The sequence below is a fragment of the Lepisma saccharinum genome, chromosome 11 (assembly GCF_977018435.1).
Source record: "Lepisma saccharinum chromosome 11, izLepSacc3.1, whole genome shotgun sequence".
Taxonomy (NCBI): domain Eukaryota; kingdom Metazoa; phylum Arthropoda; class Insecta; order Zygentoma; family Lepismatidae; genus Lepisma; species Lepisma saccharinum.
In genome coordinates, this window is record NC_139239.1 from 69,406,211 (window position 1) to 69,478,299 (window position 72,089).

General features: G+C 38.0%; 1 protein-coding gene across 1 annotated transcript; it reads right to left on the reverse strand.

Annotated features, from left to right (window-relative positions):
- Positions 1-3,538: 3,538 nt before the first annotated feature.
- Fdh (alcohol dehydrogenase class-3 Fdh) lies at positions 3,539-56,597 on the reverse strand. The gene is made up of 9 exons (XM_083131902.1): positions 56,441-56,597; positions 48,615-48,858; positions 47,103-47,200; positions 46,190-46,312; positions 41,017-41,233; positions 31,000-31,130; positions 18,296-18,431; positions 9,555-9,693; positions 3,539-3,747 (listed from the first exon to the last, which is right to left on the reverse strand). Exons 1-9 carry the CDS (start codon positions 56,459-56,461, stop codon positions 3,723-3,725), a joined length of 1,134 nt encoding a protein of 377 aa, XP_082988028.1. The 5' UTR covers positions 56,462-56,597; the 3' UTR covers positions 3,539-3,722.
- Positions 56,598-72,089: the final 15,492 nt, after the last annotated feature.

Genomic DNA, 72,089 nt, shown 5'->3' on the forward strand with positions numbered 1-72,089 from the left:
TTTCCTCCTTCCCCTAAAGCCAACTTCTTGACCTGAAGAAGAAGGCAGTTGTCACCGAAACATTATCTTTGACAAGTATATACCCACTGTACGTAAGTAAATAACAAATTTTGATTTTATGCTTACAAATGATAGTAAGTCGCACGCATCCAAAATATGGAGGATTAGGTCGGCCATCCCAATGAGATGCATTAAGAAGTTCCACACATAGTGTTTTCCTTGCCATAACAAAACACACATGAATCAAACAAAAATAACTGGCCTCATAAACTTAGTGAAATAAGTTGTTTTGCTGAATTTTGGAACACATTAGGTGGTAGAAAACTCTATTGCTCATTTTGGATACGTTGCAAGAGCAGTTAAGGACACAATGAGCATCATGTTTTGTACTGCTGCCTGTTCAAATTATATTGAATCTTCACACACAGCCAAATGGTTATCGCCTTTCTCTTTGGTTATTAACAGTTGGTTTTGACTCATGGAGGAAGCCCCAAAGTTTCAGTCTCTACCCAGCATCCTGAGGACCACTGAGGGAGATAAAGAAGCCCAGAATGCCACAAGGGAACTTGATGCACTAACTACACGTCATCCATGAAAATCTGCTCGACAAGTCTTGGAACTCGAAAGGCTGTAGCACCATAAAGTTTACAGCAATTTCTAGCAAGCAGATATGATGGATTTTCTTCTTGTGATACTTTTTTGTTATTAATGTACTGAATTACAGTACGGACGCGATAAGAAGCGGCGTGCAATCAGAATGCAGAACGGCAGAACGTGACCAAATTCTGTCTCCTCGTTGGCTGCCATGTGGTTGGGGGATTTCTACGTTGCCACGTTCGCACAAACACACGGACAGGCTAGTCAGCTGTTGGCAAGCTCGGGTAAAAAGCGTCATGCGAAATTAAGCACGTACGTATCAGTATGCTCATGTATGTTATTTCCATTGTAAAGTGATAAATTAACGAATCTGAAGTTTCTTGTAGGTTGACGTTAACTTCCAGTGTGAATTTTACATTCTGGCAAGCATGAAACATTTTATCTTCCTGCTCTACACAGCAACCGAAAACCTTCACTGAAAGAACCTTTGTTGTGTTTTTATTATGGTACATTGCAAGCATCAGCTACTGGCATATTTTTACTTATGTTGGATCGTATCACAATTACCAACAAAAGAAAATGCCTCTTGTGTTATGAACAACACTGTGGCAAATCGTTCTCCTTTGATTTCATGCCGCCTCTCTTTGCCTTCTTTGTCACGCCGCGATTGTTGAAGCTTCAGAACTTACAAATGAAATGTATTTCTTGAAAATTAGGGCAAATTACGTATAAACAAATTACGTACAACTTAGTTTCATTAACACGTTTTTAAATTATATTGTGAGGAACCTACAAAAATTCACCTCTAAAACAGAATTTTACAGAACTGAATTACTGTGAAAAACTAAATATGCTGACCAAGGCAGTAATTTATTTTATTAAAAACATAAACTAAACGTAACGTTTCAACCTTCTAGCAAGGTCTTCTGCCTTTGTCAGCATATTATTTTTTCATAATCATGGAAACAAGGCTTAATGGTGTTATAATTTGAATTACTGTATTACGGAGAAGAATTTATCAAGAACAAATCAATTGTGTGTGAATTGATTGATTGAGTTGGTGTTTTAAAGTCCACTTTATTCACAGTACGGCTAATCTGGAATGGACCTACAGTTGGAAGTGGGATCCGAACCACTATGTGCCTCGACAGGGTTATCAAACCCAGGACTACTTGATTACAAGGCGACAACACTTACCCTACCACTGTGCTATCGGGGAGGCACATGTTGGTGTGTGAAGTGAGATAATTTGGGAACTATATGAGAATACAGGCTCTGGCAATACGGAGTTCAATAAATTACAACGAAACGCTTGGCAATTGCTCGATTTCCTTAACATTAATGATACATTTGGTACATGAGTAATTAATGCTTCGAGCTACCTGTATGTAAAAACATAAAAAATGAATGAAAGAACAGAAGTAGTAGTTAAAGAATCAGTTGTTTTTGCTTACCGGCTACCATTGCAGTGGCGCTATCCGAAGACCATCTTCATTGTTGGTTGGTAAAGGAACATCTTCATCTGAGCTACTACTGTCACTGTTGTCTTCCCGCCCAAGTGAAATTACAAAATCCTCCATGTTTTGCTCTTCAACTCCCTCCTTTTCCCATGCTTCGGAAATAATCTTCCTTGCGTGTTCTATAGCCGAACGCCACCTATCTGCTGTCACATCCCCGATAGCCTGTTCCGTCAATTGCAAAATTTTAGACGGTGTGAAAGGTGGCAAAGTGTTCCTCTGTGCTACCAGCCCTTTGACCTGTGCCCAAATAAGTTCGATTGCATTGTACATACAACGATAAGGCAGGAGACGGACCACCGTATGTCCCGCTTCTTCTGCAAGCTTCTCTCTTCGATATATGGGGAACTGGGGTTTGTGTAACATAAGGAGCTGCAGTAGTTCAGCCTTCCTCATGTTTCTGTGGGCTCCTGAAGTAGGTCAATCCGACAACAGCACGTCACTACCAGAGTGGGTGGTTCCAGGCCGCTTGCTAGCGCGTCCCGACTGTAAGTACTTTGTGAAACTTATCACTGGTTACATTAATTTCACTGACCACTGCCACCATCCACTTAGAAACACGTGTCGTCTAGAAATGCAAGGTTTGCTACATGCTGGGTATGCTGTAGTTGCCTGTTCATTTGTGGTGTCTGCTACTTTTTGGCACAAGCTGTTGGAGCAGAGGGATCCAGATATGGTGTGCCTGTCTGCTGTCTATGTTTAATTCACGTAGGACGTGCAGACTCATCCACAAACGAGGAAATTCAGCAGCACCTCACAGATTCTAAGCAAGCCCATCCTCACCACTGAATTTCCTAAACACATTAAATAAAACAGATTGTACTATCTGAAATGTAGGGATGGAGCGATAAGAAATTTGGCCGATTCCGATAGAGTACTGATTAATCTGTCCCATCCCTACCGAAAAGTAAAAAGAAGCATGCAGCTCACACTGATTGACACAAAAATTGAAGAAAAGCATGTCATTATGCACTTCCCACATGAACTAAACAAACAGCAGACAGGCTTACCATATGGGGATCCCTGAACTCCAAGAAATAGTACCCAGCAGTAGAAAATGGCGTAAAAATTTAACAGGCAACATTGAAAGCCTACCATGCAAACAAACACAGTATGTTCCCGAGTGGATTACGCCAGTGTCCACTGAAATGAATAGAACCATCAATAGTTTTGCAGATAAAGTGCGTATGTACTCTATTCCTGTGCATTAATTTGCTAACAATGCTTTTTCCATGGTTGTATTTTGAATTCAACGTATGTAAAAGCCTCCTTCAATATCATATATAGAGACTGCACTTGAAATATTGAGATATTGACTTGAATATTCAGCAATATTTACACTATCCTTTACCTTGATATCCCTTATACACTATACACCAAAAAATATACATAGTGAGCATCATAGTACAAAATGCTTTGAAAATATATATATATATCTTTATTGTATAAATGACATCAGTTGTTCATAAGTGATTGTATCAAAAGGCACATACACTGAGCATAATAGCTGCGAATAAAAATACAGCATATTCCCTTACAATTTACATGATTCTTATAAACTTCAACCTCTTCGTGTCCTTGCATACATCAAACCTTGTGTAACCAAAATTAGAAGTTCACCACAGTGCGAATGCTGAGGAAAAGAAAAAAAATTATTGTAAATTTTGTATTTTTGATACACTGATAAAGTGCAATAAAATTAAATATCTGCAAAACAATCAATGACTACTCCTAAAGTGAACTCATTTGATGTGAAAAATTTATTACCCCTCCCTGCACTAGTCTACATCATTAACATACATTGAATACATGCAGGGAACGATCTACACTAATTACTTTGATCATGATTAAATAACACCTTTCCTGGTAATATACAGGTGCCCCTAATAAAATGTATCCACACTTGTACAGCCCATAACTCACTAAATTATCATTCTTTTGATGTATAATGGCTGAAATGACTGTAAATCTTGAGGAAAGGAAATTTGTCTTGTGTGATACTGAAAGTGTGAGAATGTAAGTAAAGTGCAAATGTAGTTTAGAGGGAACCTTATGGGACTGTTGGAGATGTCAAGATACAGCATTCCGCAAGAAAGGCAACATCCACGATCTCAACAAGAAAAAAGAAAGATACCGGAAGCAGCTCATGAGTGCGTTCATTGAATTTTGAATCAATCACACTATGCATTTGAGAGAACTTTTATTTCCAGCAAGATGGAGCAGTTCCTCATGATAACAAATCTGCTGATCACATGCATTAAGTGAAGTGGTAGCACTTGATACATTCAGAGTTCACCAGATCAAACATCACTTAACCCTTTTTCCCCTGGTGACACATCCAACATGGTGTTTATGACAAAAGCAGCAAATATTACTACTGAACCGAAAACAGACACCAAAAGAGATGTACCCAAATCATAAATTTAATCATTTGTGATGTTTGTAATTTCACTGGTCCTATTGCATGGACAAGAATGGCCACCAATTCGGAGATAACTTAACAAATTCTGCATTTGTCTTCTTCACTTCAAATAAATTAACTTAGATGTATATTAGAGCCGAGCTGATACCACCATTTGCTGATACCCATACCCACCGATACTTGTATAATTCCAGTATAAAATAAAAAGGCTAATTACCAAGTCATACTAACTCATCACATCATTAGGCTTGTATTTAGAAATATATAATTTCGGGAGCCGGTCCGAGCCAAGTGTCTCAAGCATATAATAAAAAAAGTGTTTCCATTTAATACGTTAATGTAATTATTGGTCAATTCATAATAATATGTAAATTAATTAATTAGTACTTAATTTCTCCCATGCATATGGAGTATTGTTGTATGTAACCACAGACTAAGAAACGGAGGAAAGACAATGTTAATACCTATTTTGTTCTTTATATCTTGACTAAAAGATATTGTTATTACATATATAGTAAAAAGATGCTATAAAATCAGAGATAAAACCGCAAATATTCATCATCTAGCTTACGTGTAGTTAAGACCTCTAAAATTTGTGTAAAAACAACTGTCCTGGCAAGGAAATTAATGTCAAAGAAATAAAAAAATTGAATATTTATTGAACAAAAGGAATGATGGTATGTCCATTAGATGAAAAGTAAAGTTCCTGATAAATAGTTTATGTACATTATTCTAAATACATAAATCTTTAGAGGGGCCTCCCTGATGGTTTAGTGGTACTGCCGTCGCCTTGTAATCAATAGACCCCAGGTTCAATTCTCAGTGGAGGCACATAGTGATTCGGGTCTCATTTATTATGTAGCTCCAGTCCAAATTAGCTCATTTTCCTACATTTTCATTCAACTGCTATTCAAAGCCGTTATGTTCCCAATCTAATCTTGGCGGAAATAATTGATTGATTTGCTTTATTTTACTTCACTTTTGTGCCACTTTTGGCTAAATTGCAAAGATGGGGATGAGTGATGAAATTGATGAATGGACACTCACAAACATCCATTCTCAGGCCAGCATTCGAACCTGGAACCCCTGGCATCGTAGCACGATGTGCTAACCACTCTGCCACGGGTGCAGACTTTCAGCGGAAATAAATAACCCTCATTGGCCGATACCGGCAGTCACACGAAAGACAGAAGTGAAGAGGATATGTATAAATTGCTGATTCCCCTTCCTGCTTGAACATAGATAAAACAAAACTAATTTCACAGTGACCTTCATCACTCTTTTCCAAGAACTCTGCAACTACCTGACCCAGCATTACTGCAGCGGGGGGGTTAAAACATCCACCTATCTTATGATCACAATCTTCAAGCAAGAATTGGCAATGAATGGTCTATTTCACACAACGTTAACTAATCAGTTACATGTCTTCATGGTCACGTTTGGGTTCAGCTTTCACTTGCTCATGCCTTTGACCTTGCCATCTGCTTCCCAGGAGGGTGGGGGTTTATGATCCAGTATTTCTAGGAAAATCTATGGAACATCCTGTGCTGGTCTCCCAATCTGTCACAAGGAAGGGTGAACGAACTTTTAAAAAGGACAAATGTTGAGACGAGCTGTTGCCTTTGCCCACTTTTCTAGCCACTGAAAATCTTTGGTATTAGATGGTATCAGTAAAAGAAAATCAACCGATACTCACCGATGCCGATACATCAGTATCAGTATCGGCTCAGCCCTAATCTTTATATTAATTAATTGATTGATTTGGTGTTTTAAGTCCACTTTATGCACAGTAAGGCTAATTGGGACTGGACCTACAGTTTAAAGTGGGACCAGAACCACTATGTGTCTCCACTGGGTATCGAACTCGGGACCCCTTGATTATCTTTATAATTATTCACTGTATGTATACATTTTATTGGGGCACCTTGTACCTTGGGACCGTAGGCAGACAGATGTTGGGAGGTATCCCATATCTTTAGTGAAATGATGATGGCTTCTCATTGAACAATTTGAACTCTGCAGCATTAAGTACGGGATCTTTATCCTTTTAGAGCTATGTTTAAGGGTCCAAACAAACAGAAGTCCGATGTTGACTAATTGGGGATGTATGCTAACCCAGAACCTCTCACTTCAGCTACCAATGCATGAAAATTTGTCCTCTTCATGCTCTGATAATCTAATCAGGTCTGGATCAATGGTTTAAAGTGTGATGTGCAATGTGCCAAATATATAGTCATACAAATTGCATGCAACAGAATGAAGAAACAATGCATATAGTCTTACGTTCAAAACAAGCTAGTTAAAATGGAAAACTAGTTGCTGGCTTCATCCAGTTAGTTTCATCAGCGTAACTTATTTAAAAATTCCATGGTTAAACTTTTGTGCTCAAGCCCTAAACCTACTAATTACTTTCTTGAAGTTCGTTGATTTTGTTTAAATTATTGATATATACGTAATATTGGTTACAGTTATAGGTTAAAGAGAACTAAAATTATAAAAAAATAGTATCTTTTAAAAAGCTTACACTAAAACCATGTGTGTATATATATTTATATACTCTGAAATGCTTTTACTAGGGCTGAGCCGATATTGATGTATCAGTATCGGCATTGGTAAGTATCGGTTTAATTTTTTCTACCATACCATCGGACACCACATATTTTCAGTGGCTAGAAGAGTAGGCAAAAGCAACAGCTTGTCTCAACATTTGTTCTTTTAAAAGTTCGTTCACGCTTCCTTGTGATAGATTGGGAGACCACAAGAAGTTCCATAGATTTTCCTGGAAACACTGGATCATAAACCCAAACATGACCATGAAGGCATGGAACTGTTTAGGTAACGCTATGGAAATAAAATCAACCATCCATAGCCAATTCTTGCTTGAAAGCTCATGGATGTAAGATAAGTAGATATTGTTAGTAAACCACATACCGTGCTAATGCCGGGTCAGGTAGTTGCGGAGTTCTTGCTAAAGAGAGATGAAGGTCACTGTGAAATTCGCTTTGTTTTATCTGCGTTCAAGCGGGAAGTGGATTTAGCAATTTCTTCTTATCGTCTTCCCTTCTATGCCAGTCTTTTGTGTGACTGTTGGTATCTCCAATGAGTGTTATTTATTTCCGCCGAGACTAGATTCAGACCATATGGCTAAAGAAGACCGAGTTTGAGTATGAGTTTTTGTTTTGTTTTGTTTTGTTTCAAGTCCACTTTATGCACTGATAGGCTAATCGGGATCCGAACCACTATGTGCCTCCACAGAGTTTCAAACCTGGGATCTATTGGTTACAAGGTGACGATGATTCCACTACGCCATCAGGGAAGCCCTTCTAAAGATTTATGTAAAAACTACTTATAATAAAAATTATTAATCAAGAACTTTACTTTTCGTCAACTGGACGTAACATCATTTTCTTTTGTTATTATTAAATATCCACTTTTTAAACTTTTTTCACATTAATTTCCTTGCCAGGACAGTTGTTTTTACACAAATGTTAGAGGTCTTAACTACATGTAAGCTAGATAATGAATATGTGCTATAATATCTCTATTCTTAAGCATTTTTTTACCTATTCATGTACATAATAATGTTAGTTAGAACAAAATAGGTATTAACGTTGTCTTTCCTCAGTTTCTTAGTCATAACACACAAACAACATTACTCCCTACCCATCGCAGTAACTAAGTACGAATGAATTAATTTACAAATTATTACAATTAGACCTATGTATTATATTAACGTATTAAATAGAAACACTTATTATTATATTTCTATTTCTGAGACACTTGGCTCAGACTGACTCTCCAAATTATATTTCAAGATATGTGCTTGGTGATGTGACGAGTTAGTATGACTCAGTAACTAGCCTTTGTAATTTTAAACTGGAATTTACAAGTATCGGTATCGGCAAATAGTGGTATCGGCTCAGCCCTAGTTTTTACCAATGAATATTTATGATCATTTTTCATGAGAAATCTTGTCACTCTCCTAGAGAATTAAAATGGAAAACAACACACTTTCTGTCGTAACGAGATATACCTCTGGCAGCAGAAGTAACACCAGAAAACCATTCATGTTCAATCGCTTTGTTTTCTGCAATGCAATGAAATAAGTGAAAGAATGAACAAAGCAAAAGATAAAAATTTGTTACATGAAGAAGTACTGTAGCCTCTCTCCTTGCTGTAGCATAACTGTTGGCTGGTACCCACAGTGCCAGATGACATGCAACTTGCATACTCTCCTGCGACACGTAGAATTTTCAGCGATGTGTGTCCCTAATTTAATGAATTAATATCTCCCGTGACTATATATGGAAACTATACTGATCACATTTCCAGCTGGCAACATGTGTATCCCAACTCATTTGTTTCATCCTGCTAACAGTGTTCCGTGCCTTGTGATACTAAAATGCCTGATGCCAGTCAAAGAAAAATCAACTGACTGCTGATTCACTGTTCTCAGCCATCAGCTGGAAATGTGACCAGTATAACTACATGAAACAAATTCATTTACAAAATATTTTTAGGATGCTTGAAATTTTTTTGTCATAATTAACCCCTTTTTCTTAATTGCCTCTCCCACACAAGACATCTCATCTCGGGTTCATAACGAGTTAAAAATGATTGCAAGTTATTTTACTGCTTGTCAAAAATGAAATCGGTGGCACCATAAATGATTAGTTGCTCCCTCATTTATTCTGTGCAATAGAAAAGTCCTATTTCATTTACCTAATAGGGAGCCCATATTTCAGAGATGCATTCACAACAACAAACAAGATATGAAGTCATGAAAAACAAGTTCAATATACAATATTGGTAGTTTTGGTTTTCATAATGCACCAGGAGCAAGAATCCATTGAAACAAACGATCATAATCATCCAATGTACAATTCTCTAAATTTTGAGGACACATAACCAGGTTTGATTAGTCATCCTGTTTAAAAAAAATAGTGAAAAGAAAGAAACAAAATCTGTAAATCAGGCCAACAAAAGAAGTGCCAAAGATAAGTGAATGACTGAATTACCTTTTGCCAGAATGCATCAGGTCAAAAGCCTCATTGATCTGCTTCAGTGACAGAGAGTGACTCACAAACTCATCCACCATTATCTTCTTGCTGAGGTAATCTTCAACCAACTTCGGAACACTATCACGGCTCTTCCAACCTAATAATAACAAAGCATGGGATTACTTTATGCAAGTACTGTAGACACTTGCTAATCTGGTCATTCCTTGCATAGACCTGCCATATTAGCAAGTACTGGTAGCTCAAAAGGCATAAGAGACACACTGGCTTAATTCTTTATTAAATTTAACGTTACAAGTTTACTGAAGGATATTTTGAAAAATAGAACACAAAGATATGGTAATGGAAAAGCAAGATGATGAGTACATATATACTACATACCAGTGGTTCTCAACCTTCGTGAGCCTGCAACCTGGTAAATTATTTATTTTTTAATAATCGATGCACCAATCGCAACAATTTTACTTGTAAATAGATTTTCAATTTTTTAAACTTTAGATATATGTTAATTAATATGTGCCCTTTTCAATTTAACATTAGTAAATAAATTATGGGTGCTCCTCCATGGCCGGTGCTGTGCTTTGGACTCTGACTGCGGGAGGGCATGGGTTCGAGTCCACCTGGGTTCTCAGCCTGTGTATAGGACCGGTGGCAACGCACCATCGCGAGGAAATTGGGGAGCTAAGAGTGAGTAGCATAATCAATCTCAGAAATATACTATAACGGCTGGGGGTTCAACGTGCTGACCCCACGTCACCACATTACGTGTTGAAGATCTCCACACATCTAGCGAGGATTGTGGGAGACTGGCAGTCAGGAAATAGGTGAAAGCCCTTCGAGGGCTGTCGAGCCATAGGTTAAATAAATTATGGAATAACCATAGAGAGTATTAGTTCAATTATATCTAGGCTTGCTGACAAATATAAAATTTGTTTAAATTAGTTGACAATGACTGGATCTAAAGGAATCTTTTAGTTTTTTCTGGCCAATATAATTTCATTAAGTTCTGATTTTCATTGATATGTTATATTTCGGAAACCAATTAATGAGAATATTTCCTCTTCAATACATATGTTAATGAAAATTGACCATGGTGTTCATCTGTTAACCTCCAAATTTGGAGGCAGGAAGCAACACACCCGCCAGACAAATTGTTTGATTGTTCACCACCACTGTCACAAAAGCATTTTCTACGGTGGAAACTCCAACGAAGGCCATCTTTCTGGGTGGTGGCCAGCTCGGACTGCAAGTCACTTCAACTTTCCGGTCCTAGCTCGAGAAAGGCCACAACTGTTGTAATTCAAATTTGAAGGCTGCAGGGGTGACAGTCCCCTCTCAGTGGCTTTGATTTCTGACCAGCATTGTCATGAAAGGATTTCTGCTTATTGCCAACTCGGGCTGCAAGTCTCAAACTTCAGGGGAACCTCTCGTGGCCTGGTGCCAGTCCGGCAGTTGAGAAACACTGCTATGTACTGTCTCACTTACTCATTTCAATGTGGTCACTAACATGATGAGCATCTGTAACTCCCAAGACCGGATTATTATAGGCTGGATTAGCGAGAGTGTACTGCAATAACCAAACACACTATTTTCTGGAGAAAATTTTTATCATTGTTGTATTATACAACACTGTATTTTTATTTCAAATAGTTATGAGACTAAAATTTAATAATTCCAGGGGAATTAATCTATAAAATGCATAACTAAGCACTATTTTATTACATACATTTGCTAATGTATTAAAACAGTATCAGTTGAATTTTATTTACCAATATCAGCCGATACTTTTTCAGCATAATCGTCTTTTGCAGGGTTCTCAAAAATGCTGCACAACACTTTTGTGTATACTGAAAGTTTTGCAAAATGTGAAGTTTCCACATATTTTGCACCAAGATTGTGTGAAAAAAATATGTATCTTGTGATCGCATAACAAGTGTTTTAATATTCTGATGTACGAGGGCAAATCGAATAGTCTTTGCCCCTATTTTATTTTTTCAGCCGAAATATTAGTGTGATTGAGAAACCGTGATATACATCCAATGCAACAATAGTTTTTCTTTGAACAGCATCCTCAGCTGCGGCACGGCGCTGCTGTCAGTTTGCAAAGATGGCTGTAGTACTCAACACGTCCACATCGTATGAGCAGCAAAGTGTTATTCGTTTTGTACAGAGCAAGGGATAAACGCCCATCGAGATCCATAGGGAAATGCAGCCTACGTATGGGGACAAGTGTCTCGCTTTGAGAAGTGTGCAGTGGTGGTGTTGCGAGTTTGAAAATGCCCGTCAAGACCTTCATGACAATGAGTGGTCGGGCATCCTCGCTCATAACGGAAAATATTGCCCACGTGGATGCAATGGTGAAAGGAGATCAGCTTGTGCATCTGAAGTACATTTATCATGGCAGTGTTTACGATATCATCTACTGAAGAAGTTCCTGGCAGGACAGAGGTTCATTTGAGACGACGAGCGAAGACCACTGTTCAGTGGTGGTTCCACGATCAACTGGCCAAATTTTACAACAGCGGTATCTCCCAAACTAGTGGCGTGATGGGACAAATGCCTGAACCTCTGTGGTGACTACGTGGAAAAATAGTGCAAGGTACACAGAACAATTCCTATATTTTGATTTCCCTGCATGTTTATTTCGGCTGAAAAAAAAATTGGGGCAAAGACTTTTCTATTTGTCCTCGTAAATCTTGAATATTTTCAAGTAAAAATCTGATACATTGATGCTTACAATTTTCAAGCATCGGGAATCGGTAAATTAACAGCATTGGTATTGGTATCTGTTCAAAGTGGAATCTGTTCACTTAACTGCTAAACTGTTTCTTATGATGATCTCTTTAATTTCAGTGGCGACTGCCATCATCCTCTCGGGAACATGTTGTAGTGTTTCAATCAGTGGCGACTGCCATCATCCTCTCGGGAACATGTTGTAGTGTTTCAATGTCATAAAAATCAGTTTCACATACAAGTAAGTACTTTATTTCAGTACCACATCAGAATTTCATCAAAAGATGCCAGGATGTGTGAATGCAGTTGGTTACCACTTCGAACAACTCTTACAACATGGGTTAGTACTCGTTATGCAATATAAATATAATTGTCTGCATGGTAAAGATATGTGCATAAAATAAGTGGGATGTTACGGATCGAAAATGTGCCATGTCTTGCCATCTGCAGTCAGGCAGTAACTCGGCCCTGAGCCAAACTGAAAGCACTGTACAAAGTGGTTAACAATGTTGGTAAGAATACCAGCATAATATTTTGAGCAACCAATAACTAACAGTGTACCAATCTGACATTAAAACATTCTGTGAGCAATCTGAATCGTATATTCACTTTCATCAAACCCATTAGTGCCCAGCGTCCATTTAAAAGGACGTTAGAATGAAACTGAAAATTTCTACACCGATTGTTATGTTGGTTGCTTTTTGTGATTGCATTGTCAGAACAATGGTTTCTTTAGACCACTGTTCGCTTTTGTTATTTCATTCCAGTTTTTGTGTTTTACATACAGAAGAAGTCTAAAATTCTGCAATATGGCAGCTATAGAGCGATTTGGGTAAGTAATTTATGAATATTTAATGGATTCAATTATTTTTTTTAATATTGTTTATGTCTAATGACAGTAAAATGGATCACCTGTTACTAAAATCATGAAAGTGAAAAAGTTTTTAACAGTGTCAATACAACAACAACAACAATTTAGGTGTCCCATTAAAGGGATGCTGGGCATTGACCCAGTAAAAAAACCTTTATTTTCTGTTTTTCGAGATGAATAAAAGTGAGGGCAGAACATAGCCATAAATTCAATTCTGATTTAAATTATGACAGAAAAAGAATAAAAATTTAAAGAGGCTTACTTAACAAAACGTTTAGTAGTAGCTATGTGTTTTGCGCATGCCCATATCTACATAATAGATATACCTAACTCTGTCAATTTTTTTCTTTTCTTTGTAGCTCAGTAGCAGAAATCCTGCAAATTCTGGGGGAAGAAGAACAGGGTGATGATGATTTAGATATTTTCATGGAGCCCCCAGAAGAGTCTGGTGGAGTGACAGATGAAGATTCCAATGATTCGGATGACAAGTGCAAGGGAAATCCCAACCACTTTGGTCATCAAACACTTATTGCAAAATGTGAAGTGCGACCGATTCGTAAGGAATATTGTGACAGTGTGCAACCTGAGGAATGTGATACTCATAGTGTAAGAAATGATACTTTAAAAAGAAAACTTTTTCTCACCTCAAATGGATGAATTCAAGAGAGACCAATATCAGAGATAAGTGTCAAAGAGTTTTCAACACCAAATTTTTCTGAAAGTAATATAAAATCTTCTGTTGAATACTTCCAGTTGTTTTTTGACAGTGGAATGATGGACCTGATTATTTCACAAACTAAATTGCAGTCCTCACAAAAAAATGAGCAGCTGTGTGTAATAAACGATGAAATGTGGGTATTTTTTGGAGCTTTACTTTTGTCAGGGTATTCTAAATTACCCCACCGTTGTTTGTACTGGTCTCTGGAAGAAGATGTCCTAAAACTTCTGTCAAAATCTATGAGGAGAAACAGATTTGACGATATAATCAAGAATTTTAATTTGGCTGATAATTGCACGCTAGATTCAAATAATAGTCTCTCAAGCTATGCCCATTCCTTACCATGCTACAGGAACGGTTTCTGAGAAACAATACCCTGGATAAGAATATTTCCATTGACGAAAGTATGATACCATATTATGGTCGTCATTATGCTAAGCAGTTTATACGAGGAAAACCAATAAGATTCGGATACAAGAATTGGGCTTTGTGTTCGTCAGATGGTTGGTTACATGTATGCAATTGATGTTTACATGGGGAAATCTGAAGATGCATCTCGGGAATTTGGACTGGGAGGTGATGTTGTCTTAGGGTTGGTGGACCAAGCTTCAGTACCAGGTTATAATGGACATATATTATACTTCGATATATGTTACCCCTGAGGTTAGGAAAGCCGCCGAGGTGGAAATTGAATTTTCCTTGGATTGGTGACTCACGAGCCCCAGTTGAGGATAGACCCGGGGGGAGGTTCCTTCTCCCGGTATGAGCTGTCACCGTGCATTTGCCTACCCCGAGCACCGATCGGCAGTTTGCCGTCATCAGCTTTGAACGTTCTTGTGTTTTTTTAGAGTATTGCGTGGTTTTAGTATGTGTATTTTACATTCTTTTTTTTAGAAAGTGTCTTTCCTATACCATTTTAACCTAAATCCTCAACTATCACTTTCTCGACGAGGCACCATGTCGGGTGTCTGAAAACATCGTTTCAACCTGAAGAAGGAGGTAGTATAACCTTCGAAACTTAGTTTGATAAATCTCATGCTCACACACGTAAGTTACTGATTTTTAATCTTTTAACCTTTAGTTTGTATTTAATTGTGAGCAATCAGCACATTACCAGTATGTTTTCGATAATTATTTCACTTCAAACCACCTATTGGCACATCTTCAAGAGGAAGAATACCAAGCCATGGGAACAATATGTGACAATCAGATGCAGGTTGTCCATTGACAAAGCCTCCTGATTTCAAGAAAAAGACCAGAGGAAGCTATGAATGCATGTCCAGTGAAAGGGTGGTTATTGTCAGATGGCTGGACAATAATGTTGCTAATATAGCTGCTAAATTTGGAAAGGTAGAGGAAGGCACAGAGTCAAGGTGGTCACGTACTAAAAATAAGCACATTCAAATATCTCGCCCCAACCCTTTCAAACTCTACAATAATGGCATGCCAGGTGTTGATCAAATGGATCAGCAAGTTGCAGATTACAGAACAAGACTCCGTCAAAGGAAATTGTGGTGGCCTATTTTCGTGTATTTTTTTGACATAGCTGTGGTTAACTGCTGGTATCTAAAGAAGAAAGTATCTGGATCAAATGAAAGTTTGTTCCAGTTACGCCGAGAGCTGGCCATTACTTTACTGAAACAGTATGGTTGTCCCTCTGGATAAGGCAGGAGATCTGCAATACCTCAACAAAATGTTTGCTTTGATGGACTGAATCATTGGATCGTCAAAGGTGCAACTCAAAAAAGATGTCAACTGTATGTGGTAAGAAATCTTACTATAAATGTGAGAAATGTGATATTGGACTACATGCTGAATGCTTCAAGAAGTATCATCACAAGTCATATATATATATATATATATATATATATATATATATATATATATATATATATATATATATATATATATATATATATATATATATATATTCACAATAATCTATGTAATGTGTAATGGAGTAAAACTTGATGTCATTATATAAGAATGATGGGTGTGTCATTAGCCTATATCTATTCTGAGTAGCAAAGAGCAATGAAAAATACTGCATATGTTTTGTTTTTGAAAAATGCCAAGAGTACTCTTAAAATAATTTCTTATATATAATCTATGTATGTGAATGCAGTACAAAAAAATTTCACTTTTCTCTACATTGTGAATCTGTTTTCAAGTGTACAAAAAGTATGTTGATATGTTATTTTGTTCAAATATTTTTTATGAAAAGTTTTTATACATGTATAGACTAGAAACAGCAGTCCATGTTGTATGTAAAACACTTATTGTGATGTTCCAAGTCTAGGAAAAATCAATAAATTGATGGAAAAAGAAATATAGACTTTCTTGAAAAACATGACATTTATCTAAGGTGAGAGCCCAGCATCTCTTTAAAGGGACACATTAGATATAGATAATGATGGCAACTGGGGATCACATTTTAGTTGTTGGGTCAATTTATATACAAACAAACACAAATTAATAAATAAGAGTAAAATCTGATGAAAAAACAACTTTGGGTACTAATGGGTTAATATACAGCATGTCCACAAAAACATTTCGTGATTATAAACAACCACAAAATTTTAATTATGTATATTGCGAAATTTACACCGATACCATTCGAAATAACAGCTCAAAGAATTTTAGCAGATGTGTAATTGTTGGCGTTAACTACAACAATAGATGGCATAACAATAAAAGAATGAAAAAAGGGAAAAATACAGCCAAATGTAGCAGAAAAACACATTTTAGGATGCAAGAGAAAAATTAATGAACATTTGCATGGACATGGACAATTTGCACTTACCGTGTACTCATGGATCCCACTGTGCAATATTGTATGAATAAGTGTTGCAAAGAAACTTCAAATAATAATAAGAAGATAGGAGAGAACACAACAAAAGATCTTTCGATTGTTAATGTGTTATTGTAAATGGCATTGTTGTTAGAAGCAAATTGTGTTACTGTTGATGTTTACTGGATGCTTAGGTTTGTACAGTGGGATCCATGAGTATTACCATGCCCATGTTCTCTTACATCCTAAAATGTGTTTTTTCTGCTACTTTTGGTTAATTTTTTCCTTTTTTCATTCTTTTATTGTTATGCCATCTATTGTTGTAGTTAACGCCAACAATTACACATCTGCTAAAATTCTTTGACCTGTTCTTTCGAATGGTATCGGTGTAAATTTTGTAATATACATAATTAAAATTTTGTGGTAGTTTATAATCACGGAATGTTATTTTGTGGAAACGCTGTATATAATGGTAGAAACTGAAACCTCAGAAAAACAAACTGTTTTATGGAAATTCATTTTACACAAATACGACAGAACTACGCAAAATCTGTAAACATACTTGATCAGTATAGTTATCCACGATTGTCCAGAAAAAAACAATATGCCAATATTAACTGATAATTTAACATTTATCACACATCTACCAACTGATCAGTCTTGTACTGATATTAAGAATTTTAAAAAAGATAAACAAAGCTTGCTGTTACACGGAAAAAAAATCATGTTTCTGCATCCTTGTATATTTCTTGCAGGCAATAAATTTCGAAGGTCCACCACCGCAATCGATCATGAGAATAGAAGAGCAATGCGGTAAAAATAACACTTTTTTTCTGTACAATATTACTACTGCATTAGCCTGATCCAGAATTCACAAAATGTGAGAATTTAGCAAGTCATCCCATGGATGGATGCCAATGGACCTAAAAACACCGCACACATATTTTGGGATCAAGTGACATTTTCCACCCATGCCCCATGTGTTCTTATTTTTCCCATAAGGGTAACATGCCTAGATTGTAGGCATCCCTGCTGAACATACTCCATGACCCTAGAGAGTCACAGAATGATTATTCATTGCAGAAACATTACATTGGAAATTTATATGCACAATTATAACAAGATTATGTTAAAAAAAAGTACAAGTTGCATCTTATGTACTTGCCTGACAATTGTTAGGTAAGTACTTAACATCATACTCAAAGGTAGTATTCCATGTGCAGGGTGAGTGAAAAGTCCCTTATTGCCCCCTATAAAATGTAAAGGAATTATGCTGGGTACAATTAGTGATGATAGAAACAGGTTAGGTCCAGGGTGAATCATATGAGTTTTAGTTTTTTTTAAAAAAATAGTGATTAGATCCTTGGGGGGTAATAGAGCAGGTTCAGCAGGGATGCCTACATTCTAGGCATGTTATCCTTATGGGAAAAATAAAAACACATGGGGCATTGCTGGAAAATGTCACTCGATCCCAAAATTCATGTGGGGTGTTTTTAGGTCAGCTGACATCTAACTGGGGGTGACTTGCTTCGCTCTGTGGAAAGGGGGGAGGGAGGGGGGGATTTTTGCAAATTTTTCACCAGGCTACTACTTCATTGACTGCAGCACACCATCAAGACTGTGCTTACCTCCAAAAGCAGTTCCCTTCCAAGTGCGTCCAGTCACCAACTGGAAAGGTCTTGTAGAAATCTCTTGACCTGCACCAGCTACTCCAATAATGACAGATGTTCCCCATCCTTTGTGGCATGATTCCAAAGCTGCCCTCTGACAAAAAAAGATAGTTTTTTTTAGAATATTACAACCAAGTTTCCACAAAAAACAGTTTCAGCCTAATACAAATGATAACAGAAAACAATGTAGCAATAACAATTACACAGTATCAAAATAGTCCAAACCCTTTGAATTAGTTTTCTCACTTAAAAGCTTTCACCTTGTTGCATGTCTTTCTTATTTTATGGTACTCCATAATTGGTTTAGTTGAAAACTCCACAAATTTCACCAACAATGGCCATGATTAGAAAGAAATAACATTACTGCTAAACTGGATGACTTATGTGTGGTATGAAACATTGATCTACTTGATACAACATTAAAATATTCGACTACAAGCACCATGTGCACAGCATTTGTTTGTAGTACAGAAACAAGTGCTTATGCATTGATACATTTACATCCCCACTTGATTAACTATCTGTGTGAAATTTGCACATGACACAGGTAATTTGAGAAAATGTTGAAAACTGCCAAAATATTACACTGAAGGAATAAGAAGTCATTTAGTGAACTATTTTTATTAATTGTAATGTGTACGTAGTGGTTTGTAGAACCATAAAACAATAACTATTGTGCTCATGATGTAATCATTGTTTATTAAATAAGTATCATACTCTTAATTCTCACTCTAAATGCTACTTTGCACTCTGCAAAAATTTTGGTCAATATAGACTTGAACTAGATCACTATTAATCATTAGAAATGATACTATGCTTATTGTGTTGTGTTCAATCTGTACCAAAGTACTGTCCTTAACCCTTAACTAGGCATGCGGGGGTAAATTTGACCCCCCGTAGGTATTTCTTAACTCCCACACACTTGTTGGTTGCCCCGGTGCTAGCTTATCTAGTACCTTCCTAAAACAGTCTGATCCAAGTGCCGATGCCATTTCCTTCATTGTGTGTGTAATTGCAGCATGGAGAAGCTGTTCCAAAGTTGATGGGGGTCGAATTTACCCCCACGTGCCTAGTTTTTTGTTATTAATTTTTTTTAGAACTTTCGCTTACTGTGCATCGTGAGTGAAATATTTTAACAGTTTTTACTTGATCTGTGTTGTGTGACCATGTTCTAAAGTGAATGTTTAATTTTTCTAAGAAATCGTTCAAAATCTCGTAGTATGAAAGACAGCAGGGGTGGATGTTGGAGGGCATTTCAAACCTAGTTCATCTGAAGTGCTTCAAGATGAATAATTGACTCCAAATCAGATCACGATGTAGAATATCATGTTACTGAGTAAGAACATTACACTAATTCTAAGACACATCATGATGATGAGTATGATATCCCGGATGAAGATGAAACTTATATCTTGGGAAAAGACAAAATAACTCGATGGAACGAAACTCCCTGCTCATGTTCGAATGTTCACAAAAGAAGTATGAACATTGTTTTAAGTCTTCTTGGATCGCTTGCAACTGCAAAAAGTGCCAAATCTTCTATCGAGGATTTTCACTTTTCATAGATGACACTACTGTGAGAATCATTGTGGAAAATACCAATACGTACATAGAAATTATATAGGGATATTCTGTAAGGGAAGGAAATGCCAAATTTGCTGCTGATGATGGAGTTTTAAAAACAAGACAAGTTTATGTGACATAATATATGATAAAAAAAAATAATACAATGATCCTGATTAGTTAGTTGTGTAAAACAATTGAGATTTTTAAAATTGATATGTATTGCAACTTCCATCTTTTCAAGGGAAAACATACTAAAAATATATATTTATATTTCTTTAAAAAATGGATATTGCTAAATTTATGCAAATATACACAAATATTTGAAGTGTATACCCTATAAAAAAATGAATTGCTTATTCCACTCTTTCCTCATTATCATCATTTGATTTAACTATTGCAAGAAAGGGTTTTGAAATGTTGAAAATGCAATGTCTGTCCATATTACTTTTTTTAAATTAATTGCACCTCTTTTCTATATTAAAAACTACTTTAAGTTCTTGAAAATAGTCAATTTAATCGTATAAAAGCATTTTTTGTTGCATATGTATCTTGCTCGATTACAAATATTTTATATTTGGGGGTCAAATTTACCCCCCCCCCCCATGCCTACTTAAGGTGGTGAACAGGCCCGTAGCTAGAGGGGGTCAGTTGCCCCCCTGAGAGCCTGCTTTGCCCCCCCCCTGAAAAATACAGAACACATTCCTACCTGGAATTCTCACTAATCTTTACAATTATATCATGTGTTACTCTAGCAACATAACAAAGACACTTATTGATTTTGTGAATTATTAAGGTGGAATGCTGTATAAAGTCATACCGGGATTCGGGTAAGAAATTCCCTTCCAGATTCAGACTTCGGGAACTGATTTCTCAATTTGCAGTATCTAGAACCATTGTGACATTTTGAGTAGTCTTGTAGTAAAGGTGCCTAATGTCTTTGGATGTATTTCTTGGATGTGTTGCTATGAAGTTTGAACTGCTTAAATTGTTTCCCAAGTCTACCTTTTGGTAATAGTGATTCATGTGGTAGAAGGAGGAAGTGGATTTTTGATTTGTGTTACTTAGCGTTTCTTTTCTGCTACTTCTAGCTAATCGCAACAATGAGTGATGAAGTGAAATTGATGAAGACCACAGGGGGGCGGGCCAGGGGCATTGCCCCCCCCCCCCCCAAGACCCTGGACGGAAGTCCATTCTAGGGGAAGCAAACATTGAAATTAAAAAAACAAGACTAGAAGAATCTAAGAATAACAGGGCAATTTGATACTCATGATGGAATTAGTTTTTATGTGTTCCTTGCATTTCTCTTCCAGACGGCCAAGGGCACTTGCAAGGGGCACAGAGGGGCAATCGCTCCCCTCAAAGAAATGCATGTGGATGGCAAAGGAAACTAAGTATTGTTGGCATCAAAGTCGCCAAAGCAATCAAATCTACAACTTATGATACAAAGTACATTCCTCATTAATTTCATTGCATGTATTAAAAAGTTAGAGCATCAATTACTTTTTAAAATGTGCCTTTTTCCTATTAAATGTAAATAAACTAACAAAGTTATAAGGGTATGCTTTCAATCAAATCATCATTAAGAACAAAACATTCATGGGCATCGGCAGAATTTTTTTTTGGGAGGGGGGGTTTAAACGAGACATATTCCCCCCATACTAGTGTTGCTCCTGACTGATACACTCTGTCAATATGAAGTTATCATGTTCCTTCAATATCCTCTTAATAATAAACTCAAACTACTGTGACTGAAATAAAATTATATGTGTGAAATACACACTTTTAAGTTGCCATTCATTTTCCAAGGAAGTGGGTTGTTTATTTCTACATGCCTCACACCAAATTCCTGTCTTTGAAATTTAGGCATCTTCTATATGCTGTCTCTTCCCATAAGGACTCCCTTCTCTGTCGTTCCTTTCTTTGTCCACAAGTTCTGGGTTCTACTCAATGTCTTCAGTCCTCGGGTAATCTATCAAGTTGTCTACTTGTTTTATCTTCGCTGCTGCTATAGTTCTCTGTATTCTCAAAGGCAATGTTTATACAGCTTGTTTAACCAGTTCCTCTTCGCTGCATCCTTCCTTCAGATTTTTAAAACTTCTTAACGTCTCCCATGTATGTTCTTCTAGGCTGTCTATTTTGGACCAATCTACATATTTCCTCTTTAAAGCTTCTAACTGCCTTTCTTTTATGTCCTCACTGTAGTAATAATTTATGAATTTTCTGCTAAATTCCTTGAAATTTCTGAACTTGTGCCGATTTAGTTGATACCATCCCGCTGCAGACTGCTCGAAACGTGTTTCTATGAGGCTTAGGATCATGTTTTCTGGAATCCTCTTGAGTCGGACGTTTGCAGTGAGTTCCTTCAGAAATTTCTTTAGGCACTTCTCCGATATGTTCCCGTTAAACTTCGGTAGGTACTGCAATTCTTGGGATCTAGGTATTCTAGTTTTATACTTTTCACTCCCTTGGTATTCCTTATCTAATACAGAGTGTCCCACAAAGGGGTTTGCACTATTTGAATGTTAATAACAGAGAAAGTAATACAGATAACCTGATGGAACTTGTTGTATCTGGATATGTCATGATTAGTGCTTGTTGCCATTCATTTGTTTTTCTTTAATTTCAGTTAATTTGCCAGTAGTGACAAGATATTGACAAGATGGCTGGGAACCTTTCCATTGAGCAACGGAAGTGTATTTTAAAGTGTTTTTGGAAATGTGAGAACATGAACAGGGTGGCTACAAACAAGCAGAAATGAAATTCCCTGACTTTCCAGGTTTTCCAGGACAAAATTTACATTTTTCCCTGACAATTACAAACTAAACTAAATCGATGTTTTTTTGCAAATGGAAATAATAAACTCATACAGATCCACGTATGGTTTTGTTAAGTACCAATATTATCTTCTATGAAATTGGCTAAATTTCTCTATTCTCTATGATTTGAATTCAAACTGCAAAATAGTGAATTTGGAAAATTATTCACAAGCTAGGGAAGGATTACGGAATTTTGTTATACGCAGTAAGTTTAAAATAAAATACTTGATTATTTTTAAAGTTAGGACTAAATGAGATAAGAGTGAAGTCTGATTGATTAAGAAATACAATTTGTAATTTATCAGTCTCCTTATACATTCTCGGTATTATATGTTGATATTTCCACTGAGGTTTGGAACCCTCTGCTTGCAAGAACCATGAGTGCATAAAGCTACTTCTCTCTTCTCTGTAAAGCAAACAACTTAACTCTTGCATATAAGTGAAACAACTGAATGGAACAAAGTGTCATATTTCCTTACATTATCAATGGGATTTCTGCTTCAGTACAGTATATCCAAGTGAAGTACTGTGAAACTCACAACATGCAGTTATACCAATAATGCTGACGAAAAGGGTAGGTACTAGAAATTTAACGCAAGGAATTTATAGAATTGCATTCTATAGGTACCTGATTTAGCTAACCATACATTAAAACAGGAACACTCTAATAATAAAAGCTTCTGAAAGTTCATATACGAGGGGCATCATGAAAAAGCTCCAATGGTGCCTATACGCAGCAATAGTGGTCAGAGATACACAGACACACACATGCAGGCAGGAAGAAGTGGCATGTAGCTGTAATCTGGTACAGTTGCAATGCAGCCATTTTAGGACAGTTCTAGGTTAAAGATTGCAGCTCTCATACAGTCTCCCACCTACTGAGATGTAGCCTACGTGTAGTAATCAGATTCTTGCAAGTTCTGAATTTGGCACAGAGCCACCAGCAATCGTGTGAGGTGTGCAGACCGGACGTCGTGAGTGATAGTATGGTCAGACGATGGTGCAGACAATTCACGGAAGGCCAATCGAATGTGCACAACCCCATACAGCTGAGTACACGCGGGCCCTTTGCATTACTTCAGGTGAGAGATCTTAGACCACTACCTGTACGTACAGCCCTGGCCTTGCATGTACCGACTTTCATCTCTTTGTTCAACTGAAGATGTTTCTGTTTCTGGCAGAACAAGGATTTGACAGCTACACTGCGGTAGAGATAGTTGCAGTCCTTGCTGTCAGACACATATGCCATGGGCATTCAAAATTTAATGCCATGCTACGACAAATGCCAGAACAACGGTGGTGATTATGCCGAAAATGAGGTAGCACTCACTGTTACTAATGCAATAAATTACAACTGATATTCATGTTTTATTTATACCTAATCGGTAGGGACTTTGATATTTTGTTATGTTTTTCAAATTTGTGTATTTTAGGGATGTGACGAAGCTGAAAATTTACCGATGCCGATGTACTCACCGATAATTTTTGGAACCGATACCAAGGCCGATATTTAACCGATTCCGATACATAAGATTATTAAACAGAAATGGGATGTTATTTTCAGCATGACAAAAATAAATTTGCTATGTACATTTGTAATGCATAACATATGGATATACATATATATTCTCAAGAGATGCAAATGTACATTTGCATCTACAAAAGGTGGTTATGTGAACCTTTTCGAAAAACATGGATTCTCAAGAGATTTTACATTAGTACACAAGCAGTTCTTTGAAATGCAAAATTAATTCCTGTTCTTAATGTTGGAAATTTACTGCTGCCAGATTCAACTTCAGAAACACGAGTTTTGGAAGCAGTTCAGGAAGTAAACTACTTCTTCTCTTGTCGCAAATCTGTTCAGCAACACTGAACACTCAATCACTGAATACTTATGCAACAGGTATGCCCAAGTATTTTCTCAGCACTTGCTTCAGATTTGAATATTCATTTTTGAATTTCCAATACAACAGCAGATCCTGGTTCAGCAATGTACTGTTTTATTTCCGATTTTGAATTAGGTTGATCCTCTGAATGAGAGTTTGCAATACTTTTATTACAAAAACTCTACAATAATGATGGATCATAACCTAATTTTCAATAAATCTTACAAAACTAAAATATAAAACTTATTAGAAGGTAAAACTCTAGTATAATATGTACCGGTTTAAATATCGGATTTTTGCCGATTCCGATACCGATGCCGTTCAGCACATCCCTAGTGTATTTTCTTATTTTTTTATTTTTTACTATACGGTGTTATTTTTCCCAAATTTCACATTTTCATTTTAGCGCATTTTCTGGCAAATATCTGAAATTATACCTTCATGGTGTTTTTAAACTACCGTTTCAAATTGTAAGTCACATGGCTTACGCCTCTTCGTGAGAGTTTGATATCTTGAAAGTTATTTTCCAAACAACTTTTTTAATTTTAAGGTAAGGGTTTTAGATAATGGAATTTTCCCCATATATACTGAAGGGTGCATAATGATAACTATAAGTGGCGACGCACCAAAAAAATTTAAATCAATCAATCTCACGTGACAGATACCGATATATTATAGCACCAAAAATTGGCATTATCTTTTTTTGACTTGTTAGTGTTACGTTTCCCAAAATTCGCGTTTTTATTTTAGAACATTTATCTGCCAAATATACAAAAACTTAATACTCCATTGTGCTTTTTTTAAACTATTATTTTAAATTGTAGGTCACATAGTCTACGTATTTTCATGACAGTTTGATATGTTGGAACAGATTTTTGAGGAAGTAAAAGTAAAGTTCTCCCCTGCACTTTTCCTTGAAGGTGCACAGGGGTGTGGAGTTAGGGCCACACACTTTCTTGATCACGGTTGAAGGTGGGGGTGATGTGATCAGCACCACGCTCCTGGCTACCTTTATCCCTCAAAGTTTTCTCAAGGTACCAGCTTCATATAATGCTGCGTGGGTGCCGGAGCAGTTTGAATAGGTGTGAAACATCCCGGTTCTCCCCGCAGGGGATCGACCCCGGGTCTCTTACATAGTAGTCAGATGCCCTAACGACTGATCTCCACTATTACTCGCTCGACAACTGCCGATGGAGCGCACTTAGCTTGGTAATTCAAAACATATCTCGTGCGACAAATACGAAGATGTGGCTCCCTTGTGACGGTAGATACGTACTCGATCTCCTGTTAGAACCCTGCCACTTTGCTCTGTGATGCAAATGGTTTTGATAGAAGTTGAAAAAATGGTGGGAAATACATGATTTAATGTGGGTGTCGGAATTATTCCATGTACATATAACTCTATAGTTTACTCTTGAGTAAAATGTTGGAAAACGTGCATGTTCTATGTACACAAACACGGCCTAGAAAAGACAAGAAAGTTGGATTTCATGGAATTTTTCATTGTTTTAGGACATTTCTTTAAAAAATAGCTAAAAACGCCAACAATGCGATTTTGTGCCAAATTCGCATTATTTCGATATTTCGAACGAGCGAAAAACGTGTCCAGACATCATTGCACATCCTAAACATAACTTCGCAGCAATTACCATTTTTCACGGTTTTGGCGTTTAAGAAAAATCAATGTCCCTACTAATCGGAAATTACTTTCTGGCCACCCCTCGTATAAATCAGTAGATGGAAAGTGAAAATTTAGCAGGGCTGGCAGAGAAAAGTCAATTCTTGAAGAAAGTGATTTGCTTTTATGATTGAATGATTCGAGTAAATATGATATTAAAATATTTACGTATTTATTATTAGTATTTTATTTCATAATATTGGACATTAACTTCCCTCAGTGAGAGATTAATGACCATCTCTCACGAGTTTAAAGACAAGACAGAGAGTGGCGTTAATTTCATTGCAATACTAGTGTTGCAGCAAATTTGAAGTTGGGAGCATGCACTTGCCAATTTTTATAACGTTCACCAATGCAGATTTATGTTTCACTTTCTCGTGATAGTATTCAATATATATCCCATTTGGTTGGATTCTTCTTGATACAAGGGTTGGATAAAAAGTAATGGCAACACTGCTGCCCCGAGAAAGGGGTGAGTCACAGCGCCACAAGCGTTTCGTGGCTGATAAAGAAATGTCAGACGAAGAAGTATAGTGAGTGGGGTGCGATTGTATGTTATTCTGTCAAAAACAGCAGTGCTCTGAAGCAGAGGACGAGAGTGCAAGCACCCTAACAATATGTTTAGGCAAGAAGAACAACGTCTCTCAGGCAGACGGTCAACGCAGCCTACTTCTGCACCTTCTTGCAACACCACCTTCGTCTCCCATTAAGAAGGAAGGGACGGCACGTTGTCCCATCATTCTGCTTGACAATGCAAGGTGTCACACTGCGAACAATGTGACGGTGCTCCTGCATAACTGGTAGTGGGAGGTACTGGAACATTCGCCGTATTCACCGGTATGAGACCGTGTGATTACGACCGTTTTGTCAAAATGAAGGAACCACTGGGCGGGAAGCACTACGACACGCACGAAGCCATCATACGTGCTATAGGGCGGTCACTGCGGGACATCGACAGAGATGGACGCGCTGACGGTGTACGACGCCTTCCATACGTGTGACAGAAGGTCGTAGAGATGAGGGGCGATTACTTTGAAGGAATGTCACACGTGCTCCTCTGCCAATACAGTCAAGTACCAATTATACCAGTGCTGCCATTACTTTTTATCCAACCCTTGTATCTAAGAATAGTGCAATGTCATTTCAAACGTATGTTAACTTGTGCGAAACCAGTAATACGTCAGGATGATGAAAGAAAACCTTCGTAAGCACTGCTACATTAAATAAGGTGAAATGAGCCAGAAGAGTAATAAAATTCCAGCAGCATATTTGCAGTGTAAAGTTCTTCTTGTTTATGCATGCGATTTTTGTTGGATGTTGCAGTCCATGCAATTTCTGTCGCATGTTGTAGTGAGATACTTTGTCGGGTGGCGATATTCGACACAAATCGTATGTATCAATGGAACATATTTGTTTCCATGTTCCTTCAGTTTACCCAACAAAATGCCTTACTACGGCGTCCGACAACTATCGGACGGCGCCACCCGCTCTTATCCTCTCCATCTGTTGACAAGTCCCCTTACTACTCCCATACGGACAAGAAAAAATGATAATTCAATGCATTTTCCACGTAACATTTAGAGGCTTAACCTTTACTCCTTAACCATATGGTATCATGGTGCTGATTACGAAATGAATGTGCTTTTTGGACCTTCATACTCTTATGTTTGGATGGAAACTGTGACACAGGTCTGGAGCAAGCCTGGGAAATTCTTATTGATGACGAACTTTCCCCCCCCTTTCCGCAACATATCCATGCCACATTTCCGAACAGAGTTTCACATTTTGGCTCATTATTCAACTTGTATGGAACCCAAGAACATGAAACATGTTTCAATATCTTTCGAAACGTCCATTCTTTGAAGAGAATAATAAGGTTTGCGCCCCTCTCCCCAAAATAGTGGGAGAAGAGGGGCAAACTCCAGATTTTTATGTTTTTTTTTCATTGAAATTCGGTGGTCGCGATCCCAAACCCCCCTTCCTCGGTTCGGCGTTCTGAATTGTACACGGTTGCATGCTCTGATGTGTTTGCTGCAAAACAAAACTTATCCGTAGTAGATTGTTCCCATAGTGCCCGAGTTATGACAATTTTCCTTTAAAAATTCAAATTACCTATTTTTCGTAAAAAAATAATAAATCACATTTTGGATTATTATTCAACTTGTATGGCACCCAAGAACATCAAACATGTTTTATTCTCTTGAGAAATGTCCATTCTTTGAAAAGAATACTAAAGTTTCCGCCTTCTTCCTAAATAGCGGGAGAAGAGGGGGCAAACTTCAGATTTTTATGTTTTTTTCATTGAAAATCGAGGTTCGCTGCCCCCAAACCACCCCTTCCTCGGTTCGGAGTTCTGAATTGTACACGGTTGCATGCTCTGATGTGTTTGCTGCAAAACAAAACTTATCCCAAGTAGATTGCTCCCATAGTGCCCGAGTTATAACAATTTTCCTCCAAAGAGTGTTCAAATTTAAAATTCCCGCTGAGAAGCCCAGGCGAGAGAAATTTCTCTCTCTCTCTCTCCCTCCTCCTGCCATCACTGGTTTCTGGCACCGTGGTTGTGTTGCGCATAAAAGGGGCCTAAATGTTGAGGCCGAAACTTACGAACGAGATTTCCTGTTCCCGTGCAGAGTTCCATAACGATATCTTTAAATAAATAAATAAATCAAAAAAGTCAATGAAGACGAAATTCCCTGACATTTCCCTGACTTTCCTTGACACCTCAAATTCCCTGACTTTTCCCAGTTTTCCAGGTTTTCCAGGTCTGTCGCCACCCTGATGAAAGAAGTGCAGAGACGATAGATAGTGGGCAGAATTTGGGGGATCTCGTTGATTGATTTAGTTTATTTTACTTTGCGTTTTGTGCCTCTTGGCTAATTTGCGAAGATGGGGATGAGTGATGAAATGATAAATGGACATTCACAAACAACCAAGCCTGAGCGGGATTCGAACCTGAGACCCTTGGCGTCGCAGCACGATGTGCTAATCACTCAGCCACAGGGTCCGGCTCTTGAGGGATCTTGTGAAAGTTTGTACCACTGCTTCCATCCCTCTTTCGTCCGATACTGATTTCTTCCTGTCACACCGTCCCAGATCACACACAGTTCCTTCCCTCTCAAACTTGTTGCATAATTTCGTAATTGTTACACGTGACAGTGGTGCAGTATCAAATTTTGCCCGCCATCGTCTCTGCACTTCTTTCATGTTCTCACATTTCCAAAAACACTAAAATCCACTTCCGTTGCTCAATGGAAAGGTTCCCAGCCATCTTGCCAATTACTTGTCACTACTAGCAACTGAAATTAAAGAAAAACAAATGAATGGCAACAAGCACTAATCATGACAGATCCAGATACAAGTAGTTCCATCAGGTTATCTGTAATACTTTCTCTGTTATTAACATTCAAATAGTGTGAACCCCTTTGTGGGACACACTATATATCTAAGAATCTTTCGTTATTGCTTCCATCTTCACTGCTCTTCCCTTTTCTCTTCCTTTGTGTGGAATCTTTATATTCCCTATATTCCTCCTCTTCTGTTGTAGATTCATTGCTTGAACTTGCATCCTTTATCACTTTCTTGAAATGAGTCTAATCTTGGTCACTGTTTCGAAAACTAAAAGGGTCACCTTTTCTTGAGTCAATAACTTTACTAACTACTTCTACATTTTTCAACTTTCCTTTCTATTTAATTTGTTCTGAAAGTTGTATCATTCAATTGTGTCCTGCTTATTCGCCATTCTCTCTATTTTCTTTTCCCTTTCGTTTCGTTTAGATGTGATTACATTTATTTTGGAGGTATATTCGACAATTTCCTTCTCAAGATGGAATGTTTTTGTGATTTGTTAGGAGACAACAATTTATATTGGTACATTCACTTCTTTAAACTTAGTATCTATTTACATATGGGTACATGTTTCATTTCACAAGTATTTTTATTAATTTATTATCTTTATATATTTTCTTTAATATCTTATACTTTGGTGCTAATTTACACTGACAGTCATGTATATTACAGCAATCTTGTATCTTGCATGCCTTGTGCTGCCATCTCTGTTTAATATTCGTAATCACTAACTAGCATCAGACCCATGAGGTACGTAACAAACCCTCATATTTAAGAAAAAATACAAAAATGTGCCATTATTATTTAAAAAAAAAAAAAAGGTTTTAAACTAGATTTAAACCATGGTTAAAATCAACTTGGTTTAAACCAGTTAACCCGGCTACTATGCTAGGAACATACAAGTTTTTGAAAGTGACTTTGAGAAGAAAATTTGAAAGCACAATTGGCTTATCCAGCCATTCTCTGAACACAGGGACACCATTTTAATGAAAGTGCTGGAGTAAAGGGAGTCATAAAAGGCTTAGCATATTTCTAATTCAATATTACAAGCTTACTGTGATATGTATGCAGTGTATTAAGAAAAAAGTATTATAAGTTAACTCTTAAATAATTTCCAATTTCTGCACCAATTGCAATGTGGCATGCTTCTTAGTGAGACAAAAAATTGGAGGCCATCATGCCAAATGTAAACTACTTGAACAACATTTAATATTCTAGATTCGGAGGATGAAGAAATAATTTTCAAAAAGCACAATCCTGTTAGTGAAACTCTGTTAAGCCAGAGTCTACTATATTTGATAGCAAATTGTCATGTTGCCCTGTCCAAAAATTGTAGCAGTAATTTACCACACACATCAGTATGATACTTACCATTGTAGTGACATTCCCAATGCATTCAAAGGTGTAATCCAGACCACCGTCAGTCAAATCTACTAAAATCTGCTGTATTGGCTTATCATAATCTTTGGGGTTTACGCACTCTGTTACTCCAAACTTCTTCGCTACAATAGAATAAGATTCATATTAATGTCCATAACATATTGTGATGTGCATATTACTCACTGATGAATAAAGAGAAATCGTTAAAAAGATCAAGATCAATTACTTACGTGTGTGAGTACGAAATGTCAATCAAAACAACGTTTCAGAGGTCAAGACTGCCTCCTTCTTCAGGTTGATACATATTCTTAGACACCTGACATGGTGTCACGTTAAGAAAGTGTTAGTTGAGGATACAGGTAAAAAGATTATGTTAAAAAACACTTATGGAAAAGACCCCGCTTTGTAGCTGTAAAGACCTTCACACTATTAAAACTCATATCTAAAACCATGCATTTCCTAATCTAAAAACACTTAAAAGAAACATCCTAAGCGGCTGTTAGAAGCCACCTGGCCAGTGCTTGGGAGAATCGAACATGCAGCGTATGATCAACATGGAGAAGGAAGCTACCTTCCCCTCCTTAGTTTTCCCCTCTTGAAACTGGTGCGTCACCAGTCCAAGGTGAACACAATTTCCACCTCGGCGGCCTTCTTGACCTCGATTGTAACATGGAAACCCATCTTGGCGTTATTATTTACGGCTTTATCCCATTGTTTGAAAAATGCAATCCATCTGTCGTCCAAATTGTCATTGTCTCTGTTAAGTTTATTCCAATTATCTGTGCATATACAGGCTGTTTCATAAACATTCCTATCCAATTTGTTGTTCTTTCCTGATAACTTCCCTTGTTGAGATCTTATGTCCACTAACTAATATGTACTCTGATAGTATTGTTTTGGGTATACCCTCCTTTATATTCTTGTCATGTTCACCCCACCTGACGTGCATGCTTCTCCCAGTCTGTCCCACGTATTCCTTCTCGCATTCGCATTCAATCTTATAAACTCCCTTTTACCCTTCTGGGTTATCATGCCTATCCCCTCCCCCTTTTGTATATCCTGTTAAATGCTTTTCAATGCTCAGAGGCACTTTCATCCAGCATTTTACACCATATCCTCTCACTGTTTTTTTCAACTCTTTCGGAGACACGTTTCCGATAGGGTATTCCGACAAAATGAGTTTCATTTCTGCCCTTTTCTACCCCGGTTTTGTCTTTCTCTTCCTTTTTAACGCTGTGGGAGCGTTCCTTCCTAATTATTTTCTTAGCTTTCTTGGCCCCCTTTCCCATATCCAGTATTCTATACCCATTTTTTATACCCACCCTCTTTATCCATGCTTCCTCTTTTTCTTTTTCCTTTTAGTCATTACATAATCTTTCAGCTCGGATGAAAAATTAAGGAAAACATCTGACTTTATCCTATTGGAGTATTCAAATTTCTTGTGGAGGTACGCGTCGCCTGCCAACAGTTTATGAAAAAACCCCGTTATAATCACTTTGTCAGTTTTGGTAAGGCACAGGTCCAAAAAGTTGATCCTCCCGTCAACTATGTTTTCCCTGGCAAAGCCGATTCTAATGTCTTGTTTTCCTAATTCGGTAAAAACCTTGTCAAGTTCGTATTCGTCCCAGATTATGACGATGTCGTCAACATACCTCCCATAATATTTCAACCCTTCCCTACTCCTTCTGAAGCGGTTTTTTCGATGTAGTGCATAAAGATATTGACCATATTGGCCATGGCCAACCCTTATTTCTGTCTGAAGATCTTGTCATTTACATAAAAATAATTATATCCTGTTACCAGGAAAAATCATCCGACATACTCCCACGCCACCAAAATTTCAACGCCGTTATCTAACAACCATCTTTGGAAGCAGTCTCTGACTTTTTCCCGGGGTACGCTGAGATACAGATTAATTATGTCAAAGCTACTAATAGTGTCAGATTCCCCAATAACTAATTTTTCAATGGACTCTTTTACCCTAACCGAGTTTTTAACACTGAATTGGGTGTCTACATTAATTTTCCCCATTCTCTTAATCAACTATTTGGCTAAACCGTAGCCTGGGTGTTCGTACATGGGAATAATGGGTCTAAGTGGTACCCCCTCTTTATGTCTTTGGTATGCCGAATGCAGTGGGAATATTCCCTTCCTTGATGCCCTTAAGGAGTTTCTTTTTATCCACGCTACCCAGAGTAATGCTGGTTTCAATGCCTTTCTTGACCTCATTCTTAATCTTATTGGTAGGATTCCCTTTAATTTCTTCGTAATCGTTATTCCTAAAACTATCCTCCAATTTGTTATGATATTCTTCTTTTTCAATTATCACCATTTTATTTTCCTTGTCAGACCTGATTAAATACAAACTGTTGTCTTTAACCCATTTTTTCAATTTATGGAAGCATTCCCTAAGTTTATTGCCTTTTACCTCCCTTTGGGTCCTATTAGTACCCTTAGATGAGCTTTGATCCCTGACGCTTATATGCATTTGTTCGTCAATAATGTCGCATACTTTTTGCCTAACCGTAGTCTTGTCCTCTTTTACGTCTAACCTCCCCGCAATCTTTTCAGTGGCAATAATAAATTCCTCTTTCTCCAAGGTTTCATCTTTGATGGCGAATTTGGGTCCCATTTTCATAATTTCCATCAAAGTTTTAGGAGGTTCATGTTTTGTTAAATTCAAAACAATAACCTTCTTTTCACCATCCCTCTTGCCTCCACTCTTTCCCCAATTTACCCTTTTGTTAATTCCTAATTTGGCAGATTTCTTCCTAATTGTGTCGATATCTTTAGCCTTTGCCTTTTCAACAGTCCTAAAATGTCGCTCTTCGATGCGTCTCCATGTTATTTCGTCCAGTCCAGTCGTCCATTTCGTACTCACAGACGTAAGTAATTTATCTTTTTATCTTTTTCACGATTTCTCATTAAAATCTAATAAATTCTTGTTCACATATTTACTACTACATAACATTCATTATAATTAGGGCTGAGCCGATACCCACATTTGTCGATACCGATTCAAACCGATACAGATACTTGTATAATTTCATTTTAAAATAACAAAGGCTAATTACAGTCACAAAACTCATCACATCCCATTCTATTAATGATATCAAATGCTCCAAAATTATTCTCATATAACATTATATCATTTAAAATGTCCTGTGACATTTTATGTGAACTTCTTTCTACATCCAGAGGATGCATAAAAAGTAGTAGTTTTGGAAATGTTGCAAGCATTGTTAAAATGTTGCAGATATACCGAAAAAATCGGTGGTTTATTGTAAGTGTCCCTGCTTTATTTCATGATCCCCAATTTCATTATACGTGTCTTTAAGGGGAGAGAAAGTTATAGTGTTTAAAATAAAATTTATGTAGTGCACAAGGATTGCAAAAAAAATACAAATGTAAAAAACATTCTTATAGTTTGTATTAACCTGGGGAGGGAGGAAAAAGACAAAAATATTTACAAATACAGATATATATTTAATGCTCATTTGGCAGCTCTGTACATGTCCTGCTGTCCATCACTCTCTGTCAATTGCAATAAAAACAAGTCAATGCAGTGTCAGCATCGGGCAGCAGTCACACAGAAGGGTAAGAGCACAAGAAGAAACTCCACAACCCTTCCTCCCACAGCAACATTCATCCCTTTCCTGGAACTCCAGAACGAGCCTAGCATTATAATAATGTTAGTTTTGAAAAAGTCACGTTCTTGACCAACGAGTTTGCAAACAAGTATTAGCAATGGATGGTTTCTTTTATTTTCACATAGCATTGACCACCAGGCAGTTACATGCCTTTAATGTCACGTTTGGGTGCAGCACTTTCACTTTAGCCCTGCCTTTGATCTACAGCGCAGAAGAAATAGCTTGGCAGTGACGTCATCTCCCACCTTCACCTCTCCTTCCAGAAGCGAAGGCTCATTCGCTAGAGCGGACGACAAGGTGGCGTGCAAACCAATCGAAATCATTCCGAGAGGGGTGATGCAGGCATGCAAACCCCCACACTGCTAATTAGTCTAACAAACTGCAGCTACGAGCGAGGGATTGCAGGCTATTTTGTTTCTTTATTAGGGAGGGTTTTTTGGTTGGTTTTGTCATTGTTGTAGAATGAGCAGTGGAGTAAAGAAAGGTAAGCCCTTGCACAGCGATACAAGAGAAATAGTTTTCAATGTGTATAAGTACTTTGATTGCGATGAAAACAAAACCACAGCTGTTCACAGAACGCCCGTGGCGACAGGCGTCAGTGAAAGATCTGTGTGGAGAATTTTGAAGAAGAAACACAAAAGTGTTGCGATTGCGAGCGGGAAATCTTTTTCAACGGCGGGCAAAAACCGACCGAACACCCAGCAACGTGTCACAAATCTGGATTCTTTTGATGAAGCAGTCGTGCGCCAAACAATCCATTGTTTAATACACGAAAGGCATTGTTGTCACCATACATAAACTGATGAAGGAACTGCAAGAAAATGTTAATTTTAAGGTTTCGCGTTGGTCGTTGCGTATGATCATAAGAAAATTAGGATTCAGATTTAAAAAAGCACAGCGTAAACAGCAGGAAGCTACTCCTTGAACGAAACAGCATTGTTGCGTTGCGTGAAGTTAAAGAACTGCGCACAGAGCAAACCGCCGGTCTTTCATTTATATAGATGAAAGTTTCGTGAACACACACCACACTGTCCCCAAAGTTTGGCTGGATTCCAAAGATTCGGGGGGGGGGGGGGGTTAAAAGTGCCAACAGGAAAGGGTCCCAGGTTTATTATTGTGCATGCCGGTGGTGAAAGTGGATTTGTGGAGGGGCGAAGTTAGTGTTCCTTTCAAAAACAACTTCTGGTGACTATCATGGGGAGATGAACGCTAACCATTTTATGTTGTGGTTCGAAGAACAGCTTCTTTCCAATCTGCCCCCAAACTTGTTATTGTGTGTGACAATCCTCCATACCACAACAAGTTACTGAAAAAAATCCCAACATCAAACAGCAGAAGGATGAAATGAAGTCGTGGCTATCATCTCACAATATTCCGCATGCAGAAGGTTTGCTGAAAGCCGAATTATATGAAATAATTAAAATAAACAAACATAAAATAAACATCTAGCAGTGCTAACATTAAATTGAAGATTGGTAGTTTGCACCGCGATCCTTGCTGCTCGTACTCTTACTCGTGCTATGGTTCCTTTCATAGTAGTTGGCAACGCTGACTTAGCAGGGAGTGACGTTACTGCCAGGTTATTTCTTCCCGGCTGTAGTCATTTGCTTCTCAGGAGGGTGCATCATTTTCAGAAATGTACATGGAATTCTTGTGCGGGACCCCAACCTCTCACAAGGAAGGGTGAACGAACTTTAGAAATGGACAAATCTTGACAAATGAGTTGTTTCTCTTGGCTGCTCTACCTACTCAAAATATTTGGTATCTTATGGTATCGGCGAAAAAAAATTGAATCGATACTTGCCCTAAATATAATCCAATTATATATTGTTAAGTAAAAACAATGATATTTCTCGCAGTTTCAATCAATTAAAGATAACTTATCTTCAAGATACAAAGTGTTAAAAATTTTCAGAAACATTATTTCCAGTTCAAGAGGCCTCAATACATAATTAATATTTCTTTCCAAAAAATGAAGGAGTTTATTTGTTTCTCAGTTCAAATAGTGTTCTCCATTTGCAAAAGAATACGTGTAGTCCGTAACTTACTTCCACAATTTGTAGTAACAGTATATGAATTTGAAACACATTTCTAAAAATATACTTTATTATTTCATGATGGAACCAAACAAAATCAGCTTGCCATACATTATTTATTGGGAAGTTAAATAAAATTCGAGATCTGTCCAAACTGTATTTTCATTCAAGGTCACTTTAACAATCATCACTTTCAATAAATATGAATGTTGTTCCAGTGTACATTGTGTGTATTACATATAACAATTTCTCTTACATACAAATAGAGGTATGAGACTTTTTCCATGCATAATTGAGATCTTTTCATGTTATCGACTCTTGCATATTAGTAGTTTTATTTTTCATAATTTTAAAAATTCTAGAAAAATCATTAATTGTTACCAATTTCTATCATTTATATTTGGCCAGCAAAGTAAAAAGAAAAGGACAAACCATTCCCCCTGCATTGCACTGTACCACGAGCGCACAAAGGGGTGTGGAGATAAGGTACTGAACATGGCCATAGTAGATATGATGTGATCAACACCATGTTCTGGTTGCCTTTAACACCATCTCAAGGTAGCCAGTGCTGGAGAAAAGAATTCAGAATCAATTTACACCAGTCTGGCTTTCAAGTGATTTATGTATAATTTGAAGTAATAAGTAGCTGCTAAACCTTGTCATGGAGCACACCTTGTGCCGTTGAGGGCTCTCCACGATGGCAAAGTGGTAGCATCGTTGCCTTGTAATCAAGGGGTTCCGGGTTCAATACCCGGTGGAGGCACACAGTGTTTCGGATCCCACTTTAAACTGTAGGTCCAGTCCCAATTAGCCTTACTGTGCATAAAGTGGACTTAAAACAATAAATCGACAACAACAATAAATCAACCGTTAAGACCAGAGGGTGGTAAATTAAGTTTATAAAGTTGATGCTCTGCTCAAATATTTTATCTCTATTTTTTTAACGTTATGCATTAATATGCACCCTTGAAATTTGACAAATACAAAATTGGGTTTGAAATAGTTGGCAATCACTGGTTCTAATGAATTCTCATAGCCTGGTAATGGGTCACAGCGGGGCAGTTGAGAAACACTGCGCTAGTACACTGTGGCCCTAAAACTGAAGTAGAGTGGCCAAATATTACCAGAACACAGTATAATAATAATAATAATAATAATAACTGGCTTTGTCAGTAAAATTTTGTTTGTTTGAGTCCACTTTATGCTCAGATATCCTCATTGTGATTGGACCTACCGCTTAAAATGGAACCTGAACCACTGTGTCTTGGTTGGGGATTGAACCTGGATTCGCTTATTACAAGAGGGCATATTACTTTATGCCATCAGGGCTGCTGATTATTTTATGTAAATAACTTTCAATCAAAAATCCGACCATTTTCCAACAACAGTATTCAAGATAATAAGTTAGCTCTACATCTCCCTTGTACGAGTAGCACACTGACATATGAATATGTAGTTCTGCATACGTATTATGAAGTCAAGTTTTTGCTCTGAAACATCTCATTGTATAGTTTTTACACAAAAAGCGATCGAGACATGAACCTTGAATTGAGTATTGACTTTTAACTATGTGGATATTTTTAAAACATTATTGAAGAAAAAGATTCTCTGCAAGAACGTTCACTATGGAGAAAGTTACTAAGGTATAAAAAAAGGTTTTTGTACAAAGTAAAGAAAGACATGGAGTCACTTGCAAAAATTTTCGATGTGTGTCAATGGTCTCTGTGGGTATTAATCAAATTGGCCAAAAAAAAAACTATAAATGTTATGCATTCTATGCATTACAGACGATTTATGGCATACGAGGGTCACTATTTATATTTTGAGCCTAACAATGAAAAAACAGGAATTTGGCATTGAAAACTGCTTTATTGTTTTTCGAAGTATTCTCCTTTATGGTCAATACACTTTTGCATTCGTTCGAACCATTTGTCAAAGCAGTTTTTCCAATCTTCTTGAGACACCTCCATAATATGGTTTTTGAACGCACCAACGGCGTCTTCCGCCGATGAAAATCGTTGTCCACGCAATTTATTCTTGACATTCGGGAACAAGAAGAAGTCATTGGGTGCCAAATCAGGACTGAACGGCGGATGACCCATCAATTCGATTTTTTGACTGTTCATAAAGTCGGTTGTTAGACGAGATGTGTGACAGCTGGCATTGTCTTGATGAAGAATGATCCGACGGCATTTGTTTGTTTTCCGTATTTGACCGAAGACCTCTGGCAAACAAATTGTTGTGTACCATTCAGAGTTGACCGTTCTACGTTCCTCTAAAGGCACAGTTGCCACATGACCAGTTTTCCCGAAAAAACAGGCGACCATTTGTTTTGATGTGCTTCGAGCGCGAACAACTTTTGTTGGATTGGGTTCATCTTGAAACACCCATACAGTTGACTGCTGTTTACGTTTCGGCTCATATGCATATATCCATGATTCGTCACCTGATACAATATTATATACATTTTTTGAAGCACCACGATTGTATTTATTGAGCATTTGTTTGCACCAATTGACGCGAGCGTCTTTTTGAGTTTTTGTCAAATTGTGTGGGATCCAACGAGAACATACCTTTCTCACAGCTAAATGATCATGTAATATTTTATATATGCTGGTGGAACTAATGCCTATGGTTGCCTCAATCTCACAGTATGTCACATGACGATCTTGCAGTATTAGGTTTTGCACAGCATCAATGTTTTCTTGGACAAAAACTGATTTTGAACGACCTTCGCGAATCTCTCAGTGAGCGAATGGCGGTCACGATTAAATTCGTTCTACCAGCATTTCACAGTGGCAAAGGATGGGGCTTCATCGCCAAATGTGGAAGTAAGTTGATCGATGCACTCTTGTCTTGATAATCCACGTCGAAAATCGTAAAAAATCATCGCACGAAAATGTTCACAAATTAATTCCATTTTATTGTTGTCCCGGAATCTCCAAGGCAACATAAACAACACAAATGAAGCTATTGACAAAACATTTGAAGTACGTTATGGTCAATAATGCCAGACGATTCGGTGCAAACGTCAAATCGCGCCTAACTTCAATCAGTGTGCCAAGGCTCAAAATATAAATAGTGACCCTCGTATTCATAAAAAATATGCTTTTCTCAAAATTATTGGCTGTGTCAGAGGACAGTGCAGTGTGCCCAGCTTTGTTATTCAATCAATACCCAGAAAGAAAAATTTGAAATTTATTGAACAAATATATAGGTAGGTTAGTTTTTTGAACAATAAATTTCAAACATTTTGTTTCATTTGGACATTGATTAACATAACAGCTTGTACTGGACACACCTGACACTACCTTCTGACATGACTAATGTTGCCAGTACATTTATACTGATCGCAACTCAAACTGGCGGTTAACCTTCAACTGAAAGCTGATTCGCTATTTCCCAGCTGTCAGTTGGAGTTGCGTTCAGTATAGTCATTTCAAAACAACATACTTTATGAATATGCCATAAACCACCCCATAAATCATCTGTAATGCACAGATATTTATCGTTCTTTTGCCAATTCCATAAATACCCACAGAGACCATAGAGAGAGACAAAGAAAATTGTTGGAAGCGTCTCCATATCAGTCTTTTATCCATGTTTTTTCTTTACTTCGTACAAATACTTTTGACACCTTAGTAACTTTATCTCCATACTGAACCTTCATGCAGAGAATCATTTGCTTCTCTAATGTTTAAAAAATATCAACATAGACAAACTTAATACCCAGTGCAAGGTTCATGTCTCTCCATCACTTTTTGTACAAAAGTTACGTACATTCAAAGTCTCAGTTGCGTGACTTTTCGAACACCCTGCAGAAGAAATGGCCAATATGTGTGTTCTGGCTGCTACATAATGTAAAATCATTGAGCTAGTTCCAAAATATGACATTACGAACCTCTAAACCCTTAACTGACACTACAAGTGAAATAGGTTAGCTGCAATTGGTAAAAAGCCAAAATTTCCATTTTATTTCCAAAAAGTCTGCTTTTTTGCAACTCTATAAAATAATGTATGAAATCTCATGTTGGTAAAACTTATAGAGAATCTTTGATATTTCACTCTTGGTCATTGAAAGTAAAAAAAAACATTAAATTGCTTCTGTGGTGATCCTGCAAAACTACTGCTTGATATCATATTAGGCTTTTTATAATTTAAGAATGGTATTTTCAAAGCTTTCTGTATCTTTTTTGTTTATGAATTGGAGTTAATGTATAAACCAAATTCAGCTGAAATTCTCTACCACTTGATGAGAAAAACTTATGCCTCTAAATATCATAAGCAATAATTAGTAATGTTAAATGCAAAGAAAATCTTACCCATTTCAAATTTGTCTGGATTGATATCAACACCAATGACTCTTTTAGCTCCCGCTACACGACACCCCATGGCAACAGCCAATCCAACAGCTCCAAGTCCCCATATGGCTACATTAGACCCAGGTTCCACTTTAGCTGTATTCAGGGCTGCTCCATATCCCGTGGATATTCCACATCCCAACAGGCAAACTTTTTCTGGTGGTGCACTTGGATTTACCTGAAAAAAAAAAATATATATAACACTATTAAATCTTGTGTTGTACAATAATTTTACATGTCTGAAAACACATACAGTGAAACTTGATTTTATATTTTCCCACATTACATTACTAGAGGCATGCATATTTCGTTTATGACGAAAACACAAAACGTGAAATAACACATTGTAATGTTAATTTTTCCTATTTCTGAAGTCAGAATTCTCCTGTGAGGTATGCAATTCACGGAAAATTGATTAATTCTGCTGTAAATATTTGAGAAGCAAAAATGGACCCCTTTATACAGGAATAAACTTAATATTCTGGTAACTACATAAATGTTTATTTTGTGTAGCAAGTAGTTTTTACATCAAATTTGGGATTATACAAGGGCTGCACTGAAAGTTTCAGGAATCAGGTACTGGCAACTATGCAATCTGTTAGATTTGTTATATTTATAAACTGTGATATTTGTCGACTGTAAATACAAGGACTGATGTAACACAGATTCTTTTTCATTTCAGCATAGAAGTTTGAAGTGAGGTGTTTGTAAAAAAAATGGAATTAACAAGAGAGAACTTACGTGCCATGATTTATTATGATTTTCGGCAAAGTTTAACACAGCAACAGTGTGTTACTCGAATGATCGAAACTTTTCACGAAGATGCCCCATCAAAGACAACAATTTATCGCTAGTTTCAAGAATTCAGATGTGGCCGGGTTAGCAATAGTGATGACATTTGTGAAGGCCGCCCATCGACAGCCATTGTGCCAGAAAACATTGATGCAGTTTGTGAACTAATCAACAGTGATCGACACGTGACTTATCACGAAATTCAGGGTTCCTTAGGTATTGGCATGAGTCAAATACAAACAATTTTGCACAATCATTTAGGTGTGAAAAAGCAGCTTTATGCCCGTTGGATCCCACACAATTTAACAAAAGCACAAAAAGATGACCGTGTGAAGTGGTGCAAGGCTATGATCAAACCATTCAAGTCGGGATCATCAAATCTTGTGTTTAACATCGTCACAGGCGATGAATCATGCATTTACTCTTATGAACCTGAAACAAAGGGACAATATGCTGCGTGGGTGTTCCAGGACGAGCCTAACCCAACGAAAATTGTTCGTGCACGCCGTGTGCCGAAAAAAATTGTTGCCTCTTTTTTCGGTAAATCAGGTCACATTGCGACTTTTGCACTAGAGAATCGTACAACAGTCAATGCAGAATGGTAAACCACAATTTGCCTGCCACAAGTACTCAACGTGCTCAGAACTTCAAACCCCAATCGTCAAATCATTCTGCTTCACGACAATGCCAGCTCGAACACAGCATCTGACACAAGGAACTTTCTGGATCATGAACAAGTTGAACTCATGACTCATCCAGCTTATTCACCTGACTTAGCCCCATGTGATTTTTTTTTTTGTTCCCAACAATCAAGAACAAGTTGCGTGGTCATCGATTTTTCACTCCCGAAGAGGCTATCAAAGCATACGAAATGCATGTCTCGCAGGTACCAACTTCAGACTGGCATAACTGTTTCAACAATTGGTTCCATTGCATGAAACAATGCATTGCTGTAAAGGGTGAATATTTTGAAAAGCAATAAAAAATTGATGAACTTTCATTCTTCTTCATGTCATTTTCCCAAAACTTTCAGTGCGGCCCTCGTATTCAAAATTTTAAAACCAAAATGGCATTTTATATGCCACTTTTTCACCGATATAACAGGGAAATTTTATTTTATTTACCGCTTTTGAACCCGAAATTGACTCTGTTTATGTACAGAAATTTTGTTTTTTTATTTACCAAAAATATGTGCCTCTATACATTACACATTCAATCTTGATGGTCCCAAAACAGAAAAAAGTTATAAGATTTCTCCTGAATTTACATTTTCCTGCATCTTAAGTTTTCTTTAGCTTGGTTCCCCGAGAAATGCAAATTCCAGGTTCCATTGTAATCAACGACCAGTATAGACAATTAGGCTATGTAATACATGTAGACAATCTATGTAAACAATATGGTGACAAGTGTGAGCTTAACAACAGGCACTGAAGAAGAAGTGAAGTAGAATTATTTATTTCAAATTATTGAAAGGAGTGTGAGAAATAAACTGCACAAGTCCCACATAGAATTGTACTGGCTGTGAGTCAGCAGCCAGAGTCTTATTGGTCTTCAATATTGCAGTTGCTGGGGTGTCCTACATGGAAGTGAGGATGACTTTTCGATGCCTTCAGAAAAGGTCACACGGAATACCCCTCATTAAAGTGACAGTGCAAGGTCTAAAATTCAAGGCAGGATATAAAATCTTTTCCAGCATAGAGATATAAAATATTACGGCTGAACAGAGACCCCTGGAGAAATGGTTACTTTGATGGTGGATAGGAAAATATGAATGTCCTCTCACCTCTACCCTTTGCATTAATTTATCAGTATACAATATAAAAAGAAAAAATCTTTCATAAAATACCTAAAAGTACTTACGTTGGTGAGTATATGATTTCCACAAAACTACGTTTTGGGATGTAACTACTCCCTTCATCAGGTAGATGAGCTATGCCAATTTAATTATACCATTGGCTGCGTCAAACAAGACATGGATCAAGAGGTATGGTAAAAATGTGATTTAAGGCTGCTGAACATGTGTAGGTGCCTTATTCCTACCGTTATGTTGGAATCCTGATGTCAAAATCCATAAAAACAGTCTAAAACAAATAAAACCGAAAATGAAAAAGGAGTTTATAATACAGGGTGTCCGGCTTAGACCTTTAACGTTACAAAACAGTATAACTTTAGTTACATTCAATTTCAAATGAAACTTATCGTTTGCATGGGACTGGCAACTGTGGCCATTTGCGAGAATCAGCAGTACTTCGAGTTTACGTGAAACACACGTGCGTATAATGTATAAATTCCAAGATGGCGGATTGGACGGTTCGGCAGAAAGTGTTCTGCGTTCTTTCACTGGCAGCAAACAAATCTGTGAAGCTTGTTCAACCTGCTTTTCGGCGTGAATTCAATGTTCAACGTCACGATAATGTCCCTTCCTATTTGAATATTGCTAAGTGGGATAAACAACTAAGAGAAACCGGAAGTGTTGTGTCGGTGTGTGGGAAGTACGCGAAGCGGAAGGTATCAGAGGAAAACATTGAAGTGATTCACACTGCATTCACAAGAAGTCCAAGAAAATCAATAAGACGTGCAAGTTTAGAGCTCAACATTCCTCGGTCTACTATCCATGACGTTGTGCACAAAAGGTTACGTACAAGATATAGTTACATCAACGAATTTATCCTGATGATAAACCTAAAAGTCAGACTTTTTCGGACAAAATGTTAACCGAAATTGACAACAACATTGCTTTTCTGGACAAAGTGTGCTTTTCTGATGAAGCTGCATTCCACATGTGTGGCAAAGTTAACAAGCGTAATTACCGTATTTGGGGAAGTGACAATCCTCTTGAGCTTCGTGAAATTAGGAAAGACTCGCCAAAAGCTAATTTGTGGTGTGGGTTAATGAGAGAGAAGATAATAGGCCCGTTCTTCTTTGCTGAAGAAGCAGTAAGAGGAATGAATTATTAAGACATGCTTCAGCATTAGGCTGTGCCTCAAATCCTTCCAGAAACCATTTTCCAACAAGATGCATCCCTCGCACATTTTGCTATCATTGTACGAGGATTCCTCGATGAGTATTTTCCTAGAAGATGGATAGGAAGAGGATCTAAACCACTTGCTTGGCCTCCACGCTCGCCGGATCTTTCCCCCCTAGATTTTTTCTTTTGGGGGTTCATCAAGGACCAAGTCTACAGTATGCCTGTCGAGAACTTGGAAGATCTGTGTAACAGAATTCGTCAGGCGATTAACAATGTGACCCCTCAAATGCTAGTGAATACCTGGATGGAATTGGAATATCGGTTCGACATCTGCTGTGCCACAGGGGGGCTCATATCGAGGTTGAGGTTGTGTGAAGTGCTGGTGCTGGGACAAAAAATGCATGAGCTTTTCTACCAAAATGCAAATTTTGGTAATAAAATTGTGTTTCTCTGCAAAATTATGCTCTTTTGTAATGTTAAAGGTCTAAGCCGGACACCCTGTATAACATGTTCGTGTAATGAAGAATATATAGGTCAAACCGGCCGGAGCATGACGAAGACTAAAAGAAGGAACCCCAAGAACTGGACTATCAGAACACGTGATAGGAAGAACATGAAATTCAAAAGCGAGAAATAATGAGAGTTGATCATAAACCATTAAGTAGGAATGTATACAAAAGCAGCGTATATCTGTAAAAGGAGGGATAATAAACTAAATAGAGGATGGGAACATTGATGAAAAATGAATAAAATGTTCAAAAGGTGGGATACGACAAGAGAAAAAATCAGCTTCCAGGTCACCCCGGCTGTGATCAACGCATCTCGCGAAATTATCGATTTCGAGCGGAACGGAAGTAGGGGGGGAAAGGGAGTAAGAGGGAAATACACCGCACAACTTCCGGCATTCCATGAGAGGCCTCCTTAGACAGCTGTACTGCGTTCACCAAGTCACTTCTGGAAAAGTGGTTTTTAACGTGTTTTAGACTATTTTTATGGATTTTGACATCAGGATTCCAACATAACGGTAGGAATAAGGCACCTACACATGTTCAGCAGCCTTAAATCACATTTTATCCATTTTTACCATACCTCTTGATCCATGTCTTGTTTGACGCAGCCAATGGTATAATTAAATTGGCATAGCCTATCTACCTGATGAAGAGAGTACTCACATCCCGAAACGTAGTTTTGTGGAAATCATATACTCACCAACGTAAGTACTTTTAGGTATTTTATGAAAGATTTTTTATTTTTATATTGTACTGATAATTTATACTACGTGAGTAAGTCGCACCTGCATCAATATGAACTTTGCATTAATACAGAATTTTTGTAGCAACAAAAGCAAGGACCAAAAAAATATATTTTACTTACTTTGCATACAGAAATTTCTGCCACAACAGTGTATTCACTGAATGTTGAACATCCCATGAAATGGTACAGAGTCTTTCCTTTGCATGTAAATCTAGAAGTTCCATCAGGCATCACCCCTTGTCCCTAGAACATTAAAAACCATCGATATAAGAACACAGGAATAAATAACAACTACATTACTAGAATATGGCTTTCTTACGAGATTTTTACATAAAATTAAAACCAAACTCCATGGTGCACCGGCCCTTCAAGGGCTAGGTTCCTGAAGTGGATGATGTGTGGTCGGCGTATGAGCAGATTTCTTTGGCAATTTCAAAATTAATTTCCAGACCATTCTGTGAACAACGTTTTAACTTTTAAACTGCCCAGATCAGGTTCCGTTGCCACAGTTACATGGCAAATTCGACGGAGCGTGCTACATCCTGTTTCGAGTAGTTCCATAATTCTCCTCATGATGCTAGATTAAGAATGGAATTTTGGGGCTATCATTAGGGATCGAACTCTGAACTGCACATACTTTAATAGGAGTGTTACTCATTTGGCTACACAAGAGCCAAAACCTAACACTGTAACTAAAATAGAATGTTGAAATGTATTTGAATTTTCGAGTGATAGCTTCAAATGTTTGAACACGCACGCATAGTATTTGTCCAATTACAATGGCCCCTTGCTGAAAGACAATAGTAACTGGGTCGTCATGGTTCTAATTCCATTGAGGTTTGTTTTTTTAAAAAAATGCTGAGAACTTCATAGTCACCAAAAATAACAATCTGATGGATTCACTTAAGTGTCATAGTAAAGAAAATGGGTCTTTCATTTCTCAAATGATGATTTCCCTGAGTGATATATCGCCTAACTTCAAAATTTACAAGCAAACTCATGTTATTACAATGAATGAAAACTAGTAGCTTACCTGAGTAGTACGTATTTTGCCGCACAAGTTGGTTTTTGTAGATTTACAAAATTTGCACTCTCCACATTGTGGAATATACAGTGGAATCACATGATCACCTTAAAAAGAAGAAAGTGACACTAAGTATTTCTGTCGCCCCTGCCTGTATTTTTATTATTGTACACAATTTCTATTCTTCTCTATGCTGTCACAAAAATGAGGATGCACGATAATTAGGTAAAAATGAACACTCACAAAGAAAATGTCCATGTCTGGAGTAGTATCTGGAAACTTCACTGGTGCCATTGTGAGTCAATCACTCAACATGCATGGTTGCCCACCAAGGCAGCAAATTTATTAGTTGTGTGGGTAAGTTATGAGCATCCCCATAATCAGGTAAATTTATCAACAGAAAAAAAAATATTAAAAATATTTTCACACAATAATAATAATTATTAATATTATTAAAGAATTAGCAAGACTAACAATCATTACTTTGGGCTTAATACATTATAAATATTATTTCCCCTCCAAAACAACTGTCCTTTAAGTCAAAAACTGATTTAAAAACACTCTTTGAGGCTAATACAAGCACTATAAACCACAATGAAAGCAGGTGAATAGCCCACTACTTCAATTTCTGCAATTTTTATTATATTTGCAGAAAACACAAGAGTTTAGGCACGTTCAAGAAAGAGTTATGAAAAAGTATCAAAATGTAGTACAAGTAACCTGAATAAAATATTACTGCAGACATATATTCCACAGGAAATGATAGAGGCTAAATGACACTGTCACTGTACAAAGATGTGCTGGAAGCCATCATGGTCTCCACAGCTATGACACTTGTGATAATGCAAAACTTAGTCTTCACATTTTTTTCCTTTCAGAGCTTGGGGCTGACTGAAAGACTGAAAACAGGGTGTGGAGCCATTCCAATTCTTGTTTTAGTCATGAAGGCACAACATGAAGAGGATCATTACAGTGGTGGAGTTTTTATTCACATTTCTGAAAATGTAGATGCTTCTCATGGGTATATGTGACCAGATTTGCCACAAAACACATACTCAAGAGTGTATTAACCATGATATTGGGGGGGGCACAACATTCCCTGGTAATCTAAAAGATGTAATCTAACATATTACATCCCAAGTCCACCTAATTTCTCAAATGACATGACATTTGCAAAATTATTTTAACAATCACTGTGCTGTCCACACCACCATTTTGCATGCTTCTAATTAATTTCCCCCAATAAACACAGATGTTATTGTTGCGCACTGTTTCACTGCAATTCGAAGGTGGACATAAACAGATTATTTTAGCATTCAGAACCTTTTTGTTAAGCACATGTGCAATGCAATGGCTCAGAATGGTTATATCACATGGGCAACGTTTCGGTTAGCATATATAGCTATCAAATCTTTCTTGAAGAGACCTCGTAAAGAGAAAAGTCTACTTTTTAATTCCTGAAATTTTTCATGATCACACAGAAGAGAAGGTCAAGAAATAAATTCTTCTTGCAGCACCCACCTGGTTTCACAGATGTAACTCCATCACCAACACTCTCAACAATTCCTGCCCCTTCGTGGCCCAGTACAACAGGGAATATTCCCTCTGGATCAAAGCCATCAAGGGTATAGGCATCTGTGTGGCACACGCCAGTTGCTAGGATTTTAATACGCACTTCCCCAGCCTTGGGTGGTGCCACTTCTATGGTTTCCAATGACAGCGGCTTCTTTGCTTCCCATGCCACAGCGGCAATGCACTTGATGACCTGGAAGTTAAACAGTGGAAACAAAGGTTTAAAATAAGGTACTAGAAGAAACAGAAGTGTTAACCTTTGCAATACTTTTCTTAACACATTCACTTGCAGGTCTAAAAAGGTTGGTTAAATGGCAGGTACAGAGTTTTTAATGCAAAATTGACTCAAATTTGTAATGTGGTTTAAACTTCTAAAATTGATATTGAACCTGATCATGGGGTAATATACTGGCTACATTTCCAGCTGGCAAACTGCAAATCAGCGATGAGTTGAATTTTCTTTGACTGATATCAGGCATTTTCAAGTCACAAGGCACGAAATGCTGTTAGCAGGATGAAACAAATTAACATTCTGGATACACCACGTGTTGCCAAACATACTGTAAAACGAGAGAGTTCTCTGACAATGATATTGTCAGCACCAGAAATCAACTGGGGGTTAATGGTACAACTGCACATGCGAGTTCTGCACAATGAAGTTTCTGGAACCACCACACACAGGTTGGTACGCAACTGGCAAAAGTACGCTTGGCAATGTTGCTTCAGGAGTTGTTACCCCTACAGCTTTTACTTCGCAACTGATTTTGTTGACACCCATCGAGCCACACACCCCCAAAGACGATTGGGGGAAAGAAAGAGCCATGAAGGTCAGGAGCCAGCTGGAAATGTTACCAATATAGCAGCTCCACAATAGTGTCTCTTGAGACTAAATATTTCCACTCTCATCATAAATTTTCATTGTGCATGTATGTATTCACAAAACATTTTGAATAATATATCATATTTAATAACACACTAAAAATGCTGACCAAGGTAGAAATTTATTTTCAAAACATACACGTGACGTTTCAACCTTCTAGTGAGGTCTTCTTCAAACTTTAGATTCAAATTATTATTCTGAGTCTGAGGAAGACCTTGTTGTAAGGCTGAAACGTCACGTGTATGATTTTCACAATAAATTTCTTCCTTAGCCAGCATTTTTAGTGTGTTATTAAGCATGGAAACAAGGCTTAACAGCGTTACCATATTTAATAATTTTGGCATTCTATATCAAAGATATGCCAGGCAAGTATTCTTTTTCATCCAATGCCATTATTTTGTTGTGTTGTATGGATAACAATATTCATCTCTTTAGTTTCTCCAGAATCGGTGTGATCTTGTACTGTCATGGACATATGAGCTATTTTCATGCTGTGAACTGTGACAAACGGAGAAAGGATATGCTGTGAAAATTGTTCAGAAAAAAATGGGAGATTTAAACTCAATCCCTTCAAAGCATTTTCAAATTTGGTATTTGAGTTTTTAAGTCCACTTCATGCACAGATTGGCTAATCGGGGCTGGACCTACAGTTTAAACTGGGATCCAAAGACTATGTGTCTCCACCCAGGACCCCTTGATTATAAGATGATTATGTTATATACTATTATACCATCGGGAGGCCCAAATTTGGTATTTGAAGCATGCTGATAACAAACATCAATATCACAGTGCACTGTGCCAGGAATCCATGACTGAAGAACAGAATATTTGGTAACAGGGCATGACATGGCACTTATTCCTTCCTTGGTATAATGAATGGAATCATTTGCTTGCAACTGCACTAGACTATTGTCAAGTTTTCAATATCTCTACTATTCTGAATGCCAATAAAGTTTTTCTCTAAACTTAGGGTACTACTTTACTATACCTGAGACACCTGGGAATCATTTCTTTCGCACTTTTTTACATTGCTAACGTACTATTCTGCATTCCGGAACACTTATTTAGGTGAAATAATTGAATTTGTTAGGAAAGTAATGTATATTTCTTACATTTACGAGTACTTACTGTTCTTGTTTATTTCCACACACAACATGGCGATAGCTTACCGTTGATCGTTCCTTGAGCCAGAAAAACCATTTATGTTAGCCCAAAAATTCACGATAGCCCCACAAACCATCACGGGGACGAGGTATGCCTACTAGGTTAGGTTAGGCCTGTTAGGTTTGGTTTCATTAGCACTCGTTTCGTTCAATTTAGCATATACGGACAATACAAGAGCGTATTGAGCTCTCATGCAGGAAGCAAATGGCGGCAGCAGCAATAGCGCGTCGGAAATAGATTTTCGTACAAAACCACATGCATTCGCATTAAAATGAATCAAAATTACATTCCCGAACATCAACAACGCTACAGAAAATTATTTGCGTAAGTACTTTCTCCTGTAAATTTGAAGATATCCGTCTCAGGTATAGTAAAGTGTTACCAAACTTAGTAACTGTTGGTTTGCAGCTTGGAGAAGTATTGAATACAGTCTCTGGCAAAGTCAACATTAGTAATCATTGTGTCACTTTCATTATCACCACATACTAACATGAGGATTAGTTCATCAATCAAACTATATATATGAATCTGATTGTTGATCAACACGGTCCTTCTGATATGGTGCAATTTAAAACAACAAAAATTGATAGATGTGACTAGTCATATATGGGGAAATATAAGAATATCAATAGCCTTGACCCTTTCGAGAGAGTGAAATATTTTGCATAGTTTACAAAGATTATGTTGGTTATGAAGTCTTCAGTTGTTTTAAGCTCGCGGAGATGTGTTATTGTGAAGTAAAGTTAGTTTGTTATCTTAGATTCAAAAATACAGAAATATATCAAAATAGCTGCCCTGGTGTCATGCAAATGTCTAGCCAAGCCTTAATTGCTGTAACTTAGAATCTGTAAATTGCAGAAAACATTATTTGTAATAAAATATTGCTACAACTTCACCATTCCAATGAAATTACCATTTCCTACATATCTCAGGGGGATCAAGTGCTCCCTCTACTCCCCTTGCAGGCACCTTTGGATGTTAGTATTTGATTGGCAATGTTAGGTTTAATACTACTGAACTTCCTCAAATCTATTGGATATATGTGTGTGCAAACAATTTTATTTTGTTTAAAGAAAGAAGAAAAAAAGAGAAACTGTTCTGGGATACAAGGAATTGGATGAAAAATGATCGTACTTCAGTGCTAATATGTACAATATTTGTGGTTTCCACATCTTGAAATAAATTTTATGCTATGTACCCACACTGAAATCTGACAATTAAATTTTAAAAAGGTAACGGTTCCGATTGTTTTATGATTTCTCCTAGCACAAAGACTAATTATCGTAGAATTTTGGAAATCATTGTCACACGAAATTTGAACCTTCCTTAAAGTAATGAGCGCTGTTTGGACTCTAAAAAGAGTTATTTATGTTGAAAAAAACAACTTGAAAATTACCTTACGCACTTCTCATGGACAAGATATTCTTCTTCGACAAGCGACAGTAAATATCGTAGAAGCGTGCGAATGAATGTAGAAGTAAATTGGAACCTTACTAAAATGCATTTAGGGACTTTATTTTAATGCTAAGGGAACCAAACCTTACCTGCCTAACCTAACCACGATAGCATATATTGAACAAAATATTAAGTGATCGCTAATACTCCGCAGTTATATGTTAACAGACATAAATCGAAATCGAACCCTGTAAAAATTGCACTCGTAGCATGATGAAATCGCAATACAACAAAAGGAACTTGGGCCAAAAAAAATACCCAGTTGGGTAGTGATGCATAATGAAATAACATTCAGAATATTCAATCAATTTTACTCTACAATAAAGAAAAAAATTAACAGGTGTTCCAACTGTGTAATGTTAAGGAACATCATGTTGAGAATACTGGAAATGAGTATGGAAGAAAGTTCAGTGAAATTAATTTGTGAATCATAAAGATGCACGAATTATGTTGTGCTAGTGACTGCACATGAAATATGCTGTATCCATGCATAGGAGATTATTAAAGAAAGTGTGTAAATACTAAGGCAATCAAACCTATCATTCTTAAAAAATGTACATAGTAAGAATCGTAAGCACATAGTTGTAACCTTGCGTTCCAAGGGGTCCTGGGTTCGATACCCAGTGGAGGTGCAGAGATATTCGAATCCCACTTTAAACTGTAGGTATTATCAATTAACCTATCTGTGCCTAAAAGTAACCTAAAATCAAACAATGTATACTAATTATAAAGCTATGAGCACCAAACCTAACCTGTTCGGAATGTGCTTACAGTCAAATGGCTGCAAGTAAAAATATACTCGCATACAAATACATGAAAAGTAACAAATCATTCTCCAGAAAACATTCAGTATCTAACCACTAATCATCTGTAGTACAGGTTAACTGGTGTAAATAAAAATCGATGCATGTTAAAATGCATGTGTACCATGATTGGTTCAGATTCATTAATTGGAACTTGGGGCATGTTTTAACCTATGGATATCATAAACAAGACAGTTTCACCAATGTTATGAATAAAGGTACTAATCTGATATTCCCCGGACAGATTTCTTCATTTTTACAGAAGAAACTACTTACGGTAACAAGTTCCTGTAGCATTGTCTAACATCTGGAAGGTGTTTTGAGTGATGTGGGAAGGTTTCATAGCGGAAATTCATGTTCTTTGTTGAAAATTAATTCTCCGACGGACAATAGCGTTTGGCGTGTACACCTTTGTACATCATCACGCGTTGTGATTGTGTTTTGTTCATGTTCATTTGGTATCCAGTGTTTCAAAATGTCTGTGTTTGCAACGAAGTTAGAAACATGACGTGTCGTGGATGCGTGGTGAAATTCGTACAGGGTGTGGAAGATCCAGTGGATTTTTGGTACTACTTTAGTATACCGGAGACACCTATCAATGATTTATTTCAAAATTTTTTACATTGCTAACGTACTATTCTGCATTGCGGAACATTTCTTTAGGTGAAATAATGAATTTGTAACTAAAATAATGTATATTTCTTACATTAACGAGTACTTACTGTTGTTCCTCATTTCCCACAAACCATCCACGGGTAGCCCCAAAAACCATTGACGTTAGCCCAAAAATTCACGATAGCCCCACGAACCAACACAGGGATGAGGTATGCCTACTAGGTTAGGTTAGGTTCCATTAGCACTCCATTCGTTCAATTTAGCATATACGGACAACATCGGTTTTTCTCAATGAAAGAAAATACACGGAATTATTTTAACCTTTCACGTCCTGCATTCCACTTCTTTCTTCAAGATTCAGTGTCGAATTACAAATTCCACGGCATCTTCCACAACCGGCAACAACTTCACGACGCATCCTCGACATGTCATCTTGTAGCAGCAACAATAGTGCGTATTGTGCTCTCGTGCAGAAAGCCAATGGTGGCAGCAGAAATAGCACGTCGGAAATAGATTTTCGTAAAAAACCACACGTATTCCCAATAAAATGGTTCAAAACTACATTCCTGAACATCAACAACGCTACAGATAATGATTTGCGTAAGTACTTTCTCCTGTAAATTTGAATAAATCCGTCTCCGGTATAGTAAAGTGTTACCGGATTTTTTAATTTAATTGAACACGGGATCGTGAAGAAAGGACAGGAAAGGAATGTCGAAAATGTGGCAGTGAATGTACGCTACTCGTTAGAAGGACTGGGCTGTGGCTATATGCCTAATATGACGTGTCGTGGATGCATTGTGAAATTCAGGTAAGTTTTCCGTATCCTGGAAATGGATTTCTTCAAATTTAAAAGTTTGGGGCTCATTTGGGGGTAAGTGACTCCGGCCAATTTCTAACATGCCTTTAACAGGGACTCTATAGAGAAAGCCGGGTAGCTGGATCGGAGGCGGGGCCGCGGTAGGGGGCAGTAGGTCAATTACCCCAAGGGCAGAGCCCGCAATCGGTGGGAAATTTGTACTCAAAAATTTCAAACTAAAATAACTTTTTAGTTCAAATTTCCCACAGATTCCGGGACGGATAGCCCCAAAAACCATTCACAGATAGCACCACGAAACATTTCAATTTTCTTCGTGAAACAATGCGAAAAAGTTTTAGAAAAAAAATTAGATGCAATGAGCTTTGTTCATGGGTATTTCTTGGGTTCCGAAGGTTGAAACACTGCATAACGAATGAAAATCTACAAAACACAAGCATTATGTAGGAAGGTGTATGCGTCATACTGTGTCTCAGGCATGCGAAAAGATTACGAGAAAGAAGTACTCGTAATGCGAAAAATTGCAATTACCTTGATCAAAAAAACGTGAATATACCTTAAAGAATGTTCCGCGAAGCAGATAGGTAAGTACAAATCTCAAAAACTGACAAAACGAAGAAGTTATATATGTCCGGGGAACAGTAGATTTTTACCTAAACTTTACAGAAAGGTATTGCAACACACTTTGTATTAGCATGTATGTTACAACCTGTTAATGCCTTTTTAACTTAGATTACCAATGGGATTACCAACAGCTTGGGCAGATCACTTTGTCGAGACCATATCAAGTACAAGGGAAATATAATTGATTTACAAGCATGGTGCTTTCACCAAAATTACAGCATCAAAAACACAGGATATGAATAAAAATAACAGAGGAAACATTACCATATTTGACAGGGTATAAGCAGCACTTTCTTTCTGTAAAAATAGGTCTGAAAAAACAAGGTGCATCTTATATGCCGATACTCAGGTTACACCATCAGGAAGAACTGTGAATGGGTGAAAGCTTCATGGGATGCTGTGAAAACTAAGACAATGGTAAAATAGTGTTATTTATATTAATTATTTTATTTATTAGATTTTTGTGTTTTATTTCTCAACAAGGACCAAGGACCACGGGACATTAAGGACAGTGTGCTAGAATTTCGTAAAAAGGGCAAAGAAATGTGAAGCTGTAGGCGCACACCAGCCGTGTACACAGCCTGTGATCCTCTTTTGTTTGTGTAAATAGTACTCTGCACACAAATGACGTGTAAGCTGCGTAGTTAGACTGGGAAACAGAACCAGCCAAAAGTCAGATGTGCGAAAATGCCATAAAAAAACTGATGAGGGGCTGTATGAAGTTCAAAGTGCATCCTGAACGTCTACTGCACTAACAGCTGCAGAAGTATTACAATTAGAGGAGTGCTTCATTCTATTTCCTCAGTGGGGTTTTGGAATGAACAAACAAGACTTGTGTGACATAGTTCAAGATTATTGTGTTTCGAAAAAGAAGGACGTACCATTCAAAAGCGGACCAGTCCTTGATACCCCATTGGCTGGTCCTTATTACCCAGCAAAGGGGCAACTGGGACCATACAACCTACCTTTCAATTCATTGTTGTTCTTGCCTTTGCATTATATTCCTACTCGTTTGTGTTGTCATTAATGTAAAGTAGAAAATATACATTCCAGAATGCATCCTGTTTCTTTTTTCTTGAACAGCTCCCGATGAATTTCTTCAATGAAATAGCAATTTGGTGGTCCTTAATACCCCGCTTTACCTTATATTATAAGCTCTTAAATTTGGGTTCCCATGTGAAACCGGCACATCGTACACACTACACACCCTCTTCTCCACATTTTAATTCTCGAAATAAGTTGTGCTACTAAAACAAAACTAGTAAAAACTACAATAAGCCATAAACTTAAGCCTTCGATGTAAAAATGTATACTTTCATACACATCCATTAGTTCAAATTTATTATTCACACAAAAAAAAAAAAAAACCTTGCTCGAATTTGTATGTAACATGTTTAAGTCTTTTCTCATACAGTACCTGACCAACCGTTTCGCCCATCTTCTGTAAGAAAGAGGATGCAACTACAAAATCAAATTATCACTTTGATTCAACTTTGACCTTTTTGACTTATCAAACTAGCTCGAACTTGATTTCAAGGATAACACAGAAGCAACAGTCCCCACAGACTATTTTCGATATTTATTTCAGAGACCCGCCATCCACGACATGGCGCTGTAACAGTGCTGCCAGAATACATGAACGAAACCACGTGTGACGTCACGTCAAAAATGCAGCCCCATAAAGATATTTTGGCGCCCTACGCAGGAATGCAGGATTATGGTTTGTTATAGTTATTATAAAAATATTATAAGGTAAAGGTAGCCCTGTGCATATGCACACATGCCATGAAGGCATATGGGTCGATGTGAAGGTAGAGCTGCACACAGACCCCTAGCTAGGATTTCTATGTAGGAGGGGGGGGGCGAAGTCCACCCTAGAGGGGGTAAAATTTTAATATATTGGGCCCGTTCCGAAAGTCGCACGAGTTTAACGCGTTAAACGAGTTATGGTAACTGGCCGCCTTTACTCCCCGCCCCTTCCTCCCAGGGTTAGCCCAGGTGCCCATTGATGCGAGGCTGGGTGGGCCTCAGAGCCGTGAAGAAACAAAGAAATAGTTAGAAAAAATCATGGTCCAGATCACCTGCCCCGGGATTTGAACCCGGGTATTCCGTAGTCAGATGCTCAAACATTTCATTTTATAGGAAGTCGTAATTAATAATCATTTTAACTGTCAAGCTTATACAAACATTGTTTTTGATACGTATATTTTATTAAGCCAAAGTATCTCACCCGAAAGGACATGATTACAATCAAGTTAAGAAAACACGCTAGAAATCCAAATGTCCATGCCTGCTACATAGTATGATGCACAAAACTACAAATATCGGCACAAACGGGCTACAAGTTGGGAGAAACTGGCTCCAGGTTGGGAGAAACGGACTAGCAAACTGCTCTCTATATAAAGTCTATTAAACAGTTAAACATAAGAGTCAGAAATGTGCTGAGACTTGTGAAACATGAAAACTTCCTTTTTTAAGTTAACGGTTTCACTTGGCTTTTATAGGTATAACGCCGGCCCATGTGGCGGAGTGATTAGCATATCGCGCTACGACGCCAGGAGTCCGGGGTTCGAATGCTGGCCTGGCATGCATGGATGTTTGTGAGTGTCCATTCATCATGTCATCACTCATCACCATCTTCGCAAATTAGCCAAAAGTGGCGCAAAAGGGAAGTAAAATATCGCAAATCAACCAGCCGACAAGAAAATCCGTGGAAACACCGTGATGAATGGGGAAGTTGCGCCGAAGACGCATTGTTGCCAACCTGAAATCAAATACCCCAAATCGTCGAAGATAATAAATAAACACATACCAATGCGGAATCATATTTGTTGCTTATATTTCCAAGTTACATACATTAGAAATCATAATTGTTAACATAATTTCGTTACATAACATTGATCATTGGTCATTCTACAATTACAGAAAGTACATTACATTCTACATTATACAGAAAGTACATTATGAAACACATGAAAAACATTATCCAAGTCTTTGAACATACCCCAAGCTTCGAAGACATCTCCTCAAGTCCTCTGATTTTTCATAATCCTGCAGAATGTTCCTTATCCTTTGATCCAAACTGACGGCACACTTTCGTTGCTTTCCACGAACTCCTCCTAAATCAATGTCCTTCAGTACAGTCGTCTGACGGCATGCATCTTCTTTCAACTTACCGAGGAAAAGAAAAAAGTTAGGCTGTCTCCTACCAATGGAAGAATTTAACTTTCGATGCCATCAGGGGAAGTTCGGTAACCATTTCGTAACTGTTATCCTGTACATCTTTCATCTCTTGCGAGAACACTTTCGGAACAGGTACACCGACATCTTCGCGTACTCTCTTTCTACAAACAGTCAGTGCCTTCCTCACTTCAGCTGCTACTATACTAGGGACGTTCAATGTATAAGTCATACAGCTCCGATTTAGCGCCTAGTGATTTCCATATTTTTCCGGTGTCAAAGTCTGGATTGCAAGGTTACCGTTTCGAAACAGATGAAGAAGTGAAGCGGAATGTGAGAATAGTGCTCAATAGCCAAAGCCCTGATTTTCTTGCAAAGGGTATGGACAAATTGGTGCAACGGTGGGACAAATGCCTGAATCTCTATGGGGATTAGGTGGAGAAGTGAGGAAGGATCCTCCTACACATGTATGTATAGTTTTCTAATGTATCTTAAAAATAAAATGTTTTACAGCATACGGAAACTTATATATTGAACGACCGACGTATTTGGTACACAGGTATGGTCCTTCTGCGAAATAATTGTTTCCCCATTTGTTGATATTGTCGCCGGACATCCCAATCCCCTCTTCTCGTTCAGGCAGTGAATGAAATTAGTGAAAAACAGGCTTCGTGCTGCCATGAGACAGGATCGTTATCCAATCTTTGTTTATTAACAGAGTTAGGATTTTTAGGTGCGCACCTTTTTTTCGTAGTGAGACCTCTCTGGAAGGACTCAGTGTGTGAAATGTTGCCTCAAGGTGAGAATGGAGCTAATTTTCCAGCACCTTTTTTCCCCTTTTTTGATAACCTCTCCCCTTCCCTCCCTTTTCTGTGACATTTATCTATTTTTCCCCTTTTTCGTGTTCTTAATCGCTTTTCCTCTCCTTTTTGTGTCCTTTTACTGGTGTTAAATATATTTCCTCAGCAAATCATTGAATTTTTATTTTCTTTTTTCGCGACACTTTTTTCTTTAAGATGTTTTCACATTGTTAACTGAAATTGAATGTATTTAAACTGGGCTTGATTGTTGCCTATTTGAAATCAACAATGGAAAGACCGCTACTGATATGCACCAGATCGCCGTTATTTTTTTAAGATAGAAGGAAAGTGATGGAACTGTTATTCGATGCACGGTTTGTGATACGGGAATCACATTAGATGAAAAACACCAGAGAGATCGCATCCAGGAACATATTTCCAGCTCTAAGCATCAAAAGAACAATAATCTGCAAGGAAGTAAATCTCGGCAGCCTCTCTTACGCAATGCATTTGAGCAGTGTTCTTCCAAGAACCAAAATTTAAAGGAATTTAATGTTGACTTGTGTGCATCTTTTACACAGGCAGGGATTCCACTCAACAAGGTGAACCATCCGGCCTTGAAAGGGTTCCTTGAAAAGTACACACGGTTGTCAGTGCCCGATGAGAGTATGTTAAGGAAAAACTATATTTAACCTGTGTATGAAGAAACTGTTCGTAAAATTTAGGTGAAAGTGTCAGATTGCGATATAGGTGTCATTCTGGATGAGACGACAGACTCAATCAATGTTTTGAACATTTTGGTTTTCCTCTGACAGGTGAGGATCTTAAGCCCATGTTACTAAACATGTAAGAGATGCAGAAAACCAATGCCAGTACAGTGATGCAGTCATTTATGGATTTCTGTCAAAAACTGTGGCCTGGTGGAATTCAGTTCGAAAAAGTTGTTGTTGTAGTTACTGACCAGGCTCCCTACATGCTTTCAGCATTTAACCAATTGAAGCCGTTGTTCCCTAAGTTAAAGCATGTAACCTGTTTGGCTCATGCCCTTCACAGGGTTTCTGAATATATTAGGAACGAATACAACATTGTAAATGAGTTCATATCTGATCTGAAGAAAATACTCCTTAAGGACCCGAGTCACATTCTTGCCTACAGAGAAACTACCTGCCTGCCCCTGCCACATTTCCCCATCATTACTCTCTGGGATCATGGATTGAGTGTGCTGCATTTCTGTGTGAAAATTTTGAAAAAATTAAGGAGTTTGTGCTTTCCCTGGATTCAAGAAGGCGTCCAAAAGGAAAAACAATTGGATATCTTAACTACTGTGAGGGGGCAGTTAGATGGTTTTGCCAGAGACAAACTTGAGGCTAGTCTTGACAAGAATCCAGATGTTGTTGAATTTGCCACTTGCACCGAGTTGCCATTCCGAGTGAATACTAAGTTTGCCCACTTGTTTCTGTGGATGTAGAGAGAAGCTTCAGCTTATATAAAGATATTTTATCTCCGAAAAGAAACAAACTCACTTTTAAAAATTTGGAAATACTTAATGTTGTAAGGTACAACCGCTTTGTGTTTTTCCCTGACTGGTGAATAACTGTAACACAACCTATGTGTGTGATGTGTACACAGCTTCGAGTGAATAGCTTAGACTAAAGCCCCTATCACACGGAACTGGATTTCTAGTAGGAACGCTCTAGTTGACGCTGGACTGGCTACCCATTTGCTAGTTTTCGCCTCACACGGTACTTGTTACACCGTACTTGTCGATAGTCTTTCGTTCCCATAATGGCGGCCGCGCGAGATGTAAACAACGTATCACTTCACACGTTTAAAATACGATAACTATTCAACCGAGAGGAATATCGCTTCGTATTAAATGGTTTAGGTAGAGAAGAGCGGCGCTGATAAAATACATACTTTACAACGTTTACTGTACACGTATGGAAGAATATTTTAGCTTTTTCAATTGTAAACATGCCTTTCGTGCTGTATGCACTCGGAAACCACAGACAAAAAAGGCTACTTTGCAAACTCACAGATTATCTTCACATGGCCAAACTTTGCTTTGATTGGCTATTCCACAGAATCTAGTCGAAGAAGTTAGTAGCAATTACAACATGTCCTATTCCTCAAAACCAGTCAAGCAGTTAGCCAGGCGGCCATAATTTCTACCTAGCAAGTCAGTTCATCGCCAACAAGGGCATTCCAACTAGAAATCCAGTTCCGTGTGATAGGGGCTTAATAAAATATGAGGGAAAGTTTTAATAGTAGTATAATTATCAGCACCTTTTTTTTTGCCCCAATCAGCACCTTTTTCCCCCCTTTTTGGGTCTTATTTTAGCACCTTTTCCCTTCTTTTTTCCCAATGAAATTTTCCCCTAAAAATCCTAACTCAAAGCATTGAACATGAACTTCTTTGTGAAATGGACTTCGATGATATAGTAGATGAAAAAAGGCAAGAAAAGTGTGTCTATTATAAGTAGACCTCGGATTTTAGGTTTGTAACCTATTTTTTCCTTTGCAGGTAAATAAGAAATAACAAATGATATCAGCGTTTCATTAAAAAAAAACGCAACAACTGACGAAGTTTTAGAGTGCCTAAAATAACCTATTTTGCATGTTAGAACCTATTTTAGGTATACGTGCCTAATTATACCTTTTTTAGGTTTTTATATTTTTTAAAGTTTTACAGGATTTTTGTATCTCACAGCGGCCCGTACCCAAGGGGGCCATGCCCTCCCCCCCCCCCCTCGAGCCATGAAAAATGTAATTTCAACGTATAAAAACCTACAAAAAATACGTTGATGGTTTTTCAAATTTTGCAAGAATTTCGATTTCGTCCTTGCACAAATGAATAGGTTGTTTCTGGGCAGAGACAGTCTCTAGAAGTCTGCAGTCTGAAATATTGGGCTATTTTAGTTCTATAACCATTGATGCAAGGCTATCAGACGTTCCGATTTAGTCGGGACAGTTCATTTCCATGTCCCGACCTTTTCACCTCGGCTCGGTCACAAATGTTTCACATAATTAGAATAGAGGGGAATTTTCTATACTCTTTACATTATGGAAGAAAGGTTCCTCAATGACTGCAATACAAAACCAACCATATAAGGGGCATTGGCTCTCCACCCGCACCGCAAGGTCTGTGATCCCTTTCCGCCACCACAGAGCAGAAGGATAAAAAACTTTGTTTTCTTTCTCCGACATCAGGGGTTTTCTGCAACTGATGTTCATTCTGCCACTCAATGGCTTAGGGTTAATTAATATTATGCAAATAGGAGAATCCACGTCACAGCAGAATCGTTGCTAGATTTTTGGGGCAAAAAATTGTCTGAAGTACTTTTAACATATATCGTTATTTGTCCAAAACACTCAAGAAATTAAGTACATTATTATTTTCGAAATTCTGCCAATCTGAATTTGTTTTACTGCAACTTTTCTTCTTTTCTACTTGTAATTGTCTTGAACATAAATACACAGTGGTGTGACCGTACAACAGACAACTTTCACAGTGTGTACAAGACATCAAGGCCAAAAAATTCGATGCTATGAGCCGTTGATAATGGCATTTTCTAACCCACATGTATGCATCCCCATTTAATATCTTCTTTGTTGCCACTGGTAGAAAAGTGTATGACAAATTAAATCATACAAACAACATTTTATTCATTACAAAACCTTTAAAAAGATATTATGATATGAAATACTATAAAAGAGTTCATAACAAGATCATTGAAAAAATCAACCAATTGTAAGGGTAATTAAAAATGAATTGAAAGAGTCATTAAGAAACCATATGAAAAGTTTTATTTTGTTTCTTTGTAATGTATATTTACAAAAGTCGCAAATGTAAATATCCTTCTCGCATCCAGCGCAGTCGTTGTGTGCCCACATTTCACAGATGAGACATTGCACCTACAGTTCTCCTCGGTCATCTGCCGAAAATAGACCCTCGCAGAACAGAAAAACTGCTTCTTCATCACCGGGACTTTCCACTCCGATTGGTGTTTCTAAGACATTTTCCCCAGAATCAATATCTGATTCACAGGATTCCTCGTCTGAATCTAGATAAAGCTTCGGTTTCACTGCATGCTTTTTTTTAGTTTGTGTTTGAAGAGTAGGTCTTAGAACAAGAAACAGTTTTGATGCCTTTTTCAATCCCATATCTTTGTTTCTTACAGTCTTGATCGCCTTAACCATATCTTCAGTATTCCAGTTTCTTTGTTTTGGTCTTGTTTTTTGGACCTAGCACTTTTCGTGACATCTGAAAAGATAAAGTTGAAACCACTCCTGTAGTGTATATAATATGAGCCCCTTAAAGTTTGGGGGCTCATATACCAAGCACGATGGGGGCTCATTTTACAACCCTTGCCATATTAGAATTGGAACATGCATAACGAATCTTTGTTACTTGCAAAATTACATAGTATCTACACAAAAATAATATATTAAACATGCTTTATCCAATGCAATAATGCACTAGGATGAATTTAAATGAATAAGTACTGCAATTAAAAGCAAAACACTTACCTTTCAAAGTTTTTCAGATCGAGAAAACAAAAAGAACACATTCACTCATAAACCATCAGCTGCAACTGCACGAGAACTCTCTGGCGGCAAAAGGCGTTACTAAATTAGCAGTTCAAATCATCGCCACCAGGCTGAGGCCACTCCATGAACAGATATTGGGGGGGCTCATAATATATGAATGGCTCATAATACCACCTTTACCTCTATTTATTTTTACTGTCGAATAAGATTCTAAAATCGAAAATACACATAGAAACAATATTATGCCAGTAGACACACTGCCAGGGTGAAGTCACTTAGCCGTTTCCTTCAGATAATTTATTTACAGAATTCGCACTGACTCCAAAGTTCTGGACAACTGGAGGCGTCAGGAAAGCAAGACTAGGACTGTCATTGGAAACAAATGATTTCTTAAAAAGCTTTCAAAACCTGGAAAAGTCTGGGGAATTAAATGATTTTTGCTTGGCAGAATTTGTAACCGGAAACACGTTTCGTTTTATCTTCCCAACAATCTTCCTTTTTGGGTAATATTGCTTATAAAAAGGTTCTTTCATTTTATTTTTCATTTCTTTTCAAAAATGTTCAACAAACGTGATTCATTTGATTAACTTACAAAGTTGAAGCGTAACTCATATTTTTTAGCATGTTAAATCATTACACAGTTATGTAAAATACCTGAACAAGTCAGAGACTTTGCAAAATGGGTGTGAACCCTCATCAATCCCACGCACATATGTTGCTGTCCGTAGGCTATTTGAATTGTTTGCATTATGCACACACGTAGTTTACCCCTATCATACAAATTTCTCTACCCACCCTCTCCTATACACCCCCCCACACACATATATATACAGCGTAAAATATGAGAGAAAATTTATTTAAAATTCGCCTATGGGTCTGGCACCTCCCTCAAAAAAATCCTGGGCACGGGCCTGTCTCACAGAGGTATTTACTAGGTTTGGTGGCGAAATAATTCAATGACTGGCGTGTTTGAAACATGTTTTCTGTCGATTTCTCTCCCTCCAAGTATATGATGTTTATCAAAGCTTTAAACAAGACAAAAATGTCTGACGTCACTGTTACCTGCAGAAAGTGAGGATCATCTTACAAGCTGAAAATGATCTTTCAACATAAACATAGTCAGTGGTGCTAACGTCAATGTTGAAATGTTAGTTTGCAAGGCATGAATGCCACAAAGCACCAAAGTGACGCGAAAGTGAGCAAGACCACACAGATCACACCACTTTGGATTGTATAGGCTTCTCTCTGGTACAGGTAACAGTGGCACCAGACATTTTGCTCTGTTTAGAGTTTTGAAAAATCACCATTAGTGTTGTTCACGGGACGGGACATGTCCCGTCTCGTCTCGTGTCTCGTCTCGTGTCTCGTCTCGTTTTCGAGACGAGACACGAGACGGGACAAACCTTTTTAAATTCGAGACGGGACGAGACGGAATGCCTGTCTCGTCTCGTTTTCGAGACGAGACACGAGACGGGACGGGACGGCTTTTGAAAAGTCTCGTCTCGTCTCGAATGTCTCGAAAAAATAAAAGCAAAATATTTAATCAGTTGCAAATACTTGTTTGCTTGGAATAAAGTATTTCAATTAGAAACGTTGATAAGCGTGTATTAAGTCAAAATAAGACTATTCTAGAGAGAGGAATGAATGAATTGAATACCTAAACTTATTTTCAATGCTCTTTCGAAACACAGCAATACCACCATTTTTTTTAAAAAAATGTATTCCAGATTATTAATTTTATGTTACGATGGCACTCCAGATACTGAAACAATTTCTGAATAATATCAAGTAAAAGGGCAGGTAGAGAAGGTGGAAGAAGGGCCCAAAACATCGTGCAGTATCTGAGTCCGAGATTTAAGTTATCTTGTAAACATAGTCAGTCTCAGCTCTATAGGTTGGAAAGATAAACGGACCGACGGATAGGGTTTATTATTATTATTTAATTTTTACATCAAAGGTTGTACAGAAGTGAATGTTATTAGGAAGTAGGAAAAACATTGTATAAGTATTTATTGCTCATCTCGTGTGGGAGCCATAGGCTGTGCGCACTACATCTATTCTTATTACATAACTATGATTCCCTACAGACTACACTATCCGTTACATTCCGTATAGATGTTAACATAGCAGTTCTGGTAAACTAACACTTATTCCTCTTCCTTATCCCTTCTCTTTACAGCACTTCTTTTCCCCCTAAATGTTTGTAAATACACCCCACTTTGTCCAATAGTTCCATGCTCCTTTGCACTACAATTGATTCGAACACTCTCTCCAAGCTTATGTTGTGTAGCTTCTCCTCCTGCAGAACGCGCGTGTCCTGACATGAGAATAAATGTTCTGGCCTATCATTACCATTGCGTAATACGCATTTATATCTCCCTTCCTCGTTTTTTACTGTCTTGTGTCTCCATCCCCCCAGCCTCACCCATGCCAACCCCTTTCTTGCCACCATGCTGACCTTCTTGATGTACGCTACTTGTCCCCATTCCCGGAACTCCCCTTCTTTGGAGTTCGAGCGATCTCTTAGTTTCACATTCCGCTATTATTTCCTGCCTATCTATATCCTCTAATCTTTGTTTCACTAATTGCAATGTCCCCTGGTCGACGTGTTCCCCCTCCCATATCCATCCCAGTCCAATTTCGTATAGTTTACCTCTGATCTCTTTCGCCCATGTTCCCATTTCCTCCCCTTGCACCCGTTGCATCAGCGCTTGCCATTTTAACGAGTTCTCCCTTCTCGATATTATGTCGCCCAGTATTTAACCCTTCTCAACATATCCCACGTATGCTTCCTGACCAGTCCAAGTTCCCGTCGTACGCCGCAGTTTGCAGTGCCCATGCTGATATGCAAAGCCCTCTTGTAAAATGTGCATTGGATACATCGCCCCCGTTTGCTCCCCATATCTCCCTCCCGTACCCTATTCACCCTATTAATAATGTACGATACAGTTTTTCCACAAAATATATATCGTATTTCTCCAATTTCCATACTGTCCGCATTATTTCGTTTGTTATTGCCCCAGCCTTTCCTTGTACCGTTTGCATATGTCTTGTCCATGTACCTGCCATAGTGAAAACTAGTCCCAAGTATTTTATTCTTTTTATTCTTTCCAATTCTTGCTTTCTGAAAGTCACCTTTCGTCTTTTCCATATACATATCCGTTTTTGAACACCATAATTTTTGTTTTTGTGAGATTTACTTGCAGTTTGGATTCTCTGCTGTATTTTTCCAACCCGTCCAGAGCCCTTTGTAGGCCGGCATTTGTCAGCGAGATCAGAACCATGTCATCTGCGAACAGGAGCGCTGGTACTCTTGTCGTCCCCACCTTGGGGATGTCGGCTTGTTCTCTCTTTATATACGCCACTATATAATATATATAGAGAGCGAAGAGTAGGGGTGACAGAACACATCCTTGCTTTACCTCCGCTTCCGATTTTCGTTTCTCTGTCACGGTATCCACTTGACACCGTACACAGAATTCTACCTTCGAGTATTGCAGCAAACATGCCAGTACAAATTGATGAGGAGTTCTTGGGAAAGTTATTAGGGAGTCCAAGATATTAGCAAGTCTAAGAGGAGATAATTAGGGACAAATAATCTTGCATTATCCCACTCCGAGCACTTAAGAGCTAAAGAGGAGGAGAAAATACGGGAAATTTGGAAAGAACTAATTTGGTGATTTTAGTGTTTACAGGGAACCATGACAAGATTTTAACACATTATTTGCACGGGTTGCAAAATTATTAGAATCTTATGGAAATTCGGAAATGTCTTTGTTGAGAAAATTCTTGTTCTTTCCCTAAGGCATTCCACAGGTGGTTGGATTCGATTATTTTAAGTCCGTTTGAAGATTATTTCCAATGATTTTATTTTTATTTAAGGAGAATACTATTCCTTGGATTGTAATAACGAAATACTGAGGCTGAAATACAATAGAATAGATTTCAAGTGAAGGAAGATAACCAAGTTCTGCATAATTGTCGTAGGAGGAAACTTTGTTCTATGAGGGGACTCCCCGATGGTACAGTGATAGCGTCGTCTCCTTGTAATCAAGGGGTCCCGGGTATGATACCCGGTGAAGGCACATAGTGATTTGGATCCCACTTTAAACTGTGGGTCCAGTCCCGATTAGCCTTTCTGTAAATCAGATGAACGAATGTTGTATCTGTTCTTTTTATTCTGTGAATTTAGCCAAGTTTTTTAGCAAAATACATGTAGTATCTACTGTCTACATTTTCACTCGTTACCATACAAATTTCACAAAGTAGTTTTTTATCAAACTTCAGAGGGAAGCTGACAGCAATGCCAGGAAGGGGGGGCGGGAGCTCAGCGCACCCCCTGCCTGGTTACGGCCAGGGTGTATTCCGAGATTATTTTTCGCCGCTCACCACTGACAGAGGTTTCGCTTTGAACAATGGACACCGGTGCTTCAGGGGCGAGGTTGACCTGCAGTAGCGGGTGTAAGGATCCGCCCTGGATCGTACTTGGTTTGATTGGTCTATTGAGCCTCGGCTTCACGCTCAGTAATTCTGGGTCAAAGGTTCTCAATCTGCTTACAGATCTTGACCAAGATTCTATAAGCAATCGACAATCCTTCTTCCCACTAGGTTCTGTCGATATCCAGTTAAGTATCCAACTTCCTTTTCTCTTTTCAGCCTCTGACCAGAGAACCGAAAATTAATCCGTGACCACAGAATAAGAAAAGGTGTACCCTGACCAGGGTCACAAACGTTGACTACCAACAGTCTATCGGCCGATCCCGAATTCCGGTATATCTCAAGACAATCACAACCCTCTCAATTATATCTCCTGACCAGGAGCATAGAACCGAGAGAACATAAGCCTTCTGACCAGAAGTGCTAAGTAATTGTCCTAAGGTAATCCCAGAATGAACTAATTCCTAATAACGAAGTGGAAGAAAACGCAGAAGTTCGAGCGTTGAAAGGAAAGACGGTTATACGAGTTCCGTATTTATAAGAAGTTCGAATACAAAGGCCACGGGCTAGTTGAAATTGAAATTTCTTGAAGTTTTCTGTAGAAGAACTGTTTCCTTGACTCCCATCTGTTTTATAGTTGTGGTAATGGCGTAGTGCGATGAATTGGCTTCTGTTACCTCTGCAACTGTCGCTCGAGGTTCGGTCTGTGATGGCAGTTCAATTACGAACTGTGTGTTGTGGTCCTTAGAAGGGCCGACAGAATTTTGGTCCTAAGAAGGGCCGTCAGAATTTTGGTCCTAAGAAGGGCCTATCTTAATTTTTGGTCCTAAAAGGGCCTTTTTGCTATGGCATTTCGTGTTTTATCTGTGTTGTTGTTGGTTGTCTGTTTAGACCATTTCTGTGACGAACTCGACGAGTGTCTCTAGGACTGCGATGGTTCTAGCTTTTTCGTTTGTTGTCTTTTCGATCTTGTCTTTCGCCTTTTTGATGAGCGTTTTTATTTTCTTGTCTTGCAGTTTTGCCAGTAACCATTTGATGATTACATTTGTCTCTTCTTGCTCTTCAGTTGGAGTCTGAAGTATCTGGCTACACGGGCCACCGAGCTTCGCTGCTTATATAGCATTTTTCGGTGCCGTGAAGGATTTACCATCTTTTATCTTAACATCAATTTTACATTACAATAAAATACATATTAATAAAATATCAATGAGGAACATAATTAGCTACATGTAAAACTTACTATTTTTACCCTTTTGTGAATAATAAATATGCAATATAATTTTAATTGTTACACTCAGCATTTAATTTGACCAGGGAGTATGGCTTCTTCCAACTCTCCTCTCTCCCTGCAACGGCCACGCGAAATGACAACAAAGAAATAGAAAGAAAATTTACAACGTCAAAATGTTAAGCAAAAATTATTTATATACAGGTTTTGTCTTGCGCGGGAATAACTTTCTTTTACGTTAACGTAACTAAATTCTGATTACACTGTCTTGCAGTTAAAGAATCAGGGATTATTATGATATTAGTCTAATTATTGTCCGCCAAGGGACACGACAGATATATCTTGGGAAAGACAACTTAATCTTTCGTCTTTTCCCTGCGACAACGTTGAGTCTGCCTGGCTCTTACACAATAGCGTTAGCTTTCTTGCATTGTTGTCATCGATAATAAACTTCCAGCTCAGCTTGCTGGCAGAAAGAAACAAACTCTTGGAACTTATATTTAACATCAGGATGTATAGTTTATATACGAGGTGTGTTCCACATTCCTTGGTAATTAACCATTAACACATAAAAATTATAAGTACCAAACAAAGAAAAATCTTAAGTTTATATACATATTTGTAACGTCGACACTGCTACACGTTACACGGGTAAGCGCCATAAATCGAGACCTAGGAGAAAGTTGATGCAAGGGAGGGGCAATAAAAAATCTGTAATTTACTTTGCTTGCCGACAGGAAGTTTTGCAGGAACAATAATACGAGGGACACTTATATAGGATTCTTTTCAGCTACTAGGAAAAGCTGAGAGAAATGGAAAACGGCAAACTTTGAATGAAAGAAGGACAGTAAATCCCTTGTAAGATAAACAAGTCCTTTGTATTATTCGCCGACACGCAAGGTTCCATTTCGAAACTGAGGCTATCAGCAGTTATTAGAGGGTTGGAAGCAGTGACGACGCCAAAAGGGGGGGGGCAGGGGGCGCCACAAGTCAGACACTTCGCCCCCCCCCTCCGTGCCCCCAACTGAAGATAATTAAATATCGAATAATAAGAGAGTTCATTTATAAGAGTATGACAATTTTCACCTTTTCAAATTGGTGTATTCTGCATGATATCACTTTCCTGCTTATAATACCAACTTGACTAAATTTGTTTTAGTATATATTCGAATGTGTGTGTGCGACTTTCGTTCAAGATTCCAACGCTGACCTGGGCATAGATGATTTCTCATTCATTACGTCCTGTAATCGTCGCGATTAACCTAAGTTTTAGCCAGTTTTAAGAACTGGGAGAATACGTTGAATGTGGATGGTTTTAAAACATCACGGATAGTTTGAGGACCACAAAACATCATCTGTAGAACGGGCAGATTATTCTAATCGTGGGTCGTTAGTGACAACGCTAATTAGTAAAATACATTCAAAGTTGATTCAAGATTTGACTGGTTGGTTGATTTGGTGTTTTAAGTCCACTTTATGCACAGTATGGCTAATCGGGACTGGACCTACAGTTTAAAGTGCCTCCACTGGGTATCAAACCCGGGACCAAAGGTGATCGGAGAAAAACCGACACTACATGTCAGTTGTTGTGGATTCATCGCGGTTTCTTACTATTCAGGGACTTGAATTTCGAGATGATGAGCCTGAGGCAAACCTTAACAAAGGGAATTTCTTCGATATTCTTGAAGTTAATTTCAAAATGAGGGGATATTATTCGGAAATGTATTGAACTTGAACCTTAAAATGCAAATTACACTTAAAATTCGATTCAAAACACATCGCGGGCAGGTTCGCTCTTTCTCGTACATATCAAAGTCGAAGGACTTCTTCTCACGAACTCCGTAGGTGCCTGCAATTGTGTAGCACAGACATACGTTGGAGTTTTAGAGGAAGAGTAAGTAATGCCAGGGTCAGAATATTTTTTTTTCAAATTTTTTATCCTGTGATAACATTTCCCTGAAATGTGAAACACAAATTTTGCCCAAAATTCTTCTGCGTTACGAAGATGGAACTGAAATACTCCACTTAATGGATTTCTTTGAAATCCTAGGAAAATATAAATTGGCATTTCACAAGATTCACACTCTAGTTGTATTCTCTGTAACAATTCCAGTTTCCAATGCAGCGTGTGAATGTGAAAGAACCTTTTCGTCCTTAAAATCTTTGAAAGGGCTTGCTCGAAACAGGATGCTGGATGCAAACTGCCTCCCTCATATGGCTGTCCTTGATGTTGAGAAGAAATGTCAAGTCCTGGACGCACCAAAGGTGGGCAATGTGTTCTCCAAAGCACATAGAGCAGAATTCTCCTACACTGCAAAAAAAAAAAAAAAAAAGGTGTGTTTGGGGTGAGTTTCGCTCTTTGGAGGCTTCGAAGGTCAGAATACTCGGAATCCTCACCCTTTTGAGTGAGTTTCTCCTCCCTACCCTAGGGTGAGTGCAGATCTGTCGTGAAAACCTTCCCTATACACCCCTTTGGGTGAGTTTCGGCTGCACCGTGATGCCACATGTACAAACTTTCCCACTGAAAATCCACTCACAGGCCTTGTCATAGCGAAAGAATTTCGCCGGCATGACAACGTTTGTCGTCCAGGACCCCCTGCCAGGCTCTCCGAGGCAATTTGTCTACCTGCTGAACCCTTTTCCCAACAAATTACCACCCTGTAGCAGTTCTCTAAATATTCAGCAGAGGCGCTGTACTGCAAGTGGCGCTGGTTCGAGTGACTAAATCGTGAAATACTTTCAAAATAGGTCGAAAACCTAAAGTCTGTCGAATTTGTTCGTGTGGGGGAAACTAGCGGTCGACGGACCTTGGAATAAACCTGTCAGTTTTGAGATCCCTGTGATGTTTTAATAACTAGAAAGTGTACGAA

Excerpts from the sequence above, each read along its gene's own strand:
- Fdh (XM_083131902.1), bottom strand. The coding sequence starts at position 56,461 with ATGGGCGAAACGGTTGGTCAG. Across the intron at positions 47,201-48,614 it reads AGTTACATCTGTGAAACCAG|GTGATCATGTGATTCCACTG; the intron begins GTGGGTGCTGCA and ends CTTCTTTTTAAG. Across the intron at positions 3,748-9,554 it reads CTGATGCATTCTGGCAAAAG|CATTCGCACTGTGGTGAACT; the intron begins GTAATTCAGTCA and ends TCTTTTCCTCAG.